The sequence below is a fragment of the Garra rufa genome, chromosome 14 (assembly GCF_049309525.1).
Source record: "Garra rufa chromosome 14, GarRuf1.0, whole genome shotgun sequence".
In the NCBI taxonomy this organism is placed as follows: Eukaryota; Metazoa; Chordata; class Actinopteri; order Cypriniformes; family Cyprinidae; genus Garra; species Garra rufa.
In genome coordinates, this window is record NC_133374.1 from 22,288,842 (window position 1) to 22,360,542 (window position 71,701).

A 71,701-nucleotide genomic window follows, 5' to 3' on the forward strand; every position below is an offset into this window, starting at 1 on the left:
CAGTCAAACCACACAGCGCTGATTCATTTAACAGGGCAATGCTGTCAGGAATTGCAAATAGAAGTCATTTGTCCACACAATTATGTAATTATTCGAGGAAATAGCATTGAGCTGTGGCTCTCCTAGCCCTTCCGCTCAAAGTAAAACCATGCTTTGATTTGAAGGGAATTTTGATCGAATAGATCTGCCATATATACATTTATTTTCTATGTAAGCACTTCCACAAGCAGTTTACAGCAAAGTAGGCTACGATCAGACACATTATTAAAATAAATAGTATGTTTTGCTAACTTAGCTGTCATAGAACAAAATGTAAAATTATTCAAGAGACCATCTTAACCCTATGGAAGCCTGTTTCCGCCACTGAATAAAAAAAACATCTCACAATTCTGACTTTTTTTTACTCGCAATTGTGAGTTATGATGTCAGAATTGCGAGATATAAACTCGCGGTTGCAAGTTATAGTCAGAATTGACAATCTCTTAATTTCTGATAAACTCACAATTCTGACTTAATTTCTCAGAATTAAGTTTGTCTCACAAGTGACTTTCTAACTCAGTTTAGTTTATATCTCGCAATTCTGACTTTTTAACCCGCAATTCTAGGAAAAAAGTCAGAATTGAGAGATAAACTTGCAATTGGGAGAATTCCGAGTTTATATGTCGCAATTCTGATTCAATTTATTTCTTGCAATTGCGGGTTTATATAGTAATTCTGACTTTATAACTCGCAATTCTAAGAAAAAAGTCAGAACTTTGAGATATAAAACTGCTATCGTGAGATACAAACTTGGATTCGCAAGAAAAAGTCAGAACTGTGAGTTTTTATCTCGCAATTATGACTTCTCGCAATTGTGAGTTTATATCTCACAATTCTGACTTTATAACTCGCAATTCTAGGAAAAGTCAGAATTGCAAGATATCAACTTGTAATTGTGAGATACAAACTCAGATTTGCAAGAAAAAAGCCAGAAATGTGAGTTTATATCTTGCCATTCTGACTTTATTTCTCGCAATTCCGAGTTTATATCGTGATTCTGACTTTATTTCTCGCACTTGCGAGTATATATCTCACAATTCTGACTTTATAATCAGCAATTCTAAGAAAAGTCAGAATTGCGAGATATTAACTTGTAATTGTGAGATACAAACTCAGATTTGTGAGAAAGAGTCAGAATTGTGAGTTTATATCTCACAATTCTGACTTTTTTCTCATAGAATTGCGTGATATAAACTCGCAATTGTGAGTTAGAAAGTCAGAATTATGATATAAACTCACAATTGCGAGAAGCAAAGTCATAATTGCGAGATATAAACTCACAGTTCTGACTTTTTTTCACAATTTTTTTTGCAATTGCACACTTGCAAGTTTTGCTTAGAATTGCTGGTTATAAAGTCAGAATTGTGAGATATAAACTCACAATTGCTAATTATAAAGTCAGAACTGCGAGATATGCACTTGCAATTGCGAGATATAAAGTAAAATAAAAAGTCGCAATAACCCTTTTTTATTCAGTGGCGAAAATGGGCTTCCTTATATTCCACTACTGGCCTATAGGTTTATTTAAAAAATAACTAAATAAGAATAATGTATAGTGAACAAAAATGTGTCGTGGACATAAGTGTGATGATTTATAATCTTATGTCGCAAGGGAGCATGGAGAAATGCAATTATAAGCACTGAACTTGAATTAGAACGGTTTTGTTATTTTTTAATAAAAGTAGGTTTCCGCTTTTAAATTTGATTAGAAAAAAAGAGAGAACTAGAGCATTATAGCATATATCGCTGAAATCAAAACTATATCATTAAATGCACTACATTATAAATACATTATTTAGGCTAAGTATGTTTGAATAAATCTAATACTGACAAAAAAAAAACGAGTTTTTGAGTTACAAATAAAAGTCCACGTCCTCCTGTTTTGTGTCAAAACAAGTAAAATTATTAAGTTTTGCCTACACAAAAATATTACACCTGAAAGCCAAAGATCAAAGCATTTCCGTTGTGTCTAAAATAGAATGTATTATGTTCCACAAAAGAATATGTTTCAAGCAGAATGTGGAAAAGTCAAGGACAAAATGTTCAGTTTAAAGCCAACGTGAACAGGTGATTTATGACACAATGTTTTACAAAAACATTTCTTTTTTGACATTTTTTCGAAGTTGCATTCAAAGTACACATCAAGCAGAGTACATTTTGATGGGCATGGCACTTCTGACAGTAAGCCAGCCCTCTGGATGCGATAAATGTCAAAAGCAATGATTCGATTTTGGCAAATATGAGCAGCTTATGGGCAGACCTGAATTGAAGAGTTTTTTTTTAGATTTTGAGGAATTCAGCCATCAAGAAAGTAATTTTTTTAAACATCCAGTCAGATGTGAGTAAACCAGTTCAAAGTGAGTTACAGCTATTTACTGCATCGATATAAAACGAGTGGAGTAAAGTGAATGAAAAGTCTAATTTTCTGTTTTGTGCAGCATGTGACCCAGATCAGCAAAAGCCAATTGTTTGTGAAAACTCCATGATGTTTTTTACATCAGGAAGTGACAATTGTGTGGTTCAATCAAGATGACAGAAGACTGAGCAATGAAGGTTTTGTACTGAAGTTCTATCAAGCTTCAGTTTGAGAAGGCCTCTATGTTAATGTCACAATTACACACAGTGAGAATTTCCTGATTTCAGGTGAAAATAGAGCGAGGGCATACCGTTGTGTGCCAGATGAGATAGGAACAATGCTATCAAGAAGCCTGATGAAGATGAATATCATTGGTCAGAATGCAGACGCCTAGGTTTTGTCAAAAAAATAAATCACATTAACCTCATTCTGTCATATTTCAGTGTTAAATTGGTCAGCAAATTTGGACTATTTGCACATCTCTAAGGAATCCTAAAGCATATCCAGCAGTTCTTGCATTAATCTTGCACAAGGTCCTTCACAAAGCCAGTTTCAATTAACACAATGAATAATCTGTAAACCATTATATCACCACAACATTTGGGACTGAATCCTGCATCAGCACCTTTAGTTGCCAACATGCTCCTAAAAAGGTGATGCAGAGGTTTTTTGGATGACAGATGGTCTTAGGTAGAAGCAGGGGAGTCGGACAGGGGGTAATAGTGGAACAGAGTAACAGGGGCCCTTGGTGAGGGGGGCCCATCGCGATCCCCCTCCCCCCAGAAACGTAGGATTGTGATCGCAAAACATCCCTCCGCCCCAGTGCGTGATATTGCGATCCCGAACAGTGCAGGTAAACCTAACTCCCCGATCTCAAGAGACGCACTAGCGACCAATGCTAAAAGTTGCAGCCTTTAGCCTCCTTGTTAGTGCGCCCGCCTCCCATGCCGGAGACCCGGGTGCGAGTAGGACCCGAGTGAGAGGGGTTACACAAACATTTTTAGTTAGAACGTAATTTTTAGTTTTTAGGGGGGCCCCTTAGCTGAGTCAGTGCACGGGGCCCAGAATTCACAGCGACGCCCCTGGGTAGAAGCAAAAGACTACTTTTGGGACTCTTGGGATCTGTTAAAATGTTCTGAGCAGCATCTAAAGATTCCTGGCAACAAAAAGGATCTTTAATAAAATATGAAACAAGTTGATATATTTTCCTTTGGCATTGAATTTAACGCCATTTTCATAACATAATAAACACAGTACTAATGTCAAGTCTACATTACCCTGTCACATTCCTTTTAACCAGTCTGGAGTAAGCTTATCATTTTTTAACTATTTTATGAGTTTGATATATTTAGTTCATGCCTATTAAATTAACTTTATTACTACACTTCCATGAAGAGCAAAACTACTTTTTTTGTAGACTTTTCCAATAGCTATTTTTTAATTGCCGCGATTCTGTTTTCTCAAGTTTATTATATCTCATTTATGCTGTCTAAACTTGCTGTCTCATTTATATTATTATCTCATTTATGCTGTCTAAACCATGGAAAAAAACAGAGGTGGAAAGTAACGAATTACATTTACTGGCATTACTGTAATTGAGTAGGTTTTTTGTGTACTACTTTTTTAAGTAACTTTTAAATTTTGTATTTTTACTTTTACTTAAGTACGTTTTGATTTAACTATTGTACTTAACTACATTTGAAATATTATCCATTACCGAGTAAAAGTAAAAAAATAAAATAATAAAATAAAGTTGGTCACCAGATAACATGGTAACCAGTTAAACCAAGTAACACCGGAACTGATGAGAACAAACATGATCGTTGACAAAATTCTTGCCCTGGAAATCCTAGTTGGCCAACCACAAACCCGTTTGACAGTTTTTTGCACTGTTCTGCTTGATTTGTTATAACTTTTGGCAGTCTATATTGTACTCCAAAAGTCCGAACAATTAGTACAGCACAAAACAGGACAATAATTGATCATTTTCAGCAGCAATAATCAGCTAAATATGCGAGTTTCGTTCGGTTCAGTGTTTACATTGAGTGCCGCCATATTATGGCCAATTGATGATGCGTAGTGAAAACCGCGGCAGTAATGTTACTTGACTTACCACACATTTTATCTGCATCGTCCTATCAGTCATTTCTTCTTAACTCTATTAAAGTGGTAAGTGAAATGTAACACTCTGCTGCTAGCAAGCAGATTACCATGTCCATTTAGTGGTTCCATAGAACGTGTTTATTCGTTTTCCGTGCCGAATACGGTTTTTTGCTTTGGGCACACCCCTAACCCCCTTGCTATAATCGTCCATCGCAATGTTTTACTGTAGACATCGGCTAACCCTAGACTGTATATTTGAAACGTATAAAATCTAAATGTTATTTTGCCAACTTTTAGTTGTAGAACATAGATGACTCAAAGCTATAATTCATAGCATGGAAAATAGCCTTCTTGTGACATTAAACAGCAGTGATCTCTTACTAAACCAGTTAAGTAAACAAAATCATTTTAATGGTTTATTATCGCAACAGCTAATGTGTTGACAGTGAAACCATGGTGTCATTCTCTGGAAAAGGGTTCAGTGCATGCTGGGTAGAACTTAATCAACCACTCATTAGTAGAGCTATCTATGTGCAAGCCTAAAGGAACCAAAATAAAATGAAAGTCTGACAGAGCAATAATTGGTCATACTCCACTAATCTCCTCTCAGGGATGGCACTGTATTTTTCAGCACATTCCTTAGGATGTGCAGTCTTGTGTATAGATTCATTTTGATCAAATTTGCTGTGGAGATTTAAAACTAATCCGCATATATGATGTTCTTCGGTGCATTAACAACAGTCCACAGGGAATATTTTGAGCATTGGTACATTTTGGAGCTTTGAAGAAAAGTGTTCCCTCACAAATTGCACTCAGGATGTGAACACTAACAACTGTTTAATTACATTAAATTGAAGATATCCAATTATCCCCTTTGTTTTATTGTGTAAATGTGAACACACAAGCACACTGAGCAGAATTCTTCCTCTTTTCCTTAAGTGGAATTAAACACATGACAGAAAATGATTGTATCCATACATTTTCAAAACTTTCTACGCTCACGTAATGTGAAACATGCAGAGAAACATGCTGTTACATAAAAGATTGTTTAATTTCATATTACTGCATATCAATGAGCATTGCACCGTGTTATTACGCAGACTTTAATGATATTTAAAGTGTCATGTACATTACAGTGGAGAGGCTGCAGAGCAAACTGCAGTCTCTGATAATGGGCTGCATGTGTTCGGATTCCTTTTCAAGGCGTTGATGTTTTATTAACATATTCATTTGAGGAAGAAACGCAAGCCAGAACTTTGCTAAAAAGTGATTTTGATATTCTGATGTTTGTTTCAAAAGCTCTGAAGCCCCATTACAACTTTCTCTGCGACACAAGAGACTACGTGAAATTACTGAAATGAACATTGTATTTCAAGCCTTATCTTATACTGGTATGTCTAATGTACCATACAGTTTGGGAAATACAAAAGTGGCGCATTTCAGTCAGAGGTTTACACCTGTTAAATATGAATCATGTAATGCCTTGCATACTAAAAGTTCAGTTATAAAATACATATATACAACTGTGTAATGACATAGAATGGATCCACTCGGTTCACATTCATCTTATTTTTCCCATAAGAACGGGCGAGGCCACTTGTCAATTTTATGTGTGGCTTCCGGTCTATTTCTAGCTGTACAAAAACAGCTCGCTTTGCTGCTTTTTGTTGCATGTTAATGTGACTCGCCATATTATTTTAATGTACTGTCTTAATTATGAACACTGGTTTGTAGTGCAAACTGTTTTACCAGTTACTGCACGTTGCATTCTTCTCAGTATTTCCCTATAGTGGCTAATGAACCGTAAGTCTCGCCCATATTTACTTCCGCAATAAAGAAAAAGGTGGATAGGGTTTTTTTTTTTTGCCCTTTGCGTTTAGGACAAAGCGGTCAAACGTGAGCGGAAGCCTGCTGGGAAGTGATAAGCATGTTGTCAAACAGGTTTTTTGGCTTGTGTTTGTGAAAGTAACATACCATTTGAATGCCATGAATGGTTCTGATTTTTTCACCACGAAACCACTGTACATGTGCATGTCTGACAGCAGTGGAATTCATGCAAGTGTGAATGCATTCAATCATGTTTAAATACATAATTGTAGTAGGCAATTTTGTCAGCACGAGTTACCATTCACATCTTGTTTTGGTCCTCTAATATGATGTGTCTTAAAATTGAATCAATGTGTGCGGATAGATTTGACACACAAGAATGAAGCCAAACTGAATGTGAGTGTGCTAAAAATTAGTTACAGGGAAAATGCACTCAAAAATATAAAAAAACAGTCATCATTTTAATGTCATTACATTGATTGTCTTTCTTTTGTGGAACATAAAAGACAATAGTTGAGAAATGTCAGTGAAAGTCAATGATCACCAAAACATTTTAGTTACCAACATTCTTTAAAATATATTCTTTTATATTCCACAGAAGAAATAAAGTCATGCAATTTTGGAACGACATGAGGATGAATAAATGATGACAGAATTTTAATTTATCATCAAATCATCAATTTAATGGGCTAGTTCACCCAAAAATTCTGTTCACTTTTCAAACTCATGTTGTTCCAAACCTGTAATATCTTTAGAACACAAATTAAGATATTTGTGACCCTTTCTGACCCTGCATAGACAGCAATATAATTACCATGTTCAAGGCCTAGAAAGGTAGTAAGGACATCAACAAAATAGTCCATGTGACATTAGTGGTTCAACCGTAATTTTATGAAGCTACAAGAATACTTTTTGTGGGCAAAAAAGCAAAAATAAGACAGGATACTAATGCTCTTGTGGTACTTTTCAAAATGGAGGCAGAGAGTAACAGAAAAGAAGAATTTTTGAATAAAGTCATCACATTAACTACTTTGTTGATGTTCTTGGTACCTTTCTGGGCCTTGAACATGGTAGCACCCTTGCCGTCTATGCAGGGTCAGAAAACTCTCAGAATTTATTAAAAATATCTTAATTTGTGTTCTAAAGATGAACAAAGGTCTTACGAATTTGGAACAACATGAAGGTGAATAATTAATGACACAATTTGGATGAACTAACCCTTTAACATTATTCAAACAGTTGTCTTCTTAAGAATAAAATGCTCTGGTGAATTATTCAAGACAAATAAACTGACTCAATTTAGATTTTATGTTGACTTCCAGTCATAAAATCCTTCATTCATAACACTTCCATTCTGAGAACACACCTGAGCTCATCACCAAACCCAAACAAAGGCGTTCAATTCTAGGAATCTAAATCACAAACAACAGCAAGTGTGTTTATAAGAACAGGCTTTGCAGGAGGAAGGAAATCAATGGCAGAAATCAATGCTGCACTCCCACTAATGGTGGAGTTATCTGTCACCAAACACGGCTCGCTCTCTCTGCCAGGCTCTCCACCGGTGTGCTAGCTCTTCAGCAGCTCCACAGCTTCTGTATTGTTGCACCGTTGAGCCAAGGTTAAGGGGGTGCATCCTTTCGAGTCCTGCATATCCCGCTGTGCATTATTCATCAGCAGGGCCTTGATGATGGGGATGTTGCTGAGCTGGACGGCTAAATGCAGCGGCGTCGACTCGCTGTTATTCTGAGCGTTCACGTTGGCTTGATGAGATATCAGCTGCAGAACGCTAGGGAAGCAGCTGGTGTTACAGGCTAAGTGGAGGGGCGTCCAGCCGCTATCCTCGGCCAGGTTAGGGTCGGCGCCTGCTGTTAGCAGCACCATCGCCACCTCCTCCTGCCCATGATGGCAGGCAAGGTGCAGAGGAGTCCAGCCATCTTTCCCTTGGACGTTGATTGAGCCATGGTGCTCTTCCAACACGAGAACAGTCTCTGGATGGCCTTTTAGGGCTGCCAGGTGCATGGCTGTCCAATTCTGATAAGTTCTTATATCGGGGTCGACTCCTTTACTTAACAGAAGTCTGCAGATACCTGTGTAACCCTTTAGAGCGGCAAAATGTAGAGGACTGTAGCTTTGCTCGTCGATTGTTTTCACATCAGCCCCATTATTAACCAACAAACGGACCACTCTGAAGTGCCCCTCATCTGCTGCTAAGTGTAGGGAAGTGGATTGAAGGTTATCCGGTTTGTTAACATCCGCTCCGTTTTTGAGCAAGAGGTTGACGATGTTCACGTGACCGTAAATGCAAGCCACGTGAAGCGGCGTACGGCCAGTCTGCCACTCTTGCTCATCCACGGCATCCAGACGGCGGAGCAGAATTCTCACGATGTGCTCATAGCCGTTCTGAGCTGCTAGATGCAAAGGCGTCCACCCGTCCTTCTCCTTGGCATCGGCTCTCGCCTTATTGTCTAACAAAAGGCGGACAGATCTGTCGTCGCCAGCCTGTACGGCAAAATGCAATGCGGACCACTGGTCACCATCACTGACGTTGACGTCAGCCCCACAGTCTGTCAGCAAGCTGCAGATTTCGTAAAACTTGTGCAGGACTGCGACGATGAGCGGGGTGTAGCCTTTTACACTCTGGCAGTTCACCGAGGCTCCCAGATTCAGGACCATCTGCACGCTTTCTTTGTCCCCGCTTGCCACTGCGTGATGAAGCAGAGAGTTGTTGTCTTGGAAGACTATGGACACGTGCTCTTTTCGCAGAACTTTCTTGAAGCTCACAAAGTCTTTCTTTACAAGGAGAGAGTGAACGCTAGAGTCATCTGTAGGGGAAAAAATTGGATACAGGACAGTTTTATATGGAGTATAGACAGAGAGAACAAAAGAGGTTGAATGCAAGGACTTGGACAAAATACTTGCCTGGGGAGTCAGCTGCTTTCTTTGACTAATGGAGAGAAACCAAAATTGAATTAATGTTATTTCTATTGTGTCTACTAACACAATTTGCTGACATCAGAAAGTAGTAAAAATATGAAGGGTGTTGTGTGCATTATTTTGTTCATCGTCACCATTTTCGTAGTTTACACTGAGACAAAAAAGGTTAGCGTTTTCAGGCCCCGAAAATGCATAAAGTTTTTCATTTTTAGTAGAGGCCATCTGAAGTCCAATTATCATATAAACGTTGGACAGAGTCGAGCTGCTATTTCATCACAACTTCAGTCAGACTAAAGTGCTTATAATCAAGCACTATTGTAGCCTTCATTAAAGGATAAGTTCATTTTCAGAATAAAAAATTCTTGATAATTTGCTCACCCTCATGTCTTCAAAGAAGTCTTTCTTTCTTTAGTCGAAAAGAAATGAAGCTTTTTGAGAAAAACATTCCAGGATTCTTCTCCATATAGTGGACTTCAATAGGGATCAATGGGTTGAAGGTCCAAATTGCAGTTTCGAGGAATAAGGGTTTTATCTAGCGAAACAATCGTCATTTAAAAAAAATAAATAAAGATTTATATACTTTTTATCCACAAATGCTTGTCTTGCACTAGCTCTGCAATATGTGTCTACAACTTCACACATTATGCTCATATCTCATTTTCTCCTCCAACTTCAAAATCGTCCAACAACCTTTTTTTGTAAAGGGCGTCTGACTTTCTTTGCATGTTCACTTTGTGAACACTGGGTTGATACTTCCGCCTACGCCACAAGTGACCTTTTTTCAACAAAAATATGTAATGTGTGAAGTCCTGCTAGTGCAAAATGAGTATTTGTGGTTTAAAAGTATCTAAACTTGTATTTTATTTAGAAAATGACTGATCGTTTCGCTAGGGAGTCCTTTGAAGCTGCATTGAATCTGATCTCCATTGAAGTCCACTATTTGGAGAAAAATCCTGGAACGTTTTCCTCAAAACCCTTCATTTCTTTTCGACTGAACATCTTGGATGACATGGGGGTGAGTAAATTATCAGAAAAATGTTATTCTGTACGTGAACTAATCATTTAAACAGAAACATTTTTTTTCTCGGTCTATTAATCCAAACCAGACTTGTAAAATCTGGTAAAAAATACCAAACTGTTTGGTATAACTCATTTTGTATAAGAGTATTTTACCATGTTTAAGTTATTACTTAACATTCTGCAGGTTTTCTTCACAAAGTCAGAGGAGAAAATAGTATTATTGAGTATTACTCAATCTAACACTTTATGTGCTGATGGTGAACTGTGGTCTAAACATGCACTGGAGGAGTCACTTACGTTCCATACATGTTCAGGCAGACGCTTTCTTATCTCACCCCTTGCATTCGTGTCTGGGATTTTTAGGACTTCGCTAAGGACTTCAGTCAACCGAACGGTCTCTGCAGAGAAATGGAGATGATGCAGCTGAATGTCACTTTGGGGAGCAGTTCTGCTCTAGCTCTTTTTCAGGACTTTTTACACAAGAGTGATCATTTGGCTAAAAATGCAAACACCAGCCAATGATTGACATCCTTTTAGCTGCTTTTATGGTGGCGCAACTTAATTGGGTAGTGTATAGTACGAGATAAAATCTAGCGCAGGGGATATAATAGTACTAATCACACTGCATTTTTAGTAATCTGATGTACAAGATTAATTGTATTCAACTCATTATACAATACGACACTGCAATAGAATTAGCAGAAGCTTATTAAACTTCTTTAATACTCGAACACAAACAGTGAATATTAAAATTCATTATTGCAGTCACTAAATCAAATAATTTAATTAGAACTTTTACTGAAGGTGACCTGAGGAGGAAACAGTCGCAGAGGAACTGGGAGGCTGATAAAAGATGCAACAATGTTGGTTCTTTGCTCATTGTTATTTCAGAAGTGCAAGACAACTGAGTAAACGTCTGCTGGGATTTTTGAGATGCATTTTGTCTGTATATAATCAAGCATTATTATAGTCTTCATTAAACAGAAACAAGAACAAAAATGAGATTTGTTACCAGAGAAAGCCGGTCGCCGGCTGCAGTCTTGGTGCCAGGATTGCTGCATGATACCAATCATGTCCTCGCACTCAGGGGGCTTGTCTTCAGGGATCTTCTCTACACCAGGCCTTTTGCCAGATGACACTCTGATTAATATTTCTGTCATATTCAGACCTGTGACAAGGAGAATGGAACAAATTGCTTGCAGTGTTATTTCTGTATTATACAAACTCCAAATATTGCACTTGTAAACAAACGCCTGTGCTTCTAGCACTCTCATAACAAACAAAGAGGAAAAAGGAACTCGCTATGAATTTTGTACAAAAGGGCCTGAAACTCATTTTCTTCAATAAACAGTGAGTGGAAGATGGTTCAGAAATGTCAACTGGCAACCTCAGATAAGTCAAAAGAAATATTATATGAGCTGTTTTGTTCTGTATTCAATTTGTGCCTTTCTTTTCAGTCAAGACTAATTCCAAAATTCAGTATGTTTACATATAGTTTAAAATCTAGTTTTTTAACAATATAAAGCTAAATTAAATATACAAAACTTTTACAAAGTCTTTTCTGATCTTCAAGGCTGCGTTTATTTAATTGAAAATATAGAATCAATTGTAAAATCGTGAAATGTTATTGCAATTTAAAATATTGTCTTCTATTTAAATATACTTTAAAATATAATTTATTCCCGTGATGCAAAGCTGAATTTTTAGCATCATTACTCCAGTCTTCAGTGTCACATGATTCTTCAGAAATCATTCTAATATGCTGATTTATTATCAATGTTGAAAACAGTTAAGCTACTATTTTGTTGCAACCTTTGATATTTTTTTCAGGATTTTTTAATAAATAAAAAGTTACAAAGAACAGCAATTATTCAAAATAGAAATCTTTTGTAACAACATAAACTTCTATTTAAAACTTTGTGGTCAGTAAATTTGTATTCTTTCTTTCTTTGAAAAAAAAAATACCTTTATTCAGCGAGGATGTGTTAAATTGATGAAAAAAAGTGATATTAAAGTCTTATATTTTTAGAAAATATTGCTATTTTGAATAAATACTGTTTTTTATTTTTTATTCATCAACGAATCTCAAAAAAAGTATCAGATTAAAAAATAACTGTTTTCAACATTAATAATAAATCAGCATATTCAGCTTTTCATCACAGAAATAAATTTTAAATATTTTAAAAGATATTAAAATAGAAACAGTTTTTTTAACTGTAATAATATTTCACAATATTACTGTTTTTTTTTTCTGTATTTTGATCAAATAAATGCAGACTTGCTAGTGAGCATTAGGAAATTATTTAAAAAACATAAAAAATCGTACTAATCCCAAACTATTGAACGAAATATGAGAAACTCTTTTTACAAATTTAACCTCCATAAAGCTACCATGAAAAAATAAAATAAAAAAATAAATATATATATATATATTTTTTTTTTTGGGTTGAAACATGAATGCTACATCACAATGTGTGTGAAAATCTGTGGAAAGCCAAAACAAGGAAACAGTATATACCTTGATATGCACGCTGCTGAGTCAGAATTTCCCACATAATAACAGAAATGCTGTAAAGTGAGAATAATCCAGTTTATTTCAAAGCATATCATAACTCACTGTCAAAATGTCAATGTTTGCACATGCTGTAAAGTTCTTCAAGTTATGAACTCTCACCTGTAAACATCATACTTTGTTCCAGGAGGTTCAGGACTCTGAGTGAAGGTCTCTGGAGGCACATAGTTTATGTTCCCTCGAGCTGTCATGTGTTCAATAAATTCTGTCTTACCAGAAAACACCTCCCATTTAATGAGGCCAAAATCTGAAATCTTCAAAGAGAAAATCAGACAGCACTATGAGGTTGTATATTTTAAACAAACATACTGCATATATGTAGAAAGTACCATTAAAGAATAATTAAAGCTCTTTTAAAAACAGAATTAAATTCAGAAATTTTTTGAAAGCAAAAGCAGTAGTATATTACTTACCTTCACGTGCAGATGATCATCAAGAAGAATATTGGCTGGTTTCAAGTTCAAATGAAGGATAGGTGGTTTCATGCTGTGCAGAAAATTCATGCCCATCGTCATCTCATGGATCATCTGGAACTTTTTAGGCCACATTAGTAAATGACTGCTGAGAAGGTTGTCTAGGGATCCTTTACTCATGTATTCCATCACTAAACCAGGTGGATCTTTGCTTATCCCATAAATGGAGATTAAATAGTTGAACTTCAGTCTTCCAAAGTTGGACATCTGTGTCATGTTCCTGTGCCATAAAATATAAAATCATTATATATACATAGACAAACAGAATTTGCAATAGTTAACATTCCAAAAAAAAGTCAGATATTATACATTTTTTATATTATACATATATTTATACATTATACACTACTCTTGTGTGTACTCGTACCTGTAATCATTGGTCGTTGTCTTTAGGGCACATGTTTCCCGCCAGATCTTAACCTTCACCTTATAGACTCGACCAAACTTGCGCTCAGCCAGTTTGTCCCAGTCACTTTCAAACTCATCTTTTTTAAAATGAGTAAATCTCTCCAGGCTGCTTTCTCTGAAAGAATCCTGTACGCTGGAATTAGCTGCTGTCATTTTGTTTTCCAGTCTCAGGAAATGAAGACGCTGCCCTTCGACATTTCTTCTTAGCGCACAGAAACCAGGTCAAGGAAACACACATCAAACAAAAACTCTGCTGGTTTTGGTGGGAGGAGTCTGAGCCCTGATTATTAGAATAAAAATGTAACAAAGCCAGTTCTGAATGTGTTCCACAGGTGAGGCTGAGTGATTTGTGCGGTACACCTGATAACCGGATATACCAGATTCATGTTTTGACATAACAGTAGGCATTGCCTCATAAGGGATATGTGCACGTTTGTGGTTTGCTGTTAGGGAAGCAGTTTCATTTTATTTCATGTAATTCAGCAGAATGTCCAAAGATATTTGATGCTTTAAACTTAATTAAAGGTTTTATGATTAACTGTCTTACAGTTCAACACATGCATAAAGTGCATGTCACATTTTCATTATAATTACTATTGTTCGCTGGAAGTTTTCCCATTGTTTATTAATCACTCAAGTGCTACGTCTTGTATTTCTTGGCACATTAGCAAAGACCTGTGGAGTGAATGTTATTCTAAGTCAAACGCTGATGCAAATTACTGTAGCCTTCAATGACAGGCTTTCAAAAACTAAAGTAATAATACTAATAACAGTAATTAACAATCAAGCGGTGAGCAGCACTTTTATACTGAGGTGACGGTGTGCTGCCTTTTAAATGCTTTGAAGGAAAGACTTGGCATTCAGCTGCTGTGATTCAGTCTTATTCGGCCACCCGAAGAGACACTTCATCCTTTAAGAAGTGCACAAAGAGCCAGACACTGCATTTCAACATGAATACGGGATCTGTTGATTTTCTGCTAGGGTATATATATTCATGAAAGGACCAGATTTATAGTCAAAACGTGCCATAATGTTATACTTCGCAATGAAGGTGACTGTAATTTTCAGTGTGTAGTGTGTGAAGCAACTGAAATTGTTGTAAATGACCTTTTACCACTTAAGATTGTGGAATCAATAAGCTAATTAGCCTCATTACAGAAGGAGTAATTACGCAACAAGCGACCACAAGTGTTTCTAATGGTCCGTTACTCTACTTCCAGAGATGTAATATCGAAGTTTTGTTTTCTTCTGTGACATATTCGCTTTGTTTCCTGTTGGGCCCATGTTGATTGTACTTTCAATTACAAGAAGCCATTATGTTTTTTATTAAGTGATCTCCAAGCCAGTAAATCTGCTGCGCCCCTAGGTTGTCCCAGCCTGGCGGTGGGATTTACAAAGAGATGCGTCTCAAAGGCAGTGTGCTTGTTACTACTTAATTGCTTCTTTTTTTCCTCCGACAGCGATTAGTCGAAAGGGAAACACATAATGTGAAATCTAATAAACAGCTGAACACGTCTAATTCTTAAAAGTGCTGGGGTAGTGATACTTGAAGAGAAGCATTGATGTATTTCTTTGACATCAGTATGTCCTCCTTTAAAGAATGGTAAATGTTAAAGGAGTAAAGAAAGTAGATAGGATGAACAACCCAACAGTGGTTTAAAGAAAATCCAAAAAAGATTTTCAAATCTTTTTTTTTTTCAAATCTAAACTACTTTTGTTCTTCTGTGGAACACAAAATAAGATATTTTGAGAAATGTCTTACTGTTCTTTTTTTATCCATACAATGAATTTTGGGCAAAGTGTGTAACAATTTATGATGCACAGCTCAGAATTAAATGCACACAGACTAAATCTTTGGTTCTTTTAATTGTGATGATTTTGGCTCACATTTAACAAAAAAACGCCAGTTCAGTGACTTTTTTTTTTTTGACGGTGGCCTTAAGCTCATCTGCAGTTTTAGATCTCTTGTTTCTCATTTTCCTCTTGACAATACTCCATAGATTCTCTATGTGGTTCAGGTCTGGTGAGTTTGCTGGCCAGTCAAGCACACCAACACCATGGTCATTTAACCAACTTTTGGCGCTTTTGGCAGTGTGGGAAGATGCCTGCTGGGAAATTAAATCTTTCATTATAAGTAAGCATGAAGTGCTCTAAAATTTCTTGGTAAACAGGTGCAGTGATTTTGGTTTTCAAGAAACACAGTGGACCAACACCAGCAGATGACATTGCAGCCCAAATCATCACAGACTGTGAAAACTTAACCCTGGACTTTAAGCAACTTGGGGCATGACTTTCTCCACCCTTCCTCCTGACTCCAGGACCTTGGTTTCCAAATGAAATACAAAACTTGCTCTCTTGAGAGAACCATTTCTTCTTCTCCTTAGCCCAGGTAAGATGCCTCTGATGTTTTCTGTGGTTCAGGAGTGGCTTAACAGGAGGAATATGACAACTGTAGGCAAATTCCGTGACAATTCTGTGTGTGGTGGCTCTTGATGCCTTGATCCCAGCCTCAGTGAAGTGAAGTTGTGAAGTTCACCCAAATTCTTGATTCGATTTGTTTGACAAGCCTCTCAAGGCTGCGTTTTTCTCGGTTGTGCATCTTTTTCTTCCATGCGTTAACTTTCTGTTAACATGCTTGGATACAGCACTCTGTGAACAGCCAGCTTCTTTGGCAATGAATGTTTGTGGCTTACCCTCCTTGTGAAGGGTGTCAATGATCGTCTTCTGGACAACTGTCAGATCAGCAGTCTTCCCCATGATTGTGTAGCCTAGTGAACCAAACTGAGAGACCATTTTCAAGGCTCAGGAAAACTTTGCAGGTATTTTGAGTTGATTAGCTGATTGGCAGGTCACCATATTCTAATTTGTTGAGATAGTGAATTGGTGGGTTTTTGAGCCAAAATCATCACATTTAAAAGAACCAAAGACCTAAACCTCTTAAGTCTGTGTGCATTGAATTTATTTAATGCACGAGTTTTACAATTTGAGTTGAATTACTGAAATAAATTAACTTTTTCACAATATTCTAGTTTATTGAGATGCACCTGTATATTAAAGCCAATCTGCCAAAATGACAGGTTGTGGAATGTGCCACTTTATGATGTAATAGTGAGACTAAACACTGCCACCAGAAAGTTTTCACAAGACGCGAAATACATACTAATAAGTACATATCACTGCAGTTTCCAACAGATATAAACACTAAAACAGCAAGCACTTGTAATCATTTTATACACAATTATGATTACAGCTCCATAATGCTTTCTGGATGTAACAAGCTTGCTCGGTAGCTCAGCCAGCATGGAATTGGACTTAGGATGTGAAATCCTTGGGGACGAATACTGTGAAACACATGACACATGATTAAAGAGCTGAAAGATGAGAAATCAAAAAAACAAGCTAAAATGGCATGCTTGCCATTGCATTTTTACACCACATTTGCTTTTGTTCATACTATGAGGTAGTTTAAGGGTGTACTGTACCGTTCTCCACACACAGTTCGGCATGCATCTGATTTAATATGGTTTGCTATAAATAACCAAACAAACAGAGTTCGGCTAATGTATGTTTCTGGTGATAGATGCGCATTCTGGCTTACCAATAATTACAACAACAGCGATGAAAAAACTTGGACAAACCATTCTTTGTTCAATGTGAGTGTTGAGTGTCGAATAAGAGCAGTCATTAATTTTGTCATCTCCCAGTTGCTGATAGAGCACGTGTGCAGGTGAGACCTGAACATCTGTGTTTAAACTAAACTCATTTAAGCTTTGCCAATTTAAACATTGAAGAGGCAGAAGACGTGAGCTTGTGCGCGCAGTGAGAAGATATGTGTGTACGCTCATCTGATGCGCACAAACCCACACCTCAAAACGCACGCAAATTTTAAACTCTCTTTGAAGTGTTTGAATGGACAAATTCACACAAACAATATGTCAAAATGCCTATCTTGGTAAGTATCCTAGCAGACACAGCTGGCTGAATGTACTGGATCAGTGCATTCTCTTAAAGTGAAGGGGCTTACTTAATATTAATCAAACAGCAACAACAAGGAAATCACTTTAAGTAACTTTAGCTTTTGTAACTTTAATAAAGATTAATCTTTAGTTTATACTGTAAAATATGCAATATTATTTTACATTTGATTACTTTACCAGCATCGTTTTTTTCCCCTAAACATAGCACATACCAAACTGTTCCGAAACCGTGACTCTAAAACCGTGATACAAACTGAACCGTGAGTAAGTTGAACAGTTGCACCCCTATTTTTGGTGTAGTGCAGCTGGTATGATACTTTAAAACGTCACGGAGCATTACAGTTATAGCGCCACTCAATGGACATTTTAAGTCAGAGCTGCGGTGACACGTACAAAACCATATACACTACATTGCCAAATGTATTGGGACACCCCCTTCTAATGAACAGGTTTGACTACTTTAGTAATTTCTATGAGTACGATGTTTAAGCATATAATGGTATTCTAGGAAATTGTGTGCTTCTAGTTTTATAGCAACAGTATGGGCATGAGCTATTTTTATTCTAAGATAACAATGCCTCAGTGTATAAGCCAAGATACAAAAAGAAATAATTGATTCAATATGTGTGGAAGAACTTGACTAGTCTTAAAATGTCCTAATCACAGTTGAACATTTCTGACTTTAAATGCAGACCTTGAGCCAAAAACTCATCAACACTAAACACCAATGACTATACATATGGGCATGGGCGCCATTAGGGGGGGGGCAAGGGGGGGCAGTTGCCCCCCCTGTGGTTAGTCATGGAATCCTCGACAGCCCCGCTGCAACTGCTTTAGCCAAGCTTAGGCTCGGTTGTAGTTGGGAACTAGACGGTGCTATATAACCCTCAAAGAAAGCAAAGCAATTGAAGATCTGGCAAACTATCCAACGTGTTTTTGCAGCGTTGAGCAATGTAGCCAATCACAGACATATATGTTGTTTCCGAACAATTAGAAACACTTGTCAGAATTCACTCACTGCTGAAAGCGCCTGATCGGTTTTTATTAAGTGCCGTTTTGTGCGCTCGTGAATCATCTTATGAGTGTAGACGCGATGTAAATAAAATATTAATTGTGTAGTTTAGAGAGCTTTATTAATTATAATGGAATTTTGTGAGATCTCTATGAACTTTTAGTGATAGCCTAATAAGGGGAGCGTGCTTTGCACTTTCCAGGCTATAATCCATTTAGAATTTGTATGAAACTTTCGTTTTTCGGCACATGCAAGCTGATATGTTTTGGGAGTGACATTTGCATATTTACGCTGGGTTTATTCTCGAAATAACGGTGAAGCAATAGACGGGATAAAAATATATTTTCACCTTCTCCCAAAACAACTTACTGTTTCAGCTATAAAATAGTTCAGTTTTGTATGTAATGGCAAAATGTTTATATTTAGTTTCGTTTTTTATTTAGCTTATTTAGAAAAACACTTGGAGCATTTTTTATTCGTTAAATAGCCTATATATATATATTTACCGAACAACGCCCAGCGGAAGACTGATCATAGTCTGTTTGATCAGTTTGCCTTCTCAAATCATCACGACTTGCCTTAAATCAAATCTATAGATATAAAACAGTTTAAGTATAAAACAATGGTAGTTTAAACGTTACAGATAAATGTGCGCTATATGCGCATAGTTTGTGCAGAAAGTGGAAGCTAAAGCTTGCAGGACATCGAGGCACCAGCGCATCTCACTTGCATTTTTTTCATTGGAAGCAATTTAAATTATCCGTCATTTTTGCTCACAAAGTACGAGTAATACATCGAAAAAAACGTTAGAGCATTTTTATAAAATAAAGAAAACAAAAATTATGTGCTTTCTGCCGTCTGGTTCTTGAACAGGAGTGCTTAACAAAATGAAGCGAAATGCATGCCTCACAGACATAATAAATACATTTATAGAAAGCTTTAAATTATTACTTAACGAAATAAAACAAATCAAAAGCACAAACTCTTTCATGTAATCCGTAAAGATGAATTTCTCTCTAAAGGCGCGTCCAAAAAGGAGATTGCGACACTGACTCAGAATACACAAATTAATTAATAAATAATTCATTTATGTCCTTACTCTTTCCTCGACACATTCATTGTTATTTATTTTTGCCGGTGCTTGGGGCGAGTTTTAGCCTATTGTGTGCGCTTGAACGCGGATTCAGCTGCGCTAAAGCACACTAAACGGTGTCTGAGTCGGTCTCAAAAGTGAAAGCGAAAGTGAAGTTTCGTGTTGTTTCCACCAGCGCGGCATTTTTTTTTCTTCACCATAATTGATGGATGTCTAAATTATGAAAATAAGGAGAAGCCTAAAACAGGCCCGATGCCGGCCCGGGTCTGAACTATGACGTGAAAATTGGCCAGAAGCCGTAGGCCTGGGGTGTAAAAAAAAGTCAGGGCCCATCGGCCCGAGCTGAAGCGCAGCGCTTTAATTAACTGCTTTGATGTGCATGCAATACCGTAGGGCACTGTTTTAATGCTTACATCTGATTTTTTTTTCTTGCCCCCCCTGACTCAAGAGTCAAATGTCGCCCATGCATATGGGTATAGTAATTTTAGACACTTCTAAAACTGTTGCAACAGGGATGGAAATACATGAATTAAATACATGAATTATGTTTCCATCTTTGTTGCCACAGTTTTGGAAGTGCCTTTTTCTGTTCTAAAGAAGGGGGTGCCCCAATACTTTTGTCCATATAGTGTATGTACAAGTCATTGGTGTTTGGTGATGAGTTTTTGGCTCAAGGTCTGCATTTAAAGTCACACCAGAGGTGTTTAGCTGTGACTTAGGAGCTTTATGCAGAACAGTCAAGTTCTTCCACATTGACTGAATCAATTATTTCTTTTTGAAGCTTGCCTTTTATACACAGAGGCATTGTTATCTTAGAATAGAAAAGGTCCTGTCCAAACTGTTGCTATAAAATTAGAAGAACACAATTTCCTAGAATATCATTATATGCTTAAACATTAAGATTTGTACTCATGGAAATTACCTGTTCATTAGAAGAGGGTGTCCCAATACTTTTGGCAATATAGTGTATGTACGTTCATCTGTTTGGGGGGGGGGGGGGGAAACAAACACTGTATTAGTGCCACTCAGTGGACATTTCTGTTGGAAACTACAGTGGTATGTACTTATTGGTACATATTTCGCGTCTCGCAAAAACGTTCCCACAGGTATGTTTGTTGTAATGAGACTAGGTTGGTAAATAATGAGAGTGGCGAACACAGGTCAACACAGAAACCAATCAATAAAGATGACTCCGAAGATGTGCAGTGCCAAGTTGTGGAAAAAACTTTGCATTGCCTTCCTTCTGATCCCAACAGGAAACATTCGCTGAACTTTATTTTTAATTAAGGTCCAGACCACGTCAGTAAGAGCTGGTTTCTTTGTTCACTTCATTTTACCACATATTTGTTTACAAAAACACAATTTGACGCAGTATTTTCAGAAAGATTGAAATTAAAAGATGATGCTGTGCCGACTAATATTGAATCCAACGTCTTGTTGTATTCAGATCCATCTTTAGCGTTTGGTTTCTGCATAGACCTGCATTCGCCTCTCTGGTTATTTACTGTACACTACATGCGCTTCAATATAAACTGTTTTTAGACTAGCAAGAAAGTTTTGAGTTCTGAAACTTACAGTTTTTATAGTACAATGACCTCTTATATTTCTCTAGTAGAGGAAAGAAAGGTTTTAGAACGACACAAGGGCAAGTTATGCCTTTACATAGCTGTCTGTTTGCATTATTCACTCATTTACTTAACATGTATGTGTTCACAATAAAAAAGTTGACCAGCTTGCAATTTTTACATCTCTATTGTAATATTCAAAGCATAGCACTACAGAATAAATGAGTATTCAAGAGCACTTTGGGTCTCTTTTAACAATGTTAATAGTTTCATCAGTTTCCCAGTGCAGCAACTAAACATAATGATGAGCAATTCAAAAACTGTCAAATAATGATTGAATGCTCAATGCAGTTTTCAATCCGGTTGGCTGGTTTGCAGTGAGCTCTGTTCTGTTAGCATTCACAAAGGGCCCTGGACCAGCAGTAGGCAGACCTTTGCAGACAACGTCTGTTTGCCATCCAGACAAGACAGAGAGCCAAACACGCCAGCAAACAGCCGGCCACTGAGCTGATAATCACCACCACGGCTTCGGTGTCATCTGTACGGCATTAACAAACCAAATCAGACCGACAGTTCGGCTGAAATATTTTTCCATTAGTTTGTTTTATTAGCCCACCAGAACAACTTGGTAATAGGTTACCTGCTGTTTCAGAGAATGATGAATTGTCTGCTTCTTTCAAAACAGGGCCGAAAGAAATGCGGTTTCCCGTGCCGCCGAAGATGGCCCCTGCTCCCTCTCCGAGATGCGCGTTTCGACTCTGAACACACTGCTGGGATGAGAAATGGATAACCAATAATGTCATCATCCTGAAATCAAGGCATTATATGGGGCCAAAATAAATCCCCTGAACTTCTGCATACTTTAAACTTGTTTACAGTCTCGACGAGTTATTCTGTTAGCCTGCAAATTGCCAACCACTTCACTTTTTCTGTCTTGCAGTGACAGAGTAACAAGCCTGGGAAGATCATTTATTTAGAAACTGCAGATGCTGTCATCAAAAGCGGGAGAGTAATGAAAAGTAGAAAATCTTTCAGGAGAAATATTGAGACCTCTTCAACAGTGATAAATGATGCGCAAGCTTTCATCTGTACGGCCAGGTTCAAACTCACCCTCTCGCACTCGGAATGGTTCCTCAAACACACGCTCAGGTCACAGTGCAGGTAAGCGGTGGAGTAATTGATCATCTGGAAGAGACTGATGGTGAAGCTGGCCCTCTTTGACAGGACGCTAGGAAGCAGTCTAATGCCATGAGGGTCTATAGGCAGCCTGAGGGAGTTCACATCAAAGAGACGCATTAGCTCTGATAGTGCGAACAAAACTGAAATAATGAACTTGCTGGGTGATGCAAACAGAGGTGAAACTTCTGGCGCTGAAAAGCATGACAATTAATTCTTGTGGATGAAGTGCTATATGCAAATATCTGATGGTGTTGTAATTATGATAACAGTGAGAGCAGTGGTTTGATTTAGTCCAACGTGACATGCAGTTTCTGGGTTATTTTAAAGGGATAGCTCATCCAAAAATTTATTTACTTACCCTCAAGCCATCCTAGGTGTACAGTTGAGGTCAGAAGTTTACATACACCCTGCGGAATCTGCAAAATGTTAATTATTTTACCAAAATAAAAGAGATCATACAAAATGCATGGTATTTTTTATTTAGTACTGACCTGAATAAGATATTTCACATAAAATATATTTACATATAGTCCACAAGAGAAAATAATAGTTAAATTTATAAAAAAATTAGCTGTTCAAAAGTTTACATACACTTGATTTTTAATACTGTGTTGTTACCTGAATGATCCACAGCTGTGTTTTTTGTTTTTTTTTTGGTTTAGTGAAAGTTGTTCACAAGTTGCTTGTTTGTCCTGAACAATTAAACTGCCTGCTGTTCTTCAGAAAAATCCTTCAGGTCCCACAAATTCTTAGTTCTTTCAGCATTTTTGTGTATTTGAACCCTTTCCAACAATGACTGTATGGTTTTGATATCTATCTTTTCACACAATTGAGGGACTCATATGCAACTATTAAACTCACTGATGCTTCAGAAGGAAAAAGGATGCATTAAGAGCCAGGGGTGTAAACTTTTGATCCAATGCAAATGCTCTTAATGCATTGTTTTTCCTTCTGGAGCATCAGTGAGCGTTTGAACCTTCTGTAATAGTTACATATCATCGTACAGTCAAAAGATACCGGAAAACCAAAGAATTGGTGGGACCTTCGAGGATTTTTCTGAAAAACAGCGGGCAATTTAACTGTCACTAAACAAAAAAAAAAAAAAACAACTGTGGATCATTCGGGTAACAACACAGTATTAAGAATCAAACATACGTAAACTTTTAAACAAGGTCATTTTTATAAATTCAACTATTATTTTCTCTCTTATTTTGGTAATTAATGGTAATAATTAACATTTTGCAGACACTACTTGTACTTCTTATACTATAAATGACATAAAATAGTGCAAAAGTATGTAAAATGCAAAGAACTGACTGCCTCCCTCTGATATTTTCAATGTTCTCCAGTGTAATTTGCAAAAATTACTTCCTTAATAACTTTATTTGATGGAACCAGACCCCCCATGTCTACCCTGATTGAAAAACAATTTTGCTAAACAAGAGCACATTACTGTACTTCCAAAATACTGAATTTGGAAAGAATATACCTGACAGATTTTTATTTTGATAAAAGGTTTAATACATAAATTTACTGAAAGTACACATTGTGCTGTCTCTGGCTATTTTGGCGATGTGCTATTGGCAACAGAGCTGAGAGACTCAGAGAAAGTGAATACTTCACACACTAGCAGGGACACAGACATCAGCAGTTTACTGTACTGCTCTAACAGCTCGATATAGAGACATACTTTGCCCAGGATATTTATAGCTTTCTCAAGGTAAATAGTTTGAGGGAATGTTTTTTAGCCAATCAGCTAAAAAACAGCTCTTCCCCTGTGATAAGGTGACCAGTTAAAACGCAGCCGAGTCATACAAACAGGAACTAATGCTGAAGTATTAAACTTCCACATAAAAATATGGGAGACGGGATCCGTATAATCCAGCCATGCTCTGACCATGTAGCTGATTTGGTACCATAATGTGAAATGTGGCCTGGTTCAAGGGCACCATGTGATTTGAGTTAATCTGAAATAACCTGAGAGGTGCACATTACCTGGAAAAAATGCAGCAGGTGGTGTTAAATTCATCAAGTCTGACGGTGGGCGAGAGGCAGCAGGATTTTATCTCTAGGTTCACCTGGCTGTTATTTGTTTTGAGGCTGATGACGACACGCAGGTTTCCGAGGGCAGGGATGAGATCTCCGGGCATGATATCTCTCTCCAAGTTCAGACTCATCTCTGCTGTGTAGTTGCCAGTGCCGCAGATATCATCTGAGATTTGCGCCAGACTGGAAGAAGACAATCAGGCGGTCAAAATCCAATCGAGTGCAGTGAAAATTAATCATGTTGACTACAGTTTATCACCATGCTGGCATCTCTATAGATTACATCTGTACCTGCGGAGCTAAAGTTTATTCAGTAAAGTAATGTTCCATCCACAACAACAGCAGACATACTTCCGTGATATCAGTAAACTGAAATTGAAAATAAAAATATATACAAACAAACAAACAAAAAACAAATAAATAACTGTTTGGGGGGAAATATTTAGTTTTTCAGTTAGAAATAGTACATCAGATAACATTAGATAAATGGGTTGTATTGATTTGAGACAGCTTTTATTGATACGGTTTTTGGTTAAAAAGGTAGTCTCCAAACTTTTTTTTTTAAATCGTTTGTTCTATTTGTCGTTCATTCTATCCATCATTTTTTATAATCTATCTATCTATCTATCTATCTATCTATCTATCTATCTATCTATCTATCTATCTATCTATCTATCTATCTATCTATCTATAATTCTTTTCTTTCTTTCTATCTATCGTTATATCTATCTATCGTTATATCTATCTATAGTTCTATCATTCTTTTTCTTTCTTTCTTTCTTTCTTTCTTTCTATCGGTCTGTCTGTCGTTATGTCTATCTATAGTTCTAGAATTCTTTTCTTTCTTTCTTTCTTTCTGTCTTTCTCTATCTATCTATCTATCTATCTATCTATCTATCTATCTATCTATCTATCTATCTATCTATCTATCTATTGTTCTATCATTCTATCGTTCTCTCTGTCTGTCTGTCTGTCTGTCTGTCTGTCTGTCTATCTATCTATCTATCTATCTGTCTTTCTCTCTATCTATCAATCTATCTATCATTCTATCGTTCTCTGTCTGTCTGTCTGTCTGTCTGTCTGTCTGTCTGTCTATCTATCTATCTATCTATCTATCTATCCTGCTATAATTCTTTTCTTTCTTTCTTTCTTTCTGTCTTTCTCTATCTATCTATCTATCTATCTATCTATCTATCTATCTATCTATCTATCTATCTATCTATCTATCTATCTATCTATCTATCTATCTATCTATCTATCTATCTATCGTTCTATCATTCTATCGTTCTCTCTGTCTGTCTGTCTGTCTATCTATCTATCTATCTATCTATCTATCTATCTATCTATCTATCTATCTATCTATCTATCTATCTATCTATCTATCTATCTATCTATCTATCTATCTATCCTGCTATAATTCTTTTCTTTCTTTCTTTCTTTCTTTCTTTCTTTCTTTCTTTCTTTCTTTCTTTCTTTCTTTCTCTCTCTCTCTATCTATCTATCTATCTATCTATCTATCCTGCTATAATTCTTTTCTTTCTTTCTTTCTTTCTTTCTTTCTTTCTTTCTTTCTTTCTTTCTTTCTCTCTCTCTCTCTATCTATCTATCTATCTATCTATCTATCTATCTATCTATCTATCTATCTATCCTGCTATAATTCTTTTCTTTCTTTCTTTCTTTCTTTCTTTCTTTCTTTCTTTCTTTCTTTCTTTCTGTCTGTCTATCCTGCTATAATTCTTTTCTTTCTTTCTTTCTTTCTTTCTTTCTTTCTTTCTTTCTTTCTTTCTGTCTTTCTCTATCTATCTATCTATCTATCTATCTATCTATCTATCTATCTATCTTTCTATCTATCTGTCTTTCTCTCTATCAATCTATCTATCATTCTATCGTTCTCTGTCTGTCTGTCTGTCTGTCTATCTATTTATCTATCTATCTATCTATCCTGCTATAATTCTTTTCTTTCTTTCTTTCTTTCTTTCTTTCTTTCTATCGTTATATCTATCTATCGTTATATCTATCTATAGTTCTATAATTCTTTTTCTTTCTTTCTTTCTTTCTTTCTTTCTATCGGTCTGTTTGTCGTTATGTCTATCTTTAGTTCTATAATTCTTTTCTTTCTTTCTTTCTTTCTTTCTTTCTTTCTTTCTATCTGTCTATCTATCTATTGTTCTATAATTCTATCATTCTCTCTGTCTGTCTGTCTGTCTGTCTGTCTATCTATCTATCTATCTATCTATCTATCTATCTATCTATCTATCTATCTATCTATCTATCTATCTATCTATCCTATGCTGCTAATTAATCTAGCACTACACAAACGCTAATAAAATTCTTTCTTTTCCACATTAAAGGTGATTTAAGAGTTCTGTGTCATTACCCACTGAGAGAATCGGGTGATATAATCCTCCTCTTCCTGTTTATCACTGGCAGGTCTGAAACGAACTCAGCAGATACCCCTGAGTCACTTTCAGCAAATGGAGTGGTGCCATGTGAAATATCTTCACTCCCTTCCCTGGACTGTAATGAACCTTTGGGGAGCGATTGTGTCTCTGTACTTGAGAAACTCAAATCCGTGTGGACAATAGGAGATAACTTTTCCCCAGTAACAGCAGTCAGCGCAGTCCGCCCAATGTGTTTTTGTACATCATCTGTTGCGCCCAAACTGGACATTTCATCAGAAGGAACGTTCGATTGCGTCGCTCGCAAATGCTCATTTACTGTTGAGAAAAATTCGGTCTGGTTTTCAGTTAAGGTCACGTCTTGCAACACATTCTGCATTTGAATAAGATGCAAAAGAAAAGTTGGTGAAGTTGTTCCAGTGGATGATTCAAGGGGCGACATGTTCAAGGCCCCTTCTGGTCGTGCTGCAGCTGTCGTCTGCCTACTGATGCCAGAAATTGGGCTAGATGTTACGTCCCGAGGATGCTCTTTAACATCTGATATATTTACAAACATATGAAGTGATTCTTTGTGGTTGTCAAGTCTATTTATCTGCATCATTGTTTGCTCAATAGATACTGGCGGCGAAGCAGAGAAAGTCAAATGTTGTTTAAACTCAATAGGGGAAATGGTAGCATGAATTGGGCTTGAAACAATCCTGTGCAAAATAGACGTGAATGAGGTTTGATTCATGCCTACAACTAAATGACTGCTCTCATCATGGTGTTTCAAAGTTGTTGGTTTAACCGTGCCATCTCTCTTCTTTAAGTATGACTCAATCTGAAGTCCAGATTGTGATTGCGGTGTGCCGGTGAGGAATTTCTCTCTAGGGTGAGCTTCAACGAGCCGCTGGACTGATGGGATACCACTAACCGTGTAGCTGCTGAAAAAAGACATTGCAGTCCCTCTTGGGACTTTAAGATGTTGTTGTTTGTCATCTAATGGCAAACCAATCTTTCCGGTTGTCAACGAGTAATTTAAAAACGTACGTTTCTTCGAGATGGACAAAAGTTTTGAAAGCACTCTGGCATCTGATGTCACTGTGTTTTGTGACTTACCGAAAGCTGTTGGCAGCAACAAGGACTTCTTTTGCAGAACCGCATTTTCCAAGAGCAAAGGGGACACCTGGGGTTTTAAAAACATAGTTGTTGTAATAATCGTGTTTGTATTTGTGGGAATGCTAAAATGTAACATGCTTTTGTTCACTGACAGCGTTTCATGCCCCGTTAATCTGTTTGAGATAATATTTGGCCTCTCAGATAGGACTTTGTGTGACTCTTGGTTAGAGTCAAACTTAGTAAAGTCTTCCATATTTGTGAATCTCTTCACAGCTGCATATGTAAACGAAGGTGGAATCGATTCAGGAGCTTGGATTGATACAAAAGGCTTTAATCTCTCTGAGGGAAAATGATTTAGAGGCTGTCGAGGCTGATGATCGTTCACGTTGAAGACATGAAACACATTCTTAAGCTTTGTCAGCGGTGTAAATAATTCGTCAAACCGATCAAGGTGTTTTGAAGTATCTTCTTGAGTTGATAGGGTTCGGGGCGCAGCAAATGAACTTTGAGTCTGTTTCATGAACATCCGCTTATCACTCTCTGTAGTTACTTCCTCAGCATTGGTTAATGAGGCACTACTAAAGCCTATCAATTCACTCAACCAAACTGGAAAATGATCCATTCTGTTTCGTTGCTCCATCACAGGGTTATGAGATGTTCTGGCTTCTTTGGAACAAGGATTTGACGGTTTAAGTAAAGATGAAGAGTTTTTGGTGGTCAAAGAAAGGGCACTTTTATTTAGTCGATGAGGAAAACTTGTTGGCAAGGTTTGGAGCACTGGTTTAGTTTGACGCTCTTTACTTGATTTGGTGTGGAAAATCGATTTGCTTTCTAGTCTACGCACGGAGTCGGATATCAACCGCGAGGCCACAAACTGTTTTGTCACGTGCATTTTGCCAGCAGCTGTTACTGTGTTCGAAAAATAATTCAGCGTGGTTGCGTCTGGATTCTCGTCAGGGGTCAGCTTTGAAGCGGAGAATAAAAACATAGAGTCTGGGTGCTTCAGTGACACCCCGAAGGGTTTTGGTCCATTGGTGCTGGGATTTTTGCTGCTTTCTGCCATTTTATTAACTATTACTTGGCTGGTTGGTTTCACTTGTAATGGAGTCGCAAGGATCAGTGCACTCAGTGAAAACAGATTCTTCTGTTCTTCTGGCTCAGATCCATTTCTTGGATTTTGACCAAGCTCAGTGGTTAAAATCTCTGCACCCTGCAAAACTGTAAAATGCATAATGGTTGATCGGTTCTTCGTATTCAAAAAAACCTCTTCTGTACCATTCACAGGGTCATCAGCGCCAAATGACTCCAGAGTCCAATTTTCGGTCTTGTTTTTAGCCCATCTTTCCATGCTCTTGTTTGACTCCCCAAGGTTATCAATTACTGATGGATCAGAGGCCGATATCATGAGAATGCCGTTTGCGGCCAAAGGAGTAATAGACTCTGAGACTCTTTGATTCTTGCTTTCCAGCGAAGCGTGAAAAAAAGCCGGGATCTTTTCCCTGCCTCTGGACAGATGAGCAGCAGGCGTCATGGTGTCATTCATCATTGACTCAAATCCAGCCTCAGTTGAGGGATGAAGCCTCTCCTCATCATTGAAGATCAATGAGAGGTCTCCGTCAGACTGAAGCAACTCTACTGTTGTGCCATCCTTACCCGTGGAACGTGAAGCTAAGACAAAGCTCGGCCCATTCGAGGTAATTGCATCTTTATCAGTGCTTGTGGTTGCATTTACTGTACTTGAGTGCTGCCTCTCATGTGGCGTATGGAACAAATCTGTCCCTGGAGAACTGATTACAGCCGTAGTCGGGCGAGCTGGGCTTTCAGTGGAAACTTTTCCTCTGTTGTCACTGGAGCTGTTTTGCTCCTCTGATGGCATAGTTGTTATGAAGGTTGCACTCTTGCTGTGCAGGTCCTCCTCCGTAGCGCTCACTGCAAAAAAGCAGAGTTGCAATTGTGCTTGTGAGATGCCTCATAAAATACATATAAATAATTATAGGATAAACAGTTTGATGGCCATTAAAATTTTATGACTGAATATACAAAAAAATAGATGGTTGCAGTTAAGATTATTGCATGCATAGGGATTGTTCTGTAACATAATACAGGTAAGCGAGTTGCATCATTTGCTCTAATGAATAATTCAGTGCTCTTTATGGAACAGAAATGTGTGATATGGTGCACACTCTCAGAAAAAAAATGGTCATTGGGGAAGCACCCTTTCAAAAGTTACTAATATACATTTAGCGGTAAGCAAAAAAATAAATATCACCCTAGTGACAGCTTTTTTTCTGAGAGCATAGGAATTTAAGATAACTGTAAATAAGCTGCTACCACTAAACAAAAAATATATTAGTACAGAATTGCGCACATAAAGACAGACCCATAACACTGTAAAAGCAAATGATTTTAAATATTTACCTCTATCTAATCAACAGTGGTCTTAAATTACAATTAAACATATTCTTATATTATTGTTATTATTTTTTACAATAAATAATGTTAATTAAGTATATTTATAATACATAATATATTAAATGTATATATTTTTTCAAAGCTACTTGGTGTAATGTGTCTCAAAATTAAATAATGAAAATATTATTTTATATGATTTATTATATGATATTATATTTTTATTATATTATGAATTTTTATATTATTTATAACTTTTGTATAATCATATTTAATTATTTAACTTAAATTAATTTTAATTATTTTATAATTGTACTTACAATGTAATTAATTAATAAAATAAATTATGAAATAATTAACAATTATAGTACTGTAATATATATTTGTAGTATTACATATATTATACATTTATTAACATGTTACTTCTAATAATATTATAAAATATTAATAATAATAATATTAAATATTGTAGATCTATACAGATCTATAGTTCTATGTATTATATTGAATCAGGAATAATGAAAATATTCTTCAATATTTAATTAATGATACATTTGTGTTCTTTTTCACTTTTAAATATATTATAAGTTTAATTACATGGTAATTATATAAAATATATTAAGTAATAATAATATTAAATATTAAATTAATGATACTGTAATTGTAATTATAATTAAATTACTTACATTAAATTATGAAATAAAATAACAATTAAATACTGTAATATATTTGTAGTATTACATATATTATAAATATAATTAACATGATAATTATATTATATAATATTGTTTAATAGTAATAACATTACATATTCAATTAATTATATATTCATATTTTTAAATTTTTAAATATATTCTAATTGTAATTACAATGTAATTACTTAATAAAATAAATTATGAAATAAATAACAATTATAATACTGTAATATATGTTTGTGGTATTACATATATAATATATTAATTTAACTTGTTAATTAAAATAATATATTTAATAATATTCAATTAACTCTATATTTATTTTTATATAATTATATATACATTTATATTTTTTATTAAAACAAAAATTACTACAAACATAATTAAAACAATATTATTTAATAATAATGTTAAAAATTCAATTAATTATATATTTACATTTTTACAATTGTAATTATAATTGTAAATATAATGTAATAACTTACATTATGAAATTAACAATTATAATACTGTAATATATATTTGTAGTATTACATATGTTTAATTACCATTTTAATTATAATGTATAATATTATTTAATAATATTGAATTAATGATATTTTTATTTTATATTATAATTGTAATTATATAATTTAATTACTTAATAAAAATTATGAAATAATTAACAATTATAATACTGTTATACTGATACTATATATATATATATATATATATATATATATATATATATATATACATACATATGTATATAGTATCACATATATTATATATTTAATAAGCATGGTAATTATATTAATATTATATAATTATTCAATTAATGATATATTTATATTTTATAGAATTGTTTTTTTGTTTTTGTTTTTTATTGAAACAAAAATTGCTACAACCACAATACTTTCAACCATTAATAGCTACAACTATAGTTTATACTGCTGGTGATAAAATCACTTAATTATGCTACCGGTAGTTATTGAGGAAAATCTTAATGTACATACCTGTGAGTCCAAAAATGAAAAATATGAAACCAACCCCCATACTTAATCTTCTCTCTTGGTTTCTTTTAAGCGACACATACATAACAGCATAATGAAGTTGTATTGAGATGCACTACACAGGTTCCTATCCCAGCAGAGCTCACACTACACTCTCTGCAGGAGCATGCTGTGAGCTTTACCTTGCTCTCTAGTCATTTATAAGTAGATTAGATTACTGACACGTGAACAAAAGCAAGCTGAGAAAAATAAAACGGATTTCTGCGTCAGTAGAATCCCTCATCACCCTCATCGTGTTTGACTGCGTATAATTTTTCATGTGCTTCGGCTTGTGTGAGCTGCTATGATAAGGTAGCATTCGAGTCATCCATTATTAAACAGATTCAGATAAGACTCAAATACAGTGTAGAGAGTCTTATTAAAGAGCTTGTAGTTCTCATGTCAATTCATCTTCAGGTGAGTTTACACATTTCCACCGGCAGGAAGATTAACGCTTAGTCTAATCCACTCATGGTCAATAACGTATATGTGTGCCAAGAACTACAGCTGGGTAAAAACTGTATTTATCTGCACCACTTGCTGGAAAGTTCAAAGACAAATGTCTCTGGGGAGCTGGTTTTGTCTTTAATATAAGAATATATGAATGTTTTTTATATGGCTAAAACTCATCTCTTCTGTGAGCACTTAACCATATCATGCTGACTCTTACATATAAAAAATATCTTATATGGTTTCACTATTTCTTAAAACCCTCCCTGTTCTAGAAAGTACTGTGTTTGAAACTTTGTGTTATTACCACTTCTTGTGTCATAGCTCCTTATGATGAATCACTTAGTTGTCTTACTCAGTAAGCTTTAGATAAAAGTGTCTGCTAAATGAATAAATGCAAAAATATGATATAAAGCAGAATTTCACTTTCAGAACAAAGATTTACAGATAATTTACTCACCCACTTGTCATCCAAGATGTTCATGTCTTTCTTTCTTCAGTCATGAAGAAACTGTTTTTTGAGGAAAACATTTAAGGATTTCTCTTCATATAGTGGACTTCTATGGTGCCCGCCAGTTTGAACTACCAAAACACAGTTTAAATGCAGCTTCAAAGGACTCTAAACGATCCCAGCCAAAGAAAAAGAGTCATATCTAGCGAAACAATCAGTTATTTAAAAAAACTAAATTGACAATTTATATTCTTTTTATACTCAAATGATCATTTTGTCTAGCTCTGCGTGAATCTGTGTATTCCGGTTCAAAACAGTTAGGGTATGTCGAAAAAAATCGCTGTTTTACCTTTTTTTGTTTAGGCCATTTGATTTTCTTTGCACATTCACTTTGTAAACACTGGGTTGGTACTTCTGCAGCGATGTAGGATTTTTAAGTTGGAGAAGAAAATGAGATGGGAGGTTTTTGACATTCCCTCAACTCTCTTGAACTAGTACAGTCGTTGCCAAAAGTTTTGAGAATGACACAAATATTAGTTTTCACAAAGTTTGCTGCTCAACTGCTTTTAGATCTTTGTTTCAGTTGTTTCTGTGATGTTCTGAAATATAATTACAAGCACTTCATACGTTTCAAAGGCTTTTATCGACAATTACATGACATTTATGCAAAGAGTCAGTATTTGCAGTGTTGGCCCTTCTTTTTCAGGACCTCTGCAATTCGACTGGGCATGCTCTTAATCAACTTCTGGGCCAAATCCTGACTGATAGCAACCCATTCTTTCATAATCACTTCTTGGAGTTTGTCAGAATTAGTGGGTTTTTGTTTGTCCACCCGCCTCTTGAGGATTGACCACAAGTTCTCAATGGGATTAAGATCTGGGGAGTTTCCAGGCCATGGACCCAACATTTCAACGTTTTGGTCCCCGAGCCACTTAGTTATCACTTTTGCCTTATGGCACGGTGTTTTGGTACCATTCTTTATTCATGGCTGTGTTTTTGGGCAAAATTGTGAGTGAGCCCACTCCCTTGGATGAGAAGCAACCCCACTCATGAATGGTCTCAGGATGCTTTACTGTTGGCATGACACAGGACTGATGGTAGCGCTCACCTTTTCTTCTCCGGACAAGCCTTTTTCCAGATGCCCCAAACAATCAGAAAGAGGCTTCATCGGAGAATATGACTTTGCCCCAGTCCTCAGCAGTCCATTCGCCATACTTTTTGCAGAAGATCAATCTGTCCCTGATGTTTTTTTTTGGAGAGAAGTGGCTTCTTTGCTGCCCTTCTTGACACCAGGCCATCTTCCAAAAGTCTTGGCCTCACTGTGTGTGCAGATGCGCTCACACCTGCCTGCTGCCCTTCCTGAGCAAGCTCTGCACTGGTGGCACTCCGATCCCGCAGCTGAATCCTCTTTAGGAGACAATCCTGGCGCTTGCTGGACTTTCTTGGACGCCCTGAAGCCTTCTTAACAATGCAGTGGAAAGTTTTTTTCGGGATTAAGTTAATTTTCATGGCAAAGAAGGACTATGCAATTCATCTGATCACTCTTCATAACATTCTGGAGTATATGCAAATTGCTATTATAAAACTTAAGCAGCAACTTTTCCAGTTTCCAATATTTATGTAATTCTCAAAACTTTTGGCCACGACTGTACATGCAGAGCTAGACAAGATGAGCATTTTAGGTCAAAAGTATATAATTTGGCCTTTTTTTTTTTTTTTTTTTTAGAAAATAACGCTAGATAAGACCCTTCTTCCTCGGCTAGGATCATTTAGAGCCCTTTGAAGCTGGATTTAAACTGCAAAGTTCAAACTACCGGGCACCATAGAAGTCCACTATATGGAGAAAAATCCTGAAATGTTTTCCTCAAAAAACATAATTTCTTCACGACTGACAAGGGGGTGAGTAAATTATCTGTAAATTTTTGTTCTGGAAGTGAACTTCTCCTTTAAATGCACCATAAGTGATTCTTCACATTTTCCCTATACAAGACAGATATCACCAAAACAGGTGTCTTGAGGAATCACACCTGGCTCTGTAAACCGCCAAAAAGCATATAATAGCAACTCAATGCTCATGGGCTCTTCATGTTCAATTCAATTGTTTTTGAACCAGTCAACAGAGTCATAAATGCCATGTGACTAATTACTCTGAAATCACAATCACAGGGAAATGTCATGTAAGATCCTTTTCTCCAGAATCCCATCTCGCTTGGAGCTTCTGGATTGGCATCATATTGGATCACCATATTTTGATCTAAACTAATCAAAAGAGCCTATCTTAACCAGCTAGCACTATACTAAGGTAGTATGCTATACTGTTAGCTTGCTTAACAAAGGCTACAACAATGTGATGTAATTTATTGACAGCCATTTCTAAACATTTCTAAATAAATAGGCACTGAACAGAGTAACCAGTGGAGCAACAGAATCACTTTTAAAGGGATAGTTCACCCAAAAATGAAAACTACCCCATGATTTACTCACCCTCAAGCCATCCTAGGTGTATATGACTTTCTTCTTTCAGATAAATACAATAACAAGAGTTATATTAAAATGTACTGGCTCTTCCTAGCTTTATAATGGCAGTGAATGGCTGTTGAGATTCTGAAGCAAAATAAAGTGTATTTATCCATCATAAAAAGTACTCAGGTGAGCTCCAGTGAAAAGTGAGCAGAGCAGATGCAAAACAAAACAAAACACTGGTCACAAACTAGAAGTACAAAACCAGGATTTGTAAAGAAAACTGTAGCAGGATTTTGACATAAGCCAAGAGGAGACTGGTTTTCCTTTGCTGGTAGGGATGTGTGAAATATATTGTCTGTGATAATATCATAATAATAAGCAGGGAACAAATTATTTTGAGTTGACTCAACAAATTATTTTGAGTTGACTCAACAAATTTTTTTGTTTGTTTTTTTACAGTGAAGTTTGAACTTCGAAAATGCAGTTGAAATGCAGCTTCAAAGGGCTCTAAACGATCCCAGCTGAGGAAGAAGTCTTATCTAGCAAAACGATCAGTCGTTTTTAAAACAAACTGACAATGTATATACTAACTTTAACCTCAAATGCTTGTCTTGTCTATGTCTGCGTGAACTCTGCTGTTTCCAGTTCAAGACAGTTAGGGTATGTCAAAAAACTCCCATCTCGTTTTCATCCCCAACTTCAAAATTACCCTACATCGCTGCAGAAATACCGACCCAGTGTTCACAAAGTGAACATGCAAAGAAAATCAAACGCACTTTACAAAAAAAAGGTAAAACAGCGATGTAGGGCAATTTTAAAGTTGAAGAAAAAAACAAGATGGGATTTTTTCAACATACCCTAACTGCATTGACCCGGATTACACAGACTACGCATGCGCATCGCAGAAACGAGACAAGACAAACATTTGAGGTTGAAAAGTATTTAAATTGTCAATTTGTTTAGAAAATGACAGATCGTTTCGCTAGATAAGACCCTTCTTTCTCGGCTGGGATTGTTTAGAGCCATTTGAAGCTGAATTTAAACTGCATTTTGGAAGTTCAAACTTGGGGGCACCATAGAATTCCACCATATGTAGATAATTCCTGAAATGGTTTCCTCAAGAAACATAATTTCTTTAAGAATGAGAAAAGAAAGATATCAACATCTTTGATGACAAAGAAGTTGGTAAATTATCTGTAAATGTTTTGTTCTGAAAGTAAACTAATCATTTAAATGTAAGAATTTGATGCAGGATGACGCATACTTTTAGAATAAATGACTTAATAATGGTAATAATTCCATAAAAGGTAAAAATCTATTTAAACTTACTGGAAAAGATTAATTTCTATCACTACTGTGAACTAACCACACATAATATGAATAATATCTAAAACTTTAGGAGTCAGCTGTCTACAGTAGTCTTTAAGATACAAGCACAATAACACACTCAGCAAAATATTATTGATAAAACCCAAGAAAATATTGAGATATCTTTTTTTGTCAATGTCACACACCCCTAGCTGTAAACAAAACTTGGTTCTCGTGAGACTAGCATATTCTCAACGGAGCTTACGCTATGGCTATGTCCTACATCATCCGCTAGAACATCACTCTCTCGTAAACAAATGCACAACGCTAGCAGAAGATAGAGACTGCGGTTTAAAAGGTTTTAAATATGGATATTTTTCCTATACAAACAGTTTCCCCAAAAATTTATTTTTTCCCATCACTTACTCCATGTCATTCCAAACCTCCTCAATATGATTTACATTCTACTCTGGAACAAAAGAGGCTATTCTGAAGAAGGCTGGTAACCAAAAAGTTCCACAGAAGAAAGTCATATAGATTTGAAATCCTCTCCCAAGCCTGGATTACACTATCAGACTCAAATCTGCTAAACCCTTTTGAATTGTATCAATATTTCTTTTTCTTATTACATCATCAAATGCCTTCTAAAGCTATCAAGTCTGCAAAGATGAGCAGGCTGTAACCATAATTATTTTCAAAAGAAGTTTTATTAATCTTTTTTTTATTGCACACATGAAAGCTAATATTAATCCATTTATCAACAAACAAAGCAAAGTGTAATCAAGGCAACACACTCCCCAAGCGAGTCATTTGGGATGAAAGGAAATTGAAACGTTTCAAATATCGTCCCAGGGCAACATGTTCTCTACAACAGCAGATAACGGAGTCACATGTCAATGTAAATTCTCTCTAATTAAAACGAACACAGGAAACAGCTGCATAATCAAGATAGGCCTTAAGGCATGACAGTAATTTGTGGCCTCACTTAAGATGAGCATCTTAAGCTGTGAAGCAAAGGACAGCATTCATCTCTATGTGTGGGTGGGAGTGTGTTTGCATGCGTGTCCTGAGTTATGGGTTCATTTACTGTGGAACCGAATGAGTGGTAGTGGCTCACGTGATCAATCTCACACAGGAGTGAAGGATTTCTAAACCATGGAGCTCCCTGACTTTCTCCATGTGCCTGAAAAAAATCAAAACAGAGATATATCAAACCAACAGAATTAGGTTCTTTCTCAGTCTGACCACACAATGAACTCAACAGTAAAAACCAGAGCTAAGAATATGAAATGCAAACGAGCGTGAAAACGTCAGCCAGTTTGCTCTGCATATAAAGCAGGTTCATCGGTTATGTGTAATATTTTTGGCAGCGTCTGTACCTTCCACTGTTTTCTGTCTAAAATGTCTTTTTTTAGCTGCACTCTGATCTCAGAGGTTTGAAATCTCACTGTAAAGACTTGAACAAGTTGAAAGCTCATCAAAGTTGATCGCTCTCAGATTTGACTCCTCTCTGTTGGATTGTCCTTGTTAGATGCTGATTGGGAAAATAAGACGTCTCAAGAACACTTAACTAACAGAGCTGCTACTTTTCTCAGACCTGAGCTTGTGGACGCTTTATAAATTAAAGATGAAGGGGAAAAAACTCAATAGTTCTCTAGGTCAATAAAAGTATAAAGGCCCAATCGGTAATTATTTAAAAAGACTTTCACATCTGTAAAAGTTCTCGTTAACAGGCCTCAAACGCAACCAATAAAACGAATGGAATCTGTACATCTGGGGTGTTTTAATTCATTATGCATTCGTAAAGTTCATCATCTTGTTAAGGTTAATTATAAGGAGCATTATCTTTTCACCTTCATGTTTCCCAAAGTATCACTGCTGTGCATCAGCATGAATGTTAATCAATATAAAACAGGTGACAGCAAAAGGCAGATTTAATTATACCTGGGCTCTATTTTGCACAGCTTCCCAAGAGTGATGGCTGCATTCTGCCGAACGGCTGCTCTTTTGGCGTCTCCGGCGGCGTGGTGTAGCAGCAACTGCACGCAGTCTGTGCCTAGGAGGCCTCCAGCAGCTCCATCCACTTCTAAGCAATGGCCCATACACAAAGCTGCGTTCCCCACCAGCAACTCGTCAATACCACCCAGGAGTTTTCTCAAAGTGCGCAGCCCTGAATGAATAAATGTGTGTAGCGCACACACACACACACACACACACACACACACACACACACACGTACACATACACAAAGTCACCGTAAAGCCACAGAACTTAAGACACGTTATTGAATCCAATCTTCTGCCTCCCTGACCCTCAGAACTCACGTTTGTCAAGCTTAACCAGCTCCTCACAGGCTTGTGGGATTGAGGCAGTGCAGACTGTCAGGGCTTTAATGGAGTATCTGGAGCTCATCTCTCCTCCTACCTGACAGGACAGACACACAAGCAAATTTCAGTTAAATGTCTACGATTGCAACTGCAATGCTCTCCTGAGAAAAACCAATAGACCTGGTCACCAGAATACAAGAATATGTAATGGTGGCGGCCCAAAGTTAAACTCTTAACTCTGTAAAGCCTGAAATTTTAAACGAAATTTTAAATAAGTATTACAAAAAAATGTACTGCAATTGCGTTTTATGCATTACATAATCAGGCTACTATGGGGTTTATTGATCACAAAAAAATGCATAAAAAAACGTGTAAAGATTTTTATTGATCTAATTTCATAAAGCCTTTTTTATTTCAATTTGTGGTGGTCAAAAGCAGTTTCAATGTCACAAATAATACAGAGATTTATGGTATTTTCTAAAGTTTAATTAATATGCCAGGCTTTACAGGGTTAAAGTGTTTAACTTATGGGGGTCGCCACCATTTCACATTGCTGTATTTTGGTGAACAAAAGAACAAACAGACAGATACACAGACAGATATATAGTTATGAATAATACAGTAAATGAATAATGGTACCAAACACTGGCAACATTGTTGATGAACCAGGTTATTTATAAATTGTAAGTTGCTTTGGACAAAAGCGTCTGCTAAATGGATAAATGTAATGTAAATGTAAATAATTATTAATATTTATGGTCAAATAATTACATAATGTAGCGATAGATAGACAGACAGACAGACAGACAGACAGACAGATAGATCGATCTAAAAAATAATGTGCCAGCAAGGTCACACTTTCAACAGGTCTTTTTAGTAGTGAATTTTTTATTGCACATTTAATGCGAAGGGCATAATCCCTACCATCTTCGATATCTTTTATCTAATTCCATTTGAGTTTCTTTTCTTATAGACACTATACTGAATGCTAAAATCTAATATAGACTCTACCTTCAGAATCTTCAGCAACTTCTTCACTATTCCATTCTGCACAACTTCCTGAGTGGCATCAGAAGACATGGGGAGGAGAACGCTCAGCAAACCTGCAGCTCTCTGAAGCCCAAACAAAACAAGATAACATGTTTGATACCACAACAGGACAGATAAGACATTTCAAAGGGATTAGGCTGTACTCCAATGTACTTTGTAGCAGGCTGTCAAAATTGCAGTTCAAACTGTATCACAGCACTAAAAGTCCACCACGAGGCGGAAACAGTCAGTTCCATTATATATAAAGAAAGACAAAGACAAAGTTCCTTCACCTTAATTGTACTCTAAGAAACAGTCTGACTGGAGAGATACGAAGAGTCAAGGCAGCAAAACCCAAGCAAACAACCTAGAACCTGATTTACATAGTCAGAGAAAATAGTCCCTGGGCTAAGGCCTGCGGCTGCCACGGTAATCTTTATGTAAATACTTCCGTGCATGCGAAATCCTCCTCTTGGGGATGTTAGCCATCTAAGGACATCCATATATTTAAACTCTGAACTTCCATTTTTGATCTGGTAGAAGCCATATGTGTAAATGTTTTGTAGAGATCCTCTAGAGATGCTAATACGCTGGGCTCCACAACAACCCACATCCTGCCGGATGAACATTTTAATAATTAATGTGCAGAAATCTACAGTTCAAACGTTCTGGCGGCTCCAGTCATCAGGGGTTGGGTTAAAGCTTGCTTTGGCCTTGCTAAAACGAATTCAACTCACTGTGATGACGCCTCCAGAGGAATCGCTCAGCAGGTCCAAGCACCTGCTGCTGGCCAGAACAGCGTGCTCCTGTATGTTAAAAGAGAGCCAAAAAACATTCTCTCCAATTTTCCTTTGGTGTTTCAGATATGATTGCAACATATGGAGAGGAAAGGCGCTAACAGAACATTCTGCCTGTCCAAGGCCCTTTGGCTACAAAAGTGCTTGATGTTTCGGATGAGGGCTGGCCCAGAGCCCGCTGTATTAAACTTCCTGCTTTACCTGCACAACTTGAGAGGGATTTGAAGCTAAGTTGATCATCAACCCCAAGAGGGGATAGAGGACACTTCTATATTCACAGCCGACGTGCCGCTCCTGCAACCAAAACAGAGCTTTATCTCGACAGTGTCGGAAATTAAATTCATGTCCTTTTGCAGCCTTTTAGCATCTGTGGGAAATGGCTGTTTCACAGCTCATGCTACAAGATAGCACAAGGAGCTTAGAAACAAACCCTCGAAATCAAAATTCACAGTGCAAGACATCATACATAATTCAGCAATGCTCAAGGACAGAGTATTTGGGAGCTCGGTTGTGATGTAAAGGGTTATCATCTCCAAGCTTACCATCGCTTGGAGAGAGCATCTCCAAAATTCGTTACGTCCTGCTAGGTTTTTACTGATGACGTCATCTAGAGCCATGGTCCCAATCACAGAAATCACAGAAGCCAGTGTCTTGTGGTCAGCTGTCACGATATTTGACTACAAGCACAAAGGAAAAACAGTATTAGATGAAATGTGGACAGTTTTAATTATATACAGTACCATTTAAAAGTCTGAGGTCAATATGATCTTTTTTGTTTTTGAAACCAATGAATAGTTTTATTCATAAAAGATGCTTTAAATTAATCAAAAGTGACAGTAAAGACTTTCATAATGTCACAAACCTTGAATTTTCTATTTATTAAAGAATCCTGAAAAACTATCATGGTTCGCAAAAAAACGCAGAACAACTGTTTTTTAGAGAGCTATTATAGACAAGAATTACTTGATATAAACTCGCAATTGAGAAAAATAAAGTCAGAATTGACTGATTTTTTAGAGTTTGTATCTCGCAATTCTGACCTTTTTTTTCAGAATAGTGAGATATAAACTTGAGTTGGAAAAACACTGATATGTTCTTAGAATTGCAAAGTTATATCTCACATTTCTGAATTAATCACTTGCAACTGCATGTTATAAAGGCAGAATTGCGAGATACAAACTTGCAATTCTAAAAAAAAATTAAGAATTGTGAGTTAAGCATCAGAAAAGTCAGAAATGCCGGATATAAACAAAATTAAACTTTTTTATATCTTAAAAAAAAGTTTATATCTCGCCATTATGAGCAAAAAGTCAGAATTGAGAGTTTATAAACTTAATTCTGACTTTTTTTTCCTCACTAATATGTGTTTGTATCTTACAATTCAGACTTTTTTTCTCAGAATTCTGGGATACAAACTCGCAATTGCGAGTTATACAGTACAGTCAAAATCGGAGGGGGAAAAAGACTGATATGTTCTCAGAATTCCAAGTTTATGTCTTGCAATTCTGACTTGCAAGTCTCGAATTGCATCAGAAAAGTCAGAAATGGGATATAAAAATTGCATGTTACAAACCTTTGTCTCAGAATTGCGAGTTTATATCTTATCTTGAATAGAGAGTTTATAACTCAGAATTGTGTCAGAAAAGTCAAAATTGTGAAAAATAAAGTCAGAATTGCTTTTTTTTCTCACAAATGCGAGTTTGTATCTCGCAATTCTAAGTAAAAAGTCAGAATTGTGGGATATATACTCGCAATTGCGAGTTATACAGTCTGAACATGTCAGAATGAAACTTTTTTTCATGAAATTGCAAGCTTATAACTGAATTGCATCAGAAAAGTCAGAATAGCAGGACATAAACTCGCAATTGCAAGAAATAAAGTCAGAACTGACTGACATTTTTCTCACAAATGAGTTTGTATCTCACAATTCCACGTTTTTACTTGCAATTCTGATATGTTCTTGATATGACTTAACTCGCAATTGCGAGTTTATATCATACAATTTTTGAGAAAATTGCAAGATGCAAACTCGAAATTGCAGAGTCAAAGTGAAAAATGTGATTTCTTTTTAATTCAGTGGCGGAAACAGCTTTCCATAGCTTTGCCATCACAGCTATAAATGCCATTTTAAAGTATATTACAACAGAAAAGTTATTTAAATTGTAATTATATTACACAATATTACTGTTTTTACTTTGTTTTGGTATAATAAAATAAATGTAGCCTTGGTGAGTGACTTACCAAGCCCAATCTTGTAAAACTGGTAGTGCAAGTTAATTATGTAATTACTAAGCAGTTTAATAATCATGAACTATAATTATCAATACAGAAAGGCCAGAAGAAATTTTTTTGTGTGTCACAGGTACAAGTACACCCTCCTGCTAGCATTCATTATAAGAAACAACTCTCATCATACTAGTATTATTATGGTGAGTGCCAATATTAATAATTTTAGTAATTGGATATCCACATCTAATACAGCAACATATTTTCTTTCTCTGAAGATTGGGGACTTTTACTGCCAGAAGACTTCTATATCTAGATCATTCTATCAACCAGTATGGTAAAACATTATATGGGTACACCTTAAATTAAAACTAAATAAAGAAGAAAATCCTAAAGATCAAAATGAGAGTACCGATTTCACCCTCCAGAAAGGAGGTTTAAGAATCCTGTAATACAAACTAAAGACATGCTAAAAAGCATTAAGATTGAATGTGAGATTACAACTGTTTTGTTACTCTATGTGTCCTACAAGTTATTTATTGGCATATATCTTCTAGTTGTGCTTAATAATGGTGGCCAAACACAATCCCAAAATGTCTGAGAAATCAGACAATAGAGTATTACTGATTAGAATATTATACGCTATTTTAATTTAGATTGCTATAATTATTAAGCAGATGACTATGAATGATGTTTCATAATACATCACCAGCAGATGTTCAAGAGGAACAGCAAACACTGCTGTGAAGTTCTCCCTTGACTGAATCTTAAATCTGAAAAAGACAAACAACAACAACAACAACAAATCAAATAAAGAAACTAACCACTAAGTAAAAAAGCTCAACGGACCTATATCCTCAGATAACCCCCGCACAGTAATGCAGAAAGAGCCAGAGAGGCAAAAGATAAAAAGGCGTTATAATGTGGTGGGCGCTGATCCAAGCAGAACTACGGTTTCAAATCTCACGACGCCCAGCGTACAACACAAGACAAGACCAATATGCCTAACCATCCTTATCTAGAAACAAAAGAGCAGCTTGAATTCACTGAACACTTTTCATTGACTATCTATCAAACTGTTAGGCCATTCTCATTTCCTTCTGTGCATGAAGTGGCTGTTTAATTCCGTCTCCTGGTCACCGAGAGCACCTTATTCTATCTGTAAGGTGGTGAATGACTAGAAACGGCGAGCGGCTGATCTCCCTCACAGAGATAAATGGAGGGATTTGTGAATGTGATGGATTGTTTTGTATTAAATGTGTTCACTTTGCATTCTCAAGGGACCCGGGCTGTTGAGCTGAATGAATCTGAATGTGTCTCGATTTAATACGTGCGACTATGATGTATGGGAATCTAATGGACTCTCGGGTGGGTCGTGCCCAAGATTTCGTAAAAAGCGGTAGTTTCGCTGTCTCTCTTTTAAGGCATTCATCAACTTCACATGCAAACAGGGCATGGCATGTCGTAAGGGCAAATATATTGACTGTGCATACTTATTTTCTCCAGCCAAGTTCTCCAGAACTGTAAGCGCCAATGCAGAGCTCGAATCACGGCGAACGCAGCTCATCAGGTTCTCTGCCATTCTACAGGGGAAAGATCGCATTCATTAAAGGCTCATTAAAAGGACTTTAATAAAACATGCCATAACAGCAGGAGATCGTCTGCATGCTCGCTAATGAGATCAATCACAGATATCATAAGAACACCACACTTAAATCTCCTGCTCTGCTTTCTAAACAGCATTTAAGATTGAGATAAAACTGACATCAAAGTGGATTCAAATAAATATTAGTAAATATTGCATTTACTTATTAAACATGAATTAATTATGCTTTTTAACTAAGTAAGCAATGCAAACAATTACTGTTCTTATAGAACATAAAACATTTAATTTTCAGAGATTTTGTCAATATAAACAAAGTAGTGCCTCAATTTCTGAAATGTAGATTTATTACTTATTAATTATGCTCTAAGTATCTACTTTTATCTTTATTCTTAATCTAAAATGCTAAAAACATGACAGTATTTCTTAGTAGTGTGGCATGTCAATCCAATTTGTTTTAAATAATTAGTGCTGTCAATCGTTTAAAAAAATAACTAATTAATCACATATATTTCCACAAATAATCTCAACTTTAAAAACATTAAAGTTTTTAAATATACTTTTATATTGCAATAATTTCACATTCAATCTTCAAATAATGTAAAAACAACACATTTTTAACCCTTAAATGCATGAATGTTTTGCCAATCATTATACATATTCGAGTCTTTAGCAACCCCTAAAAAAAAAACTATCTTTAAGAGCAATTACAGAAGAATAAAATAAAGCATATTTTATTACCTTTTAAATGACTTGACTATATCACTTGCAACTTATAATCCACGTCCACCATCAAATAACAGTGACATTTATGTTTTATTGTGTACAGTAATTTCTCTGCAGTAAAGCCATTCAAACCAGTTTCATTTTTGCTGATGATATTCTTTTGTTTTATGCCTGCGGTAGTTATGAGTGAAAAATCACGTCATTATTGCATTTAAGGTTAAAAAGTATATAAATTGTAATTTCTTTTTAGAAAATAACCCATCATTTTGCTAGATAAGACCCTTTTTTCCTTAGAGCCCTTTGAAGCTGCATTTTGGAAGTTCAAACTCGGGGGCACCATTGAAGTCCATTATATGGAGCGAAATCCTTAAATGTTTTACTCAAAAAACATAATTTCCTTATGACTGAAGAAAGAAAGACATGAACATCTTGGATGACAAGGGGGTGAGTACATTATCTGTAAATTTTTGTTCTGAAAGTGAATTAACATGATACCAATATTACATGTCTTTTTTTCTCCCTTTTCCCCTAATATTTAACTATTGACTATAGTCTTTTAACATTACAGCATAATTGAGAATTATCAATTAAACTTATAAAAATAACTTATAATTTAACTAAATGTTAAACCATCTTCACATAAACCCATTATTTACCTGTGCCCTTCAGCAAGAAGGAAATTGAATAAAGCTGTCAAACACTAAATTAAATATAGATGAATCCTTAAAGCTAAAAAAGTTATTGACCTCCTATTTTTTCTTTTGTTTTTTTTAATTACAAGGCATCACAGCAGCTAGGTTATCAGGTTCTTTGGCTGCTATTACTTTAAGAGCTGCCACTGCTGAGTGTGACACAGATCTGATATGCCTGCTCATAGTTAAAGGTCCACTGAAGTGCCTTGAAACACGCAGCGTTATTCTATGTGGTGACGTGCTTTTAAGTGAAACAAAAACATATTGCCCAGCCCCGCCCACTTATTTTGAATAGCCAATAGCGTTTCATTTATATCACTTCGGGGCAGAGCCGTTAAGCTCGGTAAAGCCGCATTTGTAGCTTATGACAGCCACAGACTAATGAATTACCCCACAGATTCATTATGAAACTCATAATCATGCTGAGGCTGTGTAGTTTAATACATGCCGATTGCACATATGAGCGCATATGATCTGCTCCGTGTATTGCGTCTCTGTGTAGGGGGCGGGACAATACGGACTCTAGAGAGCATTTGATTGGACAGAACGTTTGATGAGAAACTGAAGTGCACGGTGATATCATCAAAATCGTTGATTCATATTGGCGGAAGTGACTAGACTGTAAGTTTTGAATGCCCATATCTTGTAAACGCGACTTTTGTCGTTGTTTTGAAGCACACTAGCTTATAGATAATCTTAAGGATAATATATTCATACTAAAAGCCAAAAAACTTTAATTTTGATTTCAGGGGGACTTTAAATTTGTGCTTTAGTATGAAATGATACAGGCTACACGCATTTTAATTAGTTTTAACCAGTGGTGGAGGTAACGAATTACAACTACTCACGTTACTGTAATTAAGTACATTTTTGGGGTATTTGTACTTTCATGAGTATAATTTTAAGTCTGTAATTTTACTTGTACTTGAGTACAAATTAACCTGAGTAATTTACTTAATTACTTTTAAAATCACAATTCGATACAGAGTACTGAAATTTGAATATTATATTTTAACCACTGACCGGCATTTCGGTAGCCAATAAAAATATCTCTTCTTAACGGACCAATGAAAAGCCTGGTATAGTATTTGAACCGAAAAACAAGTTCCTTTCTACGTGTTTTTACAACGTAGAGTAATGTATCACGGACATATCTCACGAATCCTTTCAGAAACAAAGTGTAGAGAGAGAGTAAATAAGAGACTGATTGTACAGTATAGCGAGCATCCTTGATTATAATACAGCTTTGTGATATTGCGATCTAAAATGAGTAACAGCTTTTAATAATTTTTAAGGGAGTTTGTAAATGAGATATTGATTTAACACAACAGTTAAATAAACAAGAAGTTATTATTAAGTGACTTACATTGTCTGACTATAACACTATTGCCTAATTTTGCTCTATTTCGTGGTCAAAAGTAGTCAGAAACAAATCATATCTGAGCCGCTGAGCGTCTGAGTGAAATGATTCAATTTCCCATTCATAAAAACAGCTGGCTTATTCTGAGTGAATGAATGATATGATTCAGTCATTAAATCAGTGTCTTGCTGCCACCTGCTGGCAGATTGTTTCAGTTATTTAAATCATTTAATATTTCTGTATTCAAAATTTTATATTTTAATATATGATATAACTGCAAGAGAAAAGCATGGAAATATATATTTTCCTCCCATCTCATATTTATTTGTCTTACAAACATTTACTGTTTCCGGTATAATAAGAATGGGGCCTGGTGGAAAGCAATCACGGATGCAGTTGCAATGTATATTGCAAAATATATGGTGCCCATATGTTGTGGAAAAGCTGAGGTTTCTTTACATGCTAAATGTCTTAGGGGGGAACAATCTATTTTAAATCGTAAATCGGATTTTTTGTGAAAAAATCAGGGATTTTATTTTTAGGACATTTCGCCCAGCTCTAACTAGAACATGCAAATCTATCATTGTAATACAGACTGTATTAATTAATTCCTAATTTGTTTATTTGTTCTTATTGCATTGCTTACTGTGTACTTGTTTTAATATCTTAAATATATATATTAGTAAGGCATACTGTTTTTTTTCTTATTGTGTTATGTAATGAATGGAACATATAATTTAATTTGTACAATTCCTCTATGATTTTTTCCCCCGGAGGAAACAACCATCTAAGATTGATCAGTACCATGATATCATAAAAGCAGCGTGTGCTTTATTGTCTGGATCTTGTCTGATTCAGCAATTATGGCTATATCAATAACCAGCTAAAAAGTAATTAGTATTCTGAGTAGTTTTTATGAAGAGTAATTTGTACTTTTACTTAATTACTTTTTTAACACCAGTACTTTTACTTGTAATTGAGTACAATTTCAGCAATGTAACGGTACTTGTAATTGAGTATACATTTTCAGTACTCTTTCCACCACTGGTTTTAACTCACATATGGCTAGACAAAATTCCATCTGACTGTAGTTCACTGCTGTTCTACTGAAGCTTCCTCATCACATGTACCTTTCCTGCGCTTGTTTGACTAGTGCCTGTTACTGAAGTGAAGTTGGAGTGCGTGTCTGAAAAAGTCTCCCATTTGATGTGGTCGTAAAGACATTATGCGACTAAATAAATGTACTTCTTGTCAAGAAAAAAAGAGACAGAAGCAGCAGTTGTGAGTTAACTGCGTTAAATATTTTTAACACCGTAAAACTGGAAAAATTATTTACCTCCGTTAACATGCTAATTTTGACAGCACTAATAATTAGTTATGTCTAAATGGCTCATTTGACCTCATGCATCATGTTGTAAATAATTAATTGATTGCACATCATATTGTAAACTACAATGCAATGCATTCAATATGTTACCAAAAATACATACTGGTTGGAATTCAGGTTGTCGATGAGCGTGTGTCTTCCGTGCTGAGTTTCTGAGTACATGCTGAGCAATTCCAGGCTTTCCCTCTGTATTTCACATACCGGTGATGCCAGCAGCTGGACCATGTGTCGTCTAGTGCCGGGACACTCCATCAACAGCTGTTGGTTCTGCTCTGGATGAACACAATTATGGAGAAGGTTTAATAAAGACAAATGCAGATTTAGTTGACCAGTTAATGAGATTATAACTGAAGGGCACAAACTACTCACTAAAGACACTTTTAATGTGGGAGGCAATAACAATTTCACTGCTAGCAGGCAAGAAGAGGATAAATTGATATCGACTTGAATTTAGACAATTTCACGAATGCTCATTACTTTAAAAGAAGTGGGGAAAAGCAGAACCAGATTAGGTAGTGTCAATACATTTAAAGTTTTCCCAAGAGAGACCATTCGAAAGTATAAAAACGGGAATGTTCAAGTGGGACTGTGTTTTTTTTTTTTTATCTCTCTCAGTAATAGCGTCTTTCTTTTTCAAGGTCTTTGAATAAGATTTATACGCTTACATGCTGCTTTTTATCTTACCGTTTCCACTGCAAACCGTCCTCCATAGTTTGACAACAGACATGCATAGATCAACCGCATATGGATCTTTTGAATTCTGTGAAAGACAGCTAAATAGGGAAAAAGAGGGAAAAAATGAGACACAGTAAATACATTTCAGTCATGCACTGTAGATCAAATATTAAAGCGATAGTTCACCCAAAAACTGAATAATTTGCTTTTGTTTCTATTTTGAGCTCCATTTTTCATTCAATGTAAATGCATGGAAAATAACAACCAGCCCATTCTTAAAAAATTGTTCCATGGGAGAAATTATCTTACAGATCAGTCTCGTTATTGGTAACTAAAACTGTTACAAACTGTTTTTGTCAACTGAAATGAAATTTTAGAAATTTTAAGAATAAACTTACAAAACTTTAACAAAAATGTAAAAAGTCAATAAAAATGTTTAAACTAAAGTACTAAAATGACTAAAACCAAATCTGAAATAAAATTACAGGTAAATAGAAATTTTACCACTGAGTGTCCTAAAAAAGTGTCCGTTTTTTCCCCCCGGAAAAGATGAGTGTACTGTACATTTGGTACGTTTTATGTGATGTTAATTTTGTACGTGTTCTGACTTGAAATGTCCGTTGAGTTGCTTGTTACATCCGGAAAGCAAAACATTTGCTATTTTATTTTATTGCTATCATATTGCTATTTTACCACCTTTAGTGTTTATTTCTGTTGGAAACTGTAGTGATGTACTTATTGGTACGTATTTTGCGTCTTGCGAAAAAGTTCCCACAGGTTAATTTTCGTCATAAGATCAGGTAGAAATTACTAATGCAAACTAAAATAAAAAATGAAAATTGAAGACAAAAAAAAAACTACTGTAGTACAGAAAAACAGTTGAAGTCAAAAGTTTACATATAAATGTTAATTATTTTACCAAATAAGAGGGATCATACAAAATGCATGTTATTTTTTGTAGTACTGACCTGAATAAGATATTACATAGATAAGATATCACATAACAGACAATAATAGTTGAATTTATAAAAATTACCCTGTTCAAAAGTTTGCATACACTTGATTCTTAATACTGTGTGTGTTGTTACCCAAATGATCCACAGCTGTGTTTTTTGTTTAGTGATAGATGTTCATGAGTCCCTTGTTTCTCCTGAACAGTTAAACTGCCCGCTGTTCTTTAGAAAAATCCTTCAGGTACCACAAATTCTTTGGTTTTTAAGCATTTTTGTGTATTTGAACCCTTTCCAACAATGACTGTATGATTTAGAGATCCATCTTTTCACACTGAGGACAACTGAGGGACTCATATGCAACTATTACAGAGGGTTCAAACACTCACTGGTGCTTCAGAAGAAAACATGATGCATTAAGAGTCGGGGGGTGAAAACTCTGAATTCGAAGATTAGGGTAAATTTAAATTATTTTGTCTTCTGGTAAATATATAAGTATCTTCTATAGCTTATAAAGAGCAGTACTACATGAAAAAATATGATATTTACGCAAAATAAAAAAAATGTACACATCTTCATTGTGTTCAAAAGTTTTCACCCCCAGCTCTTAATGAATCTTTTTTCCTTCTGAAGCATCAGTGAGCATTTGAACCTTCTGTAATAGTTACATATGAGTCCCTCATGCATCGATGCATCTCAAAACTATGCAGTTATTATTGGAAAGGGTTCAAATTAACAAAACTGAAAAACCAAAGAATTTGTTGGAGCTGAAGGATTTTTCTGAAGAACAGCAGGCAGTTTAACTGTTCAGGACAAACAAGGGACTCATGAACAACTATCACTAAACAAAACCCCAAAGTATTAAGAATCAAGTGTATGTAAACTTTTGAACGGGATTTTTTTTTATAAATATGTAAATGTCTTTTATGGGAAATATCTTATTCAGCTCAGTATTAAATAAAAAATAACATGCATTTTGTACGATTCCTCTTATTTTGGTAAAATAATTAACATTTTGCAGATTCTGCAAGATGCATGTAAACTTTTGACTTCAACTGTAATACTAAAATAGCACTGATTTGAGTTGGAATGACATGAGATGGCGTGAATGACAGAATGAACTATCGCTTTAAACAGACATGTGTGCAAACTGTATGAAACAAACAAAGCGAATCTTCCAAACAAACCAATCAATCATTGTCAAACACAGATAAACCCTTTCAATTTCATTCTGGTGGTGGAAAGGTAAATTCCAACACATGACATGACCATACAGCAGAGCCAGATTACACATCTGTTGTTTAAATGCATTCAAATTAGTCAATTAATTTTAATAGCATGTTTGGTTGGAGCAACAACAAGATGCAATCAATCACATGTGGATTATGCATGTACACTTTATGATACTACAGTAAGATCTTCTTAAACAGACCTTTACACCACATCAGCCATTTTCAAATGTTGAAAGAACATTTTGACCACAACCTGTCAGGTCCACTTCTTTAGCAACCTTACCTTCTTACAGTGTTATTGCCATTAATGATACTGAAGCCATTGTTTAATCTGAATAGTGTCTGCCCAGTACCTGTGAGGGATACAGAGATAAGGTCAGTGTTGGTAGGTGTGCAGTGAGAGCCATATATCAACACTAAATCACAGTAGCCAGACTCAGACACACAATACACTGCGTTCAAGGGCAAAAGAGAGTACAAGGAGAATAAACAAAAGCTCATCAAGAATAAGAGAGCACTGCCTTATCTACACAAAGCCAGTGTTCATTCTGTGGAAATACTAGAAATTAGTTTACAAAGAGCTATTCAGGTATCTCACCTGCACAAAACATTGGCAAAACACCTTCTGTCTTGGAGTGCTTTCAAGATTATGCTGCACAATGTGCAGACCCATATTTTACCCTTTAGACACTTTAAACAGTTTTTAATAGAGGATATCGGCTAAAGAGGACTGCAGGATATTAAATAAACGTGTTTTCTCTAGTAGTTTTTTGGTTTCTGGATAGAAAAAGTAAAAGAAAAGTAAAATATCAAAATAATGTTTCTTGCAACAAAGAAGCATATTGGAATGAATTCTGAAATATCATGTGACACTGAAGACTGGAGTAATGATGCAGAAAATTCAGCTTTGCCACCACAGAAATAAATTACATTTTAAAATATATTAAAACAGAAAAGAGATTCTTAAATTCTAATTATATATCAAAATCTGTACTGTAATTTGGATCAAATTAATTCAGCCTTGGTGAGCAAGAGTCTTCTTTTAAAATCACTAAAAAGTCTTACAGACCCAAACTTTTGAAAGCTGTTGTACATTCAGACAAGAGCTAATTATAATATAGGTAGAAATAAGAATTTAAATGAAATATATTTGCAATAATTTAATTGAATTTTGTGTGTGTCTCATATAAGGGCAAGTTGTCGCGTCTGTTTTTTTACACTACTAAATATTTCTCTGAAATAAAAAGCTTTTGTTACATTATACACTATACCATTCAAAAACTTGGAGTCAGTATATTTTTTATTGTATTTATTTATCTTTTGAGAAAGAAATTATTTAAGTTAATACTTTTATTTAGCAAGGATGCTTTAAATTGATCAAGAGTGATGATAAAGACATTTATAATGTTATAAAGATTTCTATTTCAGATAAATGCTGTTCTTTGGAACTTTCTATTCATCAAAGAATCCTAAAAACATTATACTCAGTTGTTTTCAACATAATAATAATAATAAATGTTTTTGAGCGGCAAATCAGAACATTACAAAGATTTCTGAAGGATCATGTGACTAGAGTAATGACGCTAAAAATTCAGCTTTGAAATCACAGGAATACATTAAATTTTAAAATATATTCAAATAGAAAACTGTCATTTTAAATAGTAAAAATATTTCAAGATTTTACTGTTTTTTTTCTACACTTTGAATCAAATAAATACAGGCTTGGTGAGCAGAAGAGACTTCTTTAAAAACATTAAAAATCTTACTGTTTACAACAACTTGATATTCATAATAAATATACTGTTTGGCTGCACTTTAAGATTTGTATTTATACAGAGATTGAGTATCAAACATAAACTCACCCTGAGAAACATTGACTAGGGTAAAGTGAATTTTAAAAAAGTGTGAAGTGGCAACAAGCCAACAAGCCAGTTCTCCCTTATATATGTATTTTATCACAATCTAAATTGTTTGCTGAACTGATCTGTGCAGTGTATATACTGACACAAGATCACAACGGAGCAAACAAACTAAAAGGTAATGCACGCGTTCACTAACAAAGCCTAAAAGCCTTGATCTTGTGCTTGTGATAGGACTGTGTCTGTCCTCTGTGGCTGATCATGAGGATTAGTTTCCTCATCATGAACTGCAAATGAACCGCAGAGCAGAATCAATGAGCCCTCTGCACAAAATTCCTCACTCCTCTCCTCTCTGTATCGATCCTGAGTGCAAGAAATATCACCCTGGTTGCTGGAACAACACCGGGTAAACCGAAGGCATATTTCACACAAAACTGAGGTTCAACCCTGGAGTAAACATTTGTTCATCCCACTAAAAACAGCTGGAGCTCAGTGACAATTAATGGAATAAATAAGAAAAAAACAACAGGGTCTGGTTAAAAAAAAACAAAGGACTTGAATTAATCATGTGAACTTACAGTCTTTAATAGCCTGTGAGAGCAGCTCCAATCCACCACAGTAGTAAAGATTGATCTCATTGGGTTTGTCGAGCTTCTTCAGCAGCTCTGGTACTCCCATGGCCTGCTCGGTTTCCTCCTGCAGCTCTTCCCAAGCTGCCTTTTCCTGGAGAGATGCCTTTTCTTCCAAATCCACTTGTCTCAGATAAGCTATTGTAATGCAAAATAACGTGACTGCTTCATGAACATATTTCCTTTATGTGAAAATATTCTATTAAAATGCATAGAATGGGAATCCATAATGACATTATTCCTCTTAAAAAGTTCAAAATCAATGTAAAAGAGCAACTCATGATTAAAAAAGTGAATTCAGTTTATTCTAAGAAATGCTTGAATGAAAGGTACATATTTAGACTAATATAATAAGTATGCTAATCCTGCTCTGGTGCAAAAGTATGGATCTAAAACATATTGACCTTGCCTTCCCTTGCGTCAGATTCTCACAGCATTTTTGGATCATACCTTTGACCATAGTCTCACGCTGTGGCTCTATCTCCAAAATTTTTCGATAGCAAATCCTGGACTGAAAGTGAAGCAAAGGCAGCAGGATGAAAGGAGAGAGGTCAGATAAGGTGAGAAATGTAAGTGTAATCCAGCTTTAGACTTGAAAGGACAGAAGGACCTCTATTGAACGATACTTACCTGTAGGAAATCCTTGAGTGCTAGGTGAGATTTTCCCATGTGGACATACGCTTTAATACACTTCTCATTGCACTGTGAATGAAAGTTTTATATATTTATTGACCACTTGAAAGCAATGTTAAAAACTAGAATCAGTAATGTGATTTATTTTGTCTCAATCTGTCCCAAAAAGTATTGTCATAGCTTCATAAAATTAAGGTTGAACCACTGATGTCACATAGACTACTTTAATGATGTCCTTACTACCTTTCTGGGTCTTGAACGTGTCAGTTGCGTTTCTGTCTATGCAGGGTCAGTTCTTGGATTTCATCAAAAATATCTTCAAGGAGAAGTTAACTTCCCAAACAAAAATCCCCTTGTCATCCAAGACATTCATGTCTTTCTTTCTTCAGTCATAAAGAAATTATGTTTTTTGAGGAAAACATTTCATGGATGTTCTCCATATAGTGGACTTTCTACGGTGTCCGCGAGTTTGAACTACCAAAATGCAGTTTAAATGCAGCTTCAAAGCGTTCTAAACAATCCCAGCCAAGAAAGAAGGGTCTTATCTAGCAAAACAATCGGTTCATTTCTAAAAATTTATTATACTTTCTAACATCAATTGCTCGTCTTGTTTAGCTCTGCGTGTATTCTGGTTCATGACAGTTAGGGTATGTCAAAAAACTCCTATTTCATTTTCTTCATTGCTGTTTTACCTTTTTTTGGAAAGGGCGTTTGCCCTCCTTGCGCATTCACTTTGTAAACACTGGGTCGGTACTTCTGCAGCGATGTCGGCCGATTTTGAAGTTGGAGGAGAAAATGAGATGGGTTTTTCGACATACCATAACTGTACTGACCTGGAATGCACAGAGTTCACGCAGAGCTAGACAAAGACGAGCATTTGAAGTTAAAAAGTATATAAATTGTCATCGTTTCACTAGATGAGACCCTTCTTCCTCAGCTGGGATCATTTGGAGCCTTTTAAAGCTGCATTTAAACTGCATTTTGGAAGTTCAAACTCGTGGCCACCATAGTCCACATAGGACCAAAGTCCACTATATGGAGAAAAAATTAAATGTTTACAATTGTTTGCCTCAAAAAACAATGTCTTTACAACTGAAGAAAGAAAGACATGAACATCTTGGATGACAAGGGGGTGATAAACTATCCCTTTATAAAGTAAGCACTGGCATTTTAAACTAGATTTTTAAAAGATTTTTCATCATCTTTATCCTAGACAGTCTTATTTATCACTGACCACAAAGGAAATATGTTGGATTTTCTTAGACCATAGGGATATATTTATTTACAGTTGAGGTTGAAAGTTTGCATATACCTTGCAGAATCTCCAAAACGGTAATTATTTTATCAAAATAAGAGGGATCATACAAAATGCATGTCATGTTTTATTTAGTACTGACCTCACATAAAATACATTTACATATAGTCCACAAGAGAAAATAATAGCTGAATTTATAAAAATGACCCCATCCAAAAGTTTACATACACTTGATTCTTAATACTTGTTACCTGAATGATCCACAGGTTTTTTTGTTTAGTAATAGTTCCTTGTTTGTCCTAAACAGTTAAACTGCCCGCTGTTCTTCAGAAAAATCTTTCAGGTCCCACAAATTCTTTGATTTTTCAGCATTTTTGTGTATTTGAACCTTTCTGGCAGTGACTGTATGATTTTGAGATCCATCTTTTCACACTGAGGACAACTGAGGGACTCATATGCAAGTATTACAGAAGGTTCAAACGCTCACTGATGCTTCAGAAGGAAACACAATGCATTAAGAGCCAGGAGTGTAAACTTTTGAATTCGAAGATCAGGGTAAATCTAACTTATTTTGTCTTCTGGGAAACATATAAGTACCTTCTGTAGCTTCTGAAGGGCAAAATAATACGATATTTAGGCAAAATAAAAAAATTTACACATCTTCATTCTGTTTAAAAGTTTACACCCCTGACACGCAATGCATTGTTATTCCTTCTGAAGCATCAGTGAGCGTTTGAAACTTTTGTAATAGTTTCATATGAGGCCCTCAGTTGTCCTCAGTGTGAAAAGATGGGTCTCAAAATCATACAGTCATTACTGGAAATTGTTCAAATACACAAAAATGCTAAAATTTGTTGGATCAGAAGGATTTTTCTGAAGAATAGCTGGCAGTTTAACTGTTCAGGACTAACAAGGGACTCGTGAACAAATCACTAAACAAACCAAAAAAAACACAGCTGTGGATAATTCAGGTAACAACACAGTGTTAAGAATCAAGCGTACATAAACTTTTGAAAAGGGTTATTTTTATAAATTCAATTATTTTCTCTTGTGGATTATATGTAAACATCTTTTTTGTGAAATATCTTATTCAGGTCACTACTAAATAAAAATAACATGCATTTTGTAAGGTCCCTCTTATTTTGGTAAAATAATTTACATTTTGCAGATTCTGCAAGGTGTATGAAAACTTGACCCCAACTGTATATAAATAACTCTTATTTAACTTTCCAAAAGTTTTCCTAAAGAAAAGGCTATTTGGCACAGCTCAGAAGGAACTTCTGGAAGGAACAACCCAATTTTGCAGTGCTGCGCAACTATCCAGTTCAATAGACGCCGCACTATGTAGCCTGCTGTTCTCACCAGACAAGGTAGGATGAGAAACTCTCTGCTTCAGCTGACACTGAAAAATGAGAGGGCACTTCTCTGACCTCTTTGCCAGTGTTTTACTCACCCTCAGAGCCCACTCACAGTCACTTATGGCCTCCTTATATCTCTTCAACTTGATCAAGGCCTACATAATACATGAATGCAAGAGACAATAAAATCACAAGAGGAGCAGCCTCACAGGAATAGCAGTTATGATACTGACTTATCAGATTATTGTACAAGAACTCATTCGGAAATGTGGAAGTACCTGTGCTCTGTTTGTGTAGAGAGCCTGCATGTCACGCAGCTGGTCCAAGCCTTCAGTATAAAACCTGACAGCCGTTTCATAGTCACCCTGAGTGAAAGCCTCATTCCCCTGCTCCCGTAACGCTGCGGGTCAAACGAGGACAAAGCAAATCTAGACGTTGCAAACTGACAACGCGAAACAAAAACTGCCCAGGCTTCAGGGTACCCACCATTGGCTTTTTCTTCCTTCATCTTTCTTCTCTGTCTTCTCTCCTCGGCATCTTTTTCTAATATCCTCAAGAAATTCTCTGACGATTCGAAGGGTGCAACAAACCAATGAAAGATTTATAATAAAAAGACAAGAAGTGAAGATGAAGGTGAGCTAGTTTGTATTGATTTATGAATCATTTACAAGGCTTCAAGGGCAGACATTCAACTTTTATACTTGAAACCAAATTATTCAACAGAGACAGAGAGGTCTTGTCAAATGCCAAACATAAGAGACTTCAATACACAAATCTACCTGAATTTTGACTTGGTTCATACTGGATGTTCTGAAAAGAAGAAAACAACTGTGTTACTGTAGCCTGACTTATTAACATTTAAACAAATACATGCTTTTGCTCTAACTATCACTTACAGTTTAAGTCTACATACAGCTTGCGGAATCTGCAAAATGTTAATTATTTTAACAAAATAGGAGGGATCATACAAAATGCATATTTTCATTTAGTACTGACCTGAATAAGATGTTTTATTATAAGATATATACTGTGTTGTTACCTGAATGATTTTTTTTTTTGTTCAGTGATACTTGTTCATGAGTCCCTTGTTTGTCCTGAACAGTTAAACTGCTCGCTGTTCTACAGACAAATCCTTCAGGTCCCACAAAGTCTGTGGTTTTTCAGCATTTTTGTGTATTTGAACCCTTTCCAACAATGACTGTAGGATTTTGAGATCCATCTTTTCACACTGAGGACAACTGAGGGATACATATGCAACTATTACAGAAGGTTCAAACGCTCACTAATGCTTCAGAAGGAAGCACAATGCATTAATCGGGCGGTGAAAACTTTTGGAATTTGAAGATCAGGGTAAATTTCATTTATTTTGTCTTCTGGGAAACATGTAAGTATCTTCTGTAGCTTCTGAAAGGCAGTACCAAATGATCCAAAAATATGATATTTAGGCAAAATAAGAAAAATTTACACCCCTGGCTCTTAATGCAACGTGTTTCCTGCTGAAGCATCAGTGAGTGTTTGAACCTTCTGTAATAGTCCCTCAGTTGTCCTCAGTGTGAAAAGATTGATTTTAAAATCATACAATCATTGTGGGAAAGGATTCAAATACACAAAAATGCTGAAAAACCAAAGAATTTGTGCAGTTTAACGGTTCGGGACAAACAAGGCTCTGGCACGGTTGCAGGCAGTTCAAAATGCGGCAGCTAGACTGCTGACAGGTACACGCAAGCATGAGCGTATCACGCCGATTTTGTTCTCTTTTAAATGGTTGCCGGTTCGTTTCCGAATAGAATACAAACTTTTAGTGTTTGTTTTTAATTGGCTTAGCTCCAACATATTTTGATACCTTAGTAAAACGTCACACTTCTGCCAGATCCTTGAGATCTTCTGATCAGCAACTTTTAACAATTCCCAGATCTAGATTAAAACAAATTAAGGGTGATCGTGCTTTCTCAGTTGCTGCCCCGAAACTGTGGAATTTGTTACCTTTGAGTATTAGATCAGCTCAGACAATCTTTAGTTTTAAATCATTGTTAAAAAACGCATCTATTAACTCAGGCTTTTAATCTCTCTGAGTGCTGAGTTTTATGTTCTTTGTGTTTTTCCTGTGTGGTGCTATGTCATTGTCTTTGTATATTTATGTAAATGTTTTCTTTTGTTTTTCATTTGTTTTTGTTGTTTTTTGGTTTTCTATTTTTGTACAGCACTTTGGGCAACAATGGTTGTATTAATTTGTGCTATAGAAATAAACTAAACAAACAAACAAACAAGGCACTCATGAACAACTATCACTAAACAAAAACAGCTGTGGATCATTCAGGTAACAACACAGTATTAGGAATCAGTTGTAAACTTTTGAACGTGTCATTTTTATAAATTCAGCTATTTTTTTCTCTTGTGAACTATGTTAATCTCTTTTATGTGAAATATCTTATTCAGGTTAGTACTAAATTTAAAAATAACATGCGTTTTGTATTATCCCTTTTATTTTGGTAAAATAATTCAGATTCTGCAAGGTGTATGTAAACTTTTGACTTCAACTGTATAAGCTAAGAAAATGTTCTTACTCATTCATTCATATTATATTTTCAATACAGACTGTAAATACTGTACCATTGGCAAATTTTCTGATGAAGGATTTTTGTTTATAAGAGTCTTATTGATTTTGGTTTTACACGGTTCCTTCTGTTCCAGAGATGCGATGAATTGATCTGCCTTCGCAATTGCTTTCTCCTGGCACGAAACATCACTCGAATTTAAGTCTTTTACCAACTCATCTGCAATCAGAAAGCAATAAATTCACATTTTAAAACTCTTCAATTATCTCTGGTAATTCCAACACACTGAAAGAGGCCAGTCGCGGCGCTATCAATGAACATACGTTGTATACAAACAGCACTTACTCATTTGGTCAACATTCCTCAAAAACCTTTCGAGATCGTCGTTATCTTGCAAATTCATCCTTGAAAACGAGTTTACAAAGCCCAACGAAACAGAAGATAAGTTTTACCGAAGATAAATAAGGTAGTTCTGTTTACGGACGTATAACCATAGCAACAAGAGCCATGTGCAAAGGTGCCAAAGGAATAGTTTTCTCCTGCTGGTATGTCCTTGTAACAACATCATTACGTGGCCAAAACACTGTCAAAAATCTTCTATTTTTCATTTTAAACTTACTTATTTAGTTATATCCAATGTTTTCTCAACAGAAGGTTGAGAAACATCACCATGCCCTTGTACAAGGACACAACAACACTCGTTCTTTCAGAGCATAACTTTGAATTACTGTTGACATGTATAAAACCAGAGATGTAGTTTATGTTGAGGGTTTATAGAAAGATGAAGGTGCTCCAACGTATTCATGAATATGAACAACGACTGAGATGTAATGCAAAAGCAGGCACAGTTAAACAGATACAAAAATGTTTTATTGTTCCTTTCCATTTCCTGTTGTAACTCTAGATAAACATACTTTATTGATCCCCAGAGGGACATTCAGGCACAAAATAGCAGCTGTATCAAATGTGAATAGCAGAAAACCACCACTATAAATACATAAAATGCAATCAAACAAGACAGTGCAAGACAAAATAATGAGTACAATAGCATATGCGTATAAGTATTCGGTAAACAAGACTGTTAAACCTGCATTCTGAGACACCCGTGAAGTGTAGATGGACTGTCTTACACTCTTTTATAGTAAACAAAACGAAACAGAGATAGTGTTTATGTTGCTTCCTTAAAAATGTCATCATTATAATTCTGCCCTGAGCATTTTGCATTATTAAATCTATTTCAAACTCAAAGCTCATGCCATTATTTCACTATATATTCTGTAAATGCTTGTGTTTCTTTTTATTTTAGTCATAATCTAATACAATGAGTCCTAACTGCTGGGTCATGACTGTAAAATTGGTCAAATTTAAATTTATAGTCAATAAGTTAATTGATAAATTTAAAGGGAGAGTTCACGCTCACTCTCAAGCCATCCTTGGTGTATATGACTTTCTTCTTTCAGATGAATACAATCAGAGTTATTTTTAAAATCCTGGCGCTTTCAAGCTTTATAATGGCAGTGAATGGGTGTTGAGATGTTTAACACTGCAAAAAAAAAAAAGTTTATTACTTAATTTTTTTGTCTTGTTTCCAGCCAAAATATCACAATTCTTAAATAAAGAAGGATTTTCTCGACATGTAAAAATTGTTGTCAAAATTAAAAATTAAGTGAGTTTTTGCTTAAAACAAGCTAAATAATCTGCCAATAGGGTAAACTAAATATTTTTTTCAAGCAGACAACTAGATTATTTAGTTTACCCCATTGGCAGATTATTTTGCTTGTTTCAAGCAAAAACTCACTTAATTAACTGAATTACTACAAAAAACTCCTCCTAGATTTAAGAATTTTTAGATATTTTGGCTTGAAACAAGACAAAACATAAAGCCCTGGACACACCAACCCGACGCCAACCAACTAGCGCCGACGAAAGCCGACCGTCTTGTCGACTCTAGTCGGCTGCGTCTGCGGGCGTCTGGGCAATTAAACTGAGCTCGAACACACCGAACTGATGACACCCGACTACAAACTAGAAGGTGCTTTCTGCGCATGCGTGAGGAGATATACACACCGACGCCCACCAACTGCCCGACGAGGCCAGACGGCCGATCGTCGGCTTGGTGTGTCCCTTCCTTAAGACTCAGAGGAGTAAATAAAGGCCTTCTGAAGTGAATCGATGCATTTGTGTAAGAAAAATATTAATATTTAAATCTTTATAAACCTTAATCTCTAGCTTCCGCTAACTGTCGCATCCGCTGGAGCGATATTCTCTCGTGAATGCGCATATGACAGCAGATGCTAAAGATTACGGTTTTAAATATGGGTAATTTTTTTACACAAATGCATCAGTTTACTTCAGAAGGCCTTTATTAACCCCCACAGCTGTGCAGAGTACTTTTTATGATGGATGGATGCACTTTATTGGGCTTCAAAATCTCAACACCCATTCACTGCTGTTATAAAGCTTGGAAGAGTCAGGACATTTTTAATATAGCTCTGACTGTATTTGTCTGAAAGAAGAAAGTCATATACAACTAACATGGCGTGAGGGTGAGTAAACCATGGGGTGATTTTCATTTTTGGATAGAAAGTAGTCAGATTAGGAAGATACCAACATTATGTAACATTCTTATCCTCGAAAACTACATTAAAACTGGATTAAATCAAGTTCTGCTTGTTGGACCTATGCAGTTATTGGAGATATTTCACATTTTAATGTTCTTTTGTACAAGAAAGTAGTTTTCTAGCTGTGTTCGGTCACCACCGCAAGCAAAACTAGATGCTCTAACTCGATCCAGGAGCCGTTACCATCCAAGGCGATGAGGCGATCAGCTGCCTCGCAGCATATAACATGCCTTTGAAAGCTGGATTCATCACTGTCAGAAAGGCAGCGCTGTTCAAAGTTAAATTGTCAGCTCATGGATGAGCAGCGTCTTGGCTGTCTGGGTCATCGTTGAGTGACAGGTCAGTGTTTAGGTGGTTGATCTCCAGGCTCTTAGGAGACTCTTTCAGGAGACTCTCGACCTGCCGGAACACTGAAGCCTCTCTGTATTTGCGCAGACATCCCAAAACCTCCTGCCCAGAAAACAGCACACATCCGAAATCTCACACTCCGACGAGTATTACTTCTGCCACATCAATCTGATCCTACGGCATCTGCTACATCCCTGTGAATTACTTGGCAACAGCTACGGAGAATGTGAGGGGTGAATATGCGAAATAAATCAAACTTACATCCTTGGAGAAAATCCCAGGACTTGACTTCTGTACTCTTTCCAGCAGAAGGCCATCGGGAGACTGCAAATCTTTCGTCCTCTCATCATCTGGACTAACAGTTTGTCCCAGTCTGGCATGGAACAACTCACTTAGGCCCACCTGTAAAACCTGGAGAAGGGGACATGATGTCTATAAGAAGGACTCTATTAGCACATTCTTGGCTTGTTCAGGCTGGGGTAGTTGCTAATACCACCTTGAAAAAGGCCCTTTGGAAGGCGGGAGTGGAGTCGGTTCTCATCTGGCCAGTGGAAATGTGTGCAGCACAGTGCATGAGCAGTAGAGAGAGGCCACCCACTGATTGCAACCTCTGACTGCGAACAAACAGAGTCCTCTGTCCCTCCTGAAGACATAGGAAGTGCTAAGTGCACAGGGGTTTGTATGACAGAAAAATAAGTGCGCTTAACATGAATTAATTATCGCTCACCCGGTGACTGACAAATGGAGGCATTTAACCTAGTGCAAACAAACTAGCTGTGAGACCAATTATATCACAGAGAAAGTGGGGCTAATTATCACTTCTCAAAGTTTGGTAAATTATTAATAACTTGTCATATCTTCTTTATATACAGTTGAAGTCAGAAGTTTACATACACCTTGCAGTATCTGCAAATTGTTACGTATTTTACCAAAAGAGGGATCACACAAAATGCATATTCTTTTTTATTTAGTACTGCCCTGAAAAAGATATTTCACATAGAAGACGCTTACATATAGTCCACAAGAGAAAATAATAGTTGAATTTTAAAAGTTTACATACACTTAATCCTGTGTTGTTACCTGAATAATCCACAGCTGTTTGGTGATAGTTGTTCATCCCTTGTTTGTCCTGAAACTCAAGTGCAACTATTACAGAAGGTTCAAATGCTCACTGATGCTTCAATGAGGAAAAACGAAAAAGATGAGTTAAGAGCCAGGGGTGAAAACTTTTGAACAGAATGATGATGTGTAAATTTTTCTTATTTTGCCTAAATATCATATTTTTCATTTAGTACTGCACTTCAGAAGCTACAGAAGATACTTACAAGTTCCCCAGAAGACACAATGAGTTAAATTTACCCTGACCTTCAAATTCAAAAAGTTTTCACCCCCAGCTCTTAAAGCATTGTGTTTCCTTCTGAAGCATCAGTGAGCGTTTGAACCTTCTGTAATACTTGCATATGAGTCCCTCAGTTGTCCTCAGTGTGAAAAGATGGATCTCAAAATCATACAGTCATTGTTGAAAAGGGTTCAAATACACAAAAATGCAGAAAAACCAAAGAATCAAGTGTATGTAAACTTTTGAACGGGGTCATTTATTCATTATTGTCTCTTGTGGACTATATGTAAATTTATTTTATGTAAAATATCTTATTCAGGTCAGTACTAAATAAAACATAACATGCATTTTGTATGATCCCTGATATTTTGGTAAAATAATTCACTTTTTGCAGATTCTGCAAGGTGTATGTAAACTTCAACTGTAGAAGGTTCAATACATCCAAGTGTAGAAATACCTGATAATAGAAAGAGTTGCGGAAAGCATTGTTATGGTAATCATTGAAAGGAAGAGCAGAAGCCAGCTGGAGGGTTACTGATGGTATCTAGGATGAGGAAAGCAAAGCTGTGAGCTGAAAATTGTATTTGAATCAGTGTTGTAGTTACATTTTGTTAGTCACTCCCAACACTATGAGAACATAAAAGCAAGTGAGAAAAGACAGACAGATCCAGACCATTTTATGTAAGTGGAGGTGCTGGAGGAGAAATTGTCCATGCTGGTGGAGCAGAAGCTGTCGTGGGTTGAGTGTTTCAGAGCTCACTTGAATCAGCTCCCCCTCACACTCCCACTGGGCATCCATGAAGTCCATAAATGACCGGCCCGCACCTGAATGCATGTACCAACACACACCATTTAATGTGTCAGACTCTGATCACTACATCTTTGCAAACTTTAACAAAAAATAAATCTGTTAATTGATTACATTATCACATGAGTATTAAGTTATAACACAGCCCCTTAACCTTAAAAAGCTACTAAAAATAAAGCTCAAGTTCTATTCCCACACTGACATGTACGTGATGGTTCTCGTGGCTTTAAGTCATCTGTTGCTACACTAATGACTTTGCAGTTTTGATGAGTTCAGATTGCACGTTTCAGTGGTGATAATTAGAGCCTGACCCGGGGGCTGGATCTTGAGAAGGCCTCTATCTCTGGCACTATCCCTGAGCTGCTGCTCCACTTCCTTCATCAGCTGGAAAAGAGGAGATAGCGCTACTAGTCTGGACCAGCCTTCCTCTGCAACACCATAAAACAAATATAGAACACCAATAAAACAAAGATTAAAATCTTTTTTTTTTTTTTTTTGCCATCATGCTTCTTAGCATTTACCTTAAATTTAACATAACATAAATTTAACATGAATGATGTCTCTTACTGAATAATGTAGTAGAAAAACCATGAAAGATTTGTTATATGTTATTCTATTAGATACATGTATATATTTTATGCCGCCCCCCATAGTCTAAAATATGTATAACACAATGAGGATTTTTTAAATAACGTAAATCTTTCATGGGTTTTCTACTACATATTTCAGTAAGAGACATCATTTACGTTGTATCATGCCATACAAAACACAAGTTCTCCTTAAAGAAAATGTGAGCAGCTCTTTCCGGCTCAAAATTTGACACCACAACGCCAAGTTACTAAAATGTAATTCATGTTGTGTTTTTTTCTAACACTCTGGCCCTAGATGTGACTCCCTTTTTCAATGTTTTTTGGGCCACTTTATTGTCTCACACTGCTCCCCAACAAACAGCATTATTTGAGGGAGGTACGATTCATGCATGTAGGAAAAAATGGCAGCATTGCAGTACTCGAGTCCAGACATGACTGGATTCAATCTCAAGTCCAAGTCCAAGACTATCAGGAGCATTTCAACTCAGCCTGGACTTGGACTCAAATGAGCTGTTCTCGACTAGCTCGACTAGATCTTGGAATAGACTTAAGTGATGGACTTAAGTATGAGCAAGTATAGAAAACAAATTTATTATTGTATCCAAGTATAATATACACAGTTGGAGTCAAAAGTTTACATACACCTTGCAGAATCTGCAAAATTTTAATTACTTTACCAAAATAAGAGATCATACAGACCATGCAAAATGCATGTTATTTTTTTATTTAGTACTGACCTGAATAAGATATTTCACATAAAAGACATTTACATTTAGTCCACAAGAGAGAATAATAGTTAAATTTATAAGAATGACCCTGTTCAAAAGTTTACATAAACTAAATACGGTTACCTAAATGATCCACATCTGTGTTTTTTGTTCAGTGATAGTTGTTATTGTTTGTTTGTCCTTGTTTGTCCTGAACAGTTAAACTGTTCTTCTGAAAAGTCCTTTAGGTCCCACAAATTCTTTGGTTTTTCAGCATTTTTGTGTATTTGAATCCTCTGAAACAATGACTGTATGATTTTGAGACTGATGCAACTATTACAGAAAGTTCAAACTTTCACTGATGCTTCAGAAGGAAAAATGATGCATTAAGACCTGGGTGTGTAAACTTTTGAACAGAATGAAAATGTGTACATTTTAATTTTTTTGCCTAAATGTCTTATTTATTTAATTTAGTACCGCTCTTCAGAAGCTACAGAAGATACATGTTTCCCAGAAGACAAAAGTTAAATGTACCCTGATCTTCAAATTCAAAAAGTTTTCACCTCCTGGCTCTTAATGCATTGTGTTTGCTTCTGAACCTTCTGTAATAGTTGCATATGAGTCCCTCAGTTGTCCTCAGTGTGAAAATATGGATCTCAAAATCATACAGTCATTGTTGGAAAGGGTTCAAATACACAAAAAAAAAGAATTTGTGGGACCTGAAGAATTTTTCTGAAGAACAGCGGGGAGTTTAACTGTTCAGGACAAACAATGGACTCATGAACAACTATCACTAAAAAAAAAAAAAAAACACACACACACACACACACACACACACACACACACAGTGCTGTGGATTGTTCAGGAAACAACACAGTTTTAAGAATCGAGTGTATGTAAACTTTTGAACAGGGTCATTTTTATAAATTTAACTATGATTTTCATAGTTGTGGACTATATGTAAACATCTTTTATGTGAAATATCTTATTCAGGTCGGTGCTAAATAAAAAATAACATACTGTATGATCCCTCCTACTTACCTACTAAATAATTCTGCAAGGTATATGTAGAGTTTTGAACTGTATTTCCCAAAGTATAGAAATTATGATAACTGCCTTAGAAAACACGCTAATAGCCCCATTACTAACTACTTTAGTCATGTGGTAAAGCACATCACATTTTCATGTCAATGTTTTCCTGAAGTTAAAACGTGACCTTCAAGGTTAAAAGAACCTGTGAGTCTTAAACACACACTGGTTCATCTCACAGCTCTCAAGTAAAACGCTCTGACCTGCTAGCTGTGGGACACTGATATGTGCGGACGGACCAGGTTCCCGGAGAGATCGGACATCTAAATGGAACAAGAGAGAACATCATGTCATGACCTGAAATGAGGATGCTGGTAACATCTCCAACTTAAGACAGCCTCGTCACCCTGGCTAAGGTTCAGCTGTGTTTTTTCCTGGCTTTTCTGAGCGTAAGATGGTTTTGACAGAGGAAGAGAGGGCACCGTGGCATTCTGTTCACTCGCAGACGGAGCCTTCATTTGATCTTTAAAGGACTGAGTTGAGACACCTGGCGCAGCAGGAGACACAAACACAGCGGTGAAATTCTACAGGCTGACAACCACAATCTAACTATTTATTCTCCGTGCATTAAAAAATACCTTTCACAACAGACACAGATTCAGTCCACGCTCTGGAAGCACTGTCTCGGCCGAACGCCTGCTTCCCTTTTTGAGAAACATTTCGCAGCTGACACAAAAGCATGATTATCGTTTCTATAATAAGGCATTTAAATGAGAATATTATACCAGAGCTCTGCTGCTGCGTGCTGGTTGACTGGCCAAGTGCTTTGGTTTCCTCCAACAGCTGAATAAGACGTTCAAGCCGAGGAAGGATTTTCTGCTGAGTCATGGCTATTACTTTCAGAGGGTTTCTGACACCCTTGGGCTGCAGCACGCCAAAATCCTTATACCAGAATGTGCCAGAAACCAAAGACTAGAGGAAAAGACTCAATTCAGTAACCTGTCAGGTGAAATAAAGTCTGCTACAACGTTCCTAATTGTGCCCAATAGATACCAAACAGTTAAAGGTAAACCAAGGACATCACTACACCATTATCAGTCAGTGTCATGAGGGTATATTGCACGTCTGGCCTCCGGCACGTGTTACCTGCGCGGTGTCAGCACGCAGCTGGCAGACCTGACGAGCACAGCGGAGAGACGAAAGCACAGCATCCAGCTCTGCTTGTCTCTGCATTAATTGCTCCCACAGTTGCTGCTCCCTCAGTTCCCCATCCTGTGATAATCACAAGACACAGTGTTATTCATCCCGGACCACACTCCATCAAACTGGAAAACGGACAGTGCAAAGGCAGAATATTGGTGATCGCACCAATAGCCACATGAAGGATATCAAGCTTCCAATGCATTGATTTGCTCATTCAGCTGTTTAACGACAGTAATGAGCTCAACAGACCGCTGTCAGCATTGTATGTTTCTGTCTGAGGGCGAGAGTGTGTTTTTATGTATCATTGTTGAAAACAAGCTGACCAGATGCTGCATTTCCTGTTTCGACAGCTGATCCCGGTCCCTGCGCAGTCTCTCCATGGACACGCTCGCTCGGTTCAGCACGGCCTTAAGCTCGCTGTGCCAGTAACACTGCTGGTCCCACTCCTCCTCGTCTCCTTAAAGGAAAAGTTCACACAGAGATGAAAGCTTGGTCATTATTTATTCACCATCATGCCGTTCCCTAACCCTAAAGTGGTTATGTAAAACAAAATTGAGGACAAAACATTTTTTCACACAATGACAGTTAATAGTCCCATCTGTTAAGCCAACTCACAAGGCAATTTTTAAAAAAAAATTACATTTTGGCAACTTGGTGGCTAATTTGTTGGGTTTGACCTTGTACATACTAATTACATCGTAAAATCACAAAATTAGTTGGTTAAAGAGATAGTTCACTTAAAAATCAAAATTACCCCATGATTTACTCATCCTCAAGCCATCCTGGGTGTATATGACTTTCTTCTTTCAGATGAAAGAGTTACATTAAGGTGAGACACTGCAGGCAAATAAGGTAAAACAAATTAACTAATAGTTAAAACCTTACTTACCCAATTGATTGATTACACTGATAATTGCAAACATTTTTTGTATTGCAAGTTTTCTAAAGCGTTAGGTTTAAATATGCAAATGAGGTATTATTTAATGAAATAAGCACTAATTTGCATACATTTCTAGTACAAAAATCTAAACAGTGGATGAAGTCAGTTTCAAAATTCTTGTTTAATTTTTTTTTTTGACATATTAGAGCCAAAAGTTTTTACAGAGGGAATTTTGTGTATCTCATTTCGTTGTGCCATAATTCAGAAAAAAACTTAGAGCAGACAGGAAACACTATATTTTTTTACCATTTTTGGGGGAATAAAATGTTGTATAAAATCAAGTAAATTATATATGAACAAATCCCTCAATAAAAACTTTCAGGATATAGACAGGAATAAAAATGTAAAGTTTGGTGTGTACTGAAGTGCTACTAAAGTCGAATTTTATGGCTCAGTGTAGGAGAAAAAACTCATTTTGAGAAAACAGCCTTAAAAATATGTATTGTAATTGAAATCTATTGACACAAATAAATAAAGTGCTATAAAAGAAACACTAAACAGTGTTTTTGGATGGTTTCTTTCCACTAGTCTGAAAGCACACTTTATGAAAAAACAGAAAGCCGAAAATCTCAAATTTGATAGGTCCATAAAAAACAGCCTTTTTTGTCTGCAGTGTCTCCCCTTAAAAATATGTCCAGGCTTTTCCAAGCTTTACAATGGCAGTGAATGGCTGTTGAGATTTTAAAGTCCAATAAAGTGCATCCATCTATCATAAAAAGTACTCCACATGGTTCCGGGGGGTTAATAAAGGCCTTCTGAGGTGAATCGATGCGTTTGTGTAAGGACAATATCTCAATTTAAAACGTAATAAACCATAATCTCTATCTTAACTGTTGTTCGCATGTTCACAAGAGAGTTAATTCGGATGATATAGACAAATGCAGAAATGCATTGGAGAGAGCCAAACAAAACAAAAGTTATGACTAAGAAGTACAAAACAAGGATTTGTAAAGAAAAATGTTGGAGGATTTCAATATAAGCGATATAAGGGGGGACCGGTTTTCCTTTGCTGTAAACAAAACTTGGTTCTCGTGAGACTAGCATGATGGATGGATGCACTTTATTAGACTTCAATACCTTAACAGCCATTCAATGCCATTATTAAGCTTGGAAGAGCCAGGACATTTTTAAATATAACTCTGATTGCATTTGTCTGAAAAAAGAAAGTCATATACACATAGAATGGCTTGAGGTTGAGTAAATCATGGGGTAATTTAATTTTTTGGGTGAACTATGCCTTTAAGCTCCAAAAGTGGCACCAAAATCACTATGAAATTGATCCTTGTGACCAAGTCTTATGATGAACAATGTTACTCACTGATGATCTTCTCTTCCAGTGAGCGGTTCACTAAAGAAGTGCTGTAAATTGATCTTTGAATCTTGAACTCAAGAACTGGATCAGTGAAGGAATCATTAATTTGAACTGATCTGTAATCCCGATCCTGTTCACAAAACAGACTGAAAAAAATGATCACAACTGATGAACAAATTAGATTGATTTGTCCACAAATCACAGCTTTGATTCTTGAGCTTACTGGAGGGGAAGATTACCAGTGAACAATGATCTATAATTTGCAGGAGTTTTTTGTCTTAATTTTTGCATTTGAGCAGCCATGGTTACTGCAAACTACTTGTTGTATTGAAAAGACTGAGAAAAGAATATAGAAAAAAGCTGTCACTGTTGAGTGAGCTGTGCCTTTAACATAAACAGACAAGTTGCAAAATAAGTTGTCAAAAGCAGTCTGTTACTTGTCTATAAATTATACACTACCGTTCAAATGTTTGGGACCAGTAAGACTTATTTTTTAAAGAAATTAATTCATTCAGCAAGGACGTGCGAAATTGATCAAAAGTGACAGCAAAGACATTTATAATGTTACAAAAGATTTCTATTTTAAATAAATGCTGTACTTTT

At 36.1% G+C, this 71,701-nt stretch overlaps 2 protein-coding genes across 2 annotated transcripts; both read right to left on the reverse strand.

Moving 5' to 3' along the window:
- Positions 1-7,740: 7,740 nt before the first annotated feature.
- On the reverse strand, positions 7,741-13,885 carry ankk1 (ankyrin repeat and kinase domain containing 1). Its single transcript, XM_073817202.1, has 7 exons — positions 13,692-13,885; positions 13,265-13,544; positions 12,954-13,105; positions 12,798-12,847; positions 11,292-11,447; positions 10,561-10,677; positions 7,741-9,147 (listed from the first exon to the last, which is right to left on the reverse strand). Exons 1-7 carry the CDS (start codon positions 13,883-13,885, stop codon positions 7,892-7,894), a joined length of 2,205 nt encoding a protein of 734 aa, XP_073673303.1. The 3' UTR covers positions 7,741-7,891.
- Positions 13,886-37,765: 23,880 nt separating this feature from the next.
- On the reverse strand, positions 37,766-60,616 carry LOC141285452 (tetratricopeptide repeat protein 12-like; the record flags this gene model as incomplete). Its single annotated transcript, XM_073818465.1, has 21 exons — positions 37,766-38,091; positions 38,853-39,078; positions 39,233-39,332; positions 40,247-40,348; positions 41,002-41,070; positions 41,263-41,355; positions 41,604-41,738; positions 43,997-44,060; positions 44,781-44,870; positions 49,159-49,327; positions 49,740-49,828; positions 52,196-52,265; positions 54,350-54,538; positions 54,851-54,911; positions 55,031-55,102; positions 57,742-57,801; positions 57,925-58,046; positions 58,133-58,210; positions 58,426-58,456; positions 60,257-60,420; positions 60,547-60,616. Coding segments are annotated over 21 exons (2,124 nt in total), but the record flags the coding sequence as incomplete, so codon positions are not given.
- Positions 60,617-71,701: the final 11,085 nt, after the last annotated feature.

Excerpts from the sequence above, each read along its gene's own strand:
- ankk1 (XM_073817202.1), bottom strand. The coding sequence starts at position 13,885 with ATGACAGCAGCTAATTCCAGCGTACAGGATTCTTTCAGAGAAAGCAGC. Across the intron at positions 12,848-12,953 it reads ACAAAGTATGATGTTTACAG|CATTTCTGTTATTATGTGGG; the intron begins GTGAGAGTTCAT and ends CTCACTTTACAG. Across the intron at positions 10,678-11,291 it reads CCGGCGACCGGCTTTCTCTG|AGACCGTTCGGTTGACTGAA; the intron begins GTAACAAATCTC and ends ATTTCTCTGCAG.